We start from the raw sequence: 72,089 nt of genomic DNA on the forward strand, positions 1-72,089 counted from the left end.
AATCATTGCATATCATATGGAAAATAAAAAGTGTACCAATCATTGCATATCATATTGAAAATAAAAAGTGTACCAATCATTGCATATCATATTGAAAATAAAAAGTGTACCAATCATTGCATATCGTATGGAACATAAAAAGTGCACCAATCATTGCATATAATATGGAAAATAAAAAGTGTACCAATCATTGCATATCATATGGAAAATGATATGTGTACCAATCATTGCATATCATATGGAAAATAAAAAGTGTACCAATCATTGCATATCACATGGAAAATAAAATGTGTACCAATCATTGCATATCATATGGAAAATAAAATGTGTACCAATCATTGCATATCATATGGAAAATAAAAAGTGGACGAATCATTGCATATCATATGGAAAATAAAAAGTGTACCAATAATTGCATATCATATAGAAAATAAAAAGTGTACCAATCATTGCATATCATATTGAAAATAAAAAGTGTACCAATCATTGCATATCGTATGTATAATAAAAAGTGCACCAATCATTGCATATCATATGGAAAGTAAAAAGTGTACCAATCATTGCATATCATATGGAAAATCAAAAGTGTACCAATCATCGCATATCATATGGAAAACACCAAGTGTACCACTCATAGCATATCATATTGAAAATAAAAAGTTTACCAATCATTGCATATCATATGGAAAATAAAAAGTTGACCAATCATTGCATATCATATGGAAAATAAACAGTTGACCAATCATTGCATATCATATGGAAAATAAAAAGTGTACAAATCGTTGCATATCATATGGAAATAAAGTGTACCCAACATTGCATATCATATGGAAAATAAAAAGTGTACAAATCATTGCATATCATATGGAAAATAAAATGTGTACCAATCATTGCATATCATATGGAAAATAAAAAGTGTAACAATCATTGCATATCATATGGAAATAAAAAGTGTACCAATCATTGCATTGCAAATGGAAAATAAAATGTCTACCAATCATTGCATATCATATGGAAAATAAAAAGAGTACCAATCATGTCATATCATATGGAAAATACAAAGTGTACCAATCATTGCATATTATATGGAAAATACAAATTGTACAAATCATTGCATATCATATGGAAAATAAAATGTGTACAAAACATTGAATATCATATGGAAAATCAAAAGTGGACCAATCATTGCATATCATATGGAAAATAAAAAGTGTACAAATCATTGCATATCATATGGAAAATCAAAAGTGGACCAATCATTGCATATCATATGGAAAATAAAAAGTGTACAAATCATTGCATATCATATGGATAATAAAAAGTGGACCAATCATTGCATATCGTATTGAAAATAAAAATTGTACCAATCATTGCATATCATATGGAAAATAAAATGTGTACCAATCATTGCATATCATATGGAAAATAAAAAGTGTACCAATCATTGCATATCATATGGAAAATAAAATGTGTACCAATCATTGCATATCATATGGAAAATAAAAAGTGGACCAATCATTGCATATCATATGGAAAATCAAAAGTGTACCAATCATTGAATATCATATGGAAAATAAAAAGCGTACAAATCATTGCATATCATATCGAACATAAAATGTGTACCAATCATTGCATATCATATGGAAAAAAAAGTGGACCAATCATTGCATATCATATGGAAAATAAAATGTGTACCAATCATTGCATATCATATGGAAAATAAAAAGTGTACCAATCATTGCATATCATATGGAAAATAAAATGTGTACCAATCATTGCATATCATATTGAAAATAAAAAGTGGACCAATAATTGCATATCATATGGAAAATAACAAGTGGACCAATCATTGCATATCATATGGAAAATAAAAAGTGTACCAATCATTGCATATCATATGGAAAAAAAAAAGTGTACCAATCATTGCATATCATATGGACAATAAAAAGTGTACCAATAATTGCATATTATATGGAAAATCAAAAGTGGACCAATCATTGCATATCATATGGAAAAAAAAAAGTGTACAAATCATTGCATATCATATAGAAAATAAAATGTGTACAAATCATTGCATATCATATGGAAAATAAAATGTGTACCAATCATTGCATATCATACGGAAAATAAAAAGTGTACCAATCATGTCATATAATATGGAAAAAAAAAAGTGTACCAATCATTGCATATCATATGGACAATAAAAAGTGTACCAATAATTGCATATTATATGGAAAATCAAAAGTGGACCAATCATTGCCAATCATATGGAAAATAAAAAGTGGACCAATCATTGCATATCGTACGGAAAATAAAATGTGTACCAATTATTGCATATCATATGGAAAATAAAAAGTGTACGAACCATTGCATATCATATGGAAAATAAAAAGTGTACCAATCATTGCATATCATATGGAAAATAAAATGTGTACCAATCATTGCATATCATATGGAAAATAAAAAGTGTACCAATCATTGCATATCATATGGAAAAAAAAAAGTGTACCAATCATTGCATATCATATGGACAATAAAAAGTGTACCAATAATTGCATATTATATGGAAAATCAAAAGTGGACCAATCATTGCATATCATATGGAAAAAAAAAAGTGTACAAATCATTGCATATCATATAGAAAATAAAATGTGTACAAATCATTGCATATCATATGGAAAATAAAATGTGTACCAATCATTGCATATCATACGGAAAATAAAAAGTGTACCAATCATGTCATATAATATGGAAAATGAAATGTGTACCAATCATTGCATATCATATGGAAAATAAAAAGTGTACCAATCATTGCATATCATATGGAAAATAAAAAGTGGACGAATCATTGCATATCATATGGAAAATAAAAAGTGTACAAATCATTGCATATCATATGGAAAATAAAAAGTGGACCAATCATTGCATATGATATGGAAAATAAAAAGTGGACCAATCATTGCATATAATATGGAAAATAAAAAGTGGACCAATCATTGCATATCATATGGAAAATAAAATATGTACCAATCATTGCATATCATATGGAAAATAAAAAGTGGACCAATCATTGCATATCATATGGAAAATATAAGTGGACCAATCATTGCATATCGTACGGAAAATAAAATGTGTACCAATTATTGCATATCATATGGAAAATAAAAAGTGTACGAACCATTGCATATCATATTGAAAATAAAAAGTGTACCAATCATTGCATATCATATGGAAAATAAAATGTGTACCAATCATTGCATATCATATGGAAAATAAAATGTGTACCAATAATTGCATATTATATGGAAAATAAAAAGTGTACCAATCATTGCATATCATATGGAAAATAAAAACTGTACCAATCATTGCATATCATATGGAAAATAAACAGTGTACCAATCATTGCATATCATATGGAAAATAAAAAGTGTACCAATCATTGCATATCATATGGAAAATAAAAAGTGTACCAATCATTGCATATCATATTGAAAATAAAAAGTGTACCAATCATTGCATATCATATGGAAAATAAAAAGTGTACCAATCATTGCATATCGTATGGAACATAAAAAGTGCACCAATCATTGCATATAATATGGAAAATAAAAAGTGTACCAATCATTGCATATCATATGGAAAATAAAAAGTGTACCAATCATTGCATATCATATGGAAAATAAAATGTGTACCAATCATTGCATATCATATGGAAAATAAAAAGTGTACCAATCATTGCATATCATATGGAAAATAAAAAGTGGACCAATCATTGCATATCATATGGAAAATAAAAAGTGTACCAATCATTGCATATCATATGGAAAATAAAAAGTGTACCAATCATTGCATATCATATTGAAAATAAAAAGTGTACCAATCATTGCATATCGTATGGAAAATAAAAAGTGCACCAATCATTGCAAATCATATGGAAAATAAAAAGTGTACCAATCATTGCATATCATATGGAAAATGAAATGTGTACCAATCATTGCATATCATGTGGAAAATAAAAAGTGTACCAATCATTGCATATCATATGGAAAATAAAATGTGTACCAATCATTGCATATCATATGGAAAATAAAAAGTGTACCAATCATTGCATATCATATGGAAAATAAAAAGCGTACAAATCATTGCATATCATATGGAAAATTAAAAAGTGTACCAATCATTGCATATCATATGGAAAATAAAAAATGTACCAATCATTGCATATCATATGGAAAATAAAAAGTGTACCAATCATTGCCTATCATAATGAAAATCAAAAGTGTACCAATCATCGCATATCATATGGAAAACACCAAGTGTACCACTCATAGCATATCATATTGAAAATAAAAAGTGTACCAATCATTGCATATCATATGGAAAATAAAAAGTGGACCAATCATTGCATATCATATGGAAAATAAACAGTTGACCAATCATTGCATATCATATGGAAAATAAAAAGTGTACAAATCGTTGCATATCATATGGAAATAAAGTGTACCAAACATTGCATATCATATGGAAAATAAAAAGTGTACCAATCATTGAATATCATATGGAAAATAAAAAGTGGACCATTCATTGCATATCATATGGAAAATAAAATGTGTACCAATCATTGCATATCATATGGAAAATAAAAAGTGTTCCAATCATTGCATATCATATGGAAAATAAAATGTGTACCAATCATTGCATATCATATGGAAAATAAAAAGTGGACCAATCATTGCATATCATATGGAAAATCAAAAGTAGACCAATCATTGCATATCATATGGAAAATAAAAAGTGTACCAATCATTGCATATCATATGGAAAATAAAAAGTGTACCAATCATTGCATATCATATAAAAATTAAATGTGTACCAATCATTGCATATCATATGGAAAATAAAAAGTGTACCAATCATTGCATATCATATGGAAAATAAAAAGTGTACAAATCATTGCATATCATATGGAAAATAAACAGTGTACCAATCATGTCATATCATATGGAAAATAAAAAGTGGACCAATAATTGCATATCATATGGAAAATAAAATGTGTACCAATCATTGCATATCATATGGAAAATAAACAGTGGACCAATAATTGCATATCATATGGAAAATAACAAGAAGACCAATCATTGCATATCATATGGAAAATAAAAAGTGTACCAATCATTGCATATCATATGGAAAATAAAAAGTGTACCAATAATTGCATATTATATGGAAAATAAAAAGTGTACAAATCATTTCATATCATATGAAAAATAAAAAGTGTACCAATCATTGCATATCATATGGAAAATAAAATGTGTACCAATCATTGCATATCATACGGAAAATAAAAAGTGTACCAATCATGTCATATAATATGGAAAATGAAATGTGTACCTATCATTGCATATCATATGGAAAATAAAAAGTGAAGCAATGATTGCCTATCATGTGGAAAATAACAAGTGTACCAATCATTGCATATCATATGGAAAACAAAAAGTGTACCAATCATTGCATATCATAGTGAAAATAAAATGTGTACCAATCATTTTATATCATATGGAAAATTAAAAGTGGACCAATCATTGCATATCATATGGAAAATAAAAAGTGTACCAATCATTGTTATCATATAGAAAATAAAATATTACCAATCATTGCATATCATATGGAAAATAAAATGTGGACCAATCATTGCATATCATATGGAAAATAAAACGTGTACCAATCATTGCATATCATATGGAAAATAAAACGTGTACCAATCATTGCATATCATATGGAAAATAAAAAGTGGACCAATTATTGCATATCATATGGTAAAAAAAAATTGGACCAATCATTGCATATCGTACAGAAAATAAAATGTGTACCAATTATTGCATATCATATGGAAAATAAAAAGTGTACCAACCATTGCATATCATATGGAAAAAAAAGTGTACCAATCATTGCATATCATATGGAAAATAAAATGTGTACCAATCATTGCATATCATATGGAAAATAAAATGTGTACCAATCATTGCATATCATATGGAAAATAAAAAGTGGACCAATCATTGCATATCATATGGAAAATAAAATGTGTACCAATCATTGCATATCATATAGAAAATAAAAAGTGGACAAATCATTGCCTATCATATAGAAAATAAAATGTGTACCAATCATTGCATATCACATGGAAAATAAAAAGTGTACCAATCATTGCATATCATATGGAAAATAAAATGTGTACAAATCATTGCATATCATATGGAAAATAAAAAGTGTACCAATCATTGCATATCATATGGAAAATAAAAAGTGGACCATTCATTGCATATCATATGGAAAATAAAATGTGTACCAATCATTGCATATCATATTGAAAATAAAAAGTGTTCCAATCATTGCATATCATATGGAAAATAAAATGTGTACCAATCATTGCATATCATATGGAAAATAAACAGTGGACCAATCATTGCATATCATATGGAAAATAAAAAGTAGACCAATCATTGCATATCATATGGAAAATAAAAAGTGTACCAATCATTGCATATCGTATGGAAAATAAAAAGTGTACCAATCATTGCATATCATATAAAAAATAAAATGTGTACCAATCATTGCATATCAGATGGAAAATAAAAAGTGTACCAATCATTGCATACCATATGGAAAATAAAATGTGTACAAATCATTGCATATTATGGAAAATAAAAAGTGGACCAATCATTGCATATCATATGGAAAATAAAAAGTGTACCAATCATTGCGTATTATATGGAAAATAAAAAGTGTACCAATCATTGCATATCATATGAAAAATAAAAAGTGTACAAATCATTGCATATCATATGGAAAATAAACAGTGTACCAATCATTGCATATCATATGGAAAATAAAAAGTGTACCAATCATTGCATATCATATGGAAAATAAAATGTGTACAAAACATTGAATATCATATGGAAAATAAAAAGTGGACCAATCATTGCATATCATATGGAAAATAAAAAGTGTACAAATCATTGCATATCATATGGAAAATCAAAAGTGGACCAATCATTGCATATCATATGGAAAATAAAAAGTGTACAAATCATTGCATATCATATGGATAATAAAAAGTGTACAAATCATTGCATATGTTATGGAAAATCAAAAGTGGACCAATCATTGCGTATCATATGGAAAATAAAAAGTGTACAAATCATTGCATATCATATAGAAAAAAAAATGTGTACAAATCTTGCATATCATATGGAAAATAAAATGTGTACAAATCATTGCATATCATATGGAAAATCAAAAGTGGACCAATCATTGCATATCATATGGAAAATAAAAAGTGTACTAATCATTGCATATCATATGGAAAATAAAAAGTGTACCAATCATTGCATATCATATGGAAAATAAAAAGTGTACCAATCATTGCATATCATATGGAAAAAAAGATGTGTACCAATCATTGCATATCATATGGAAAATAAAAAGTGGACCAATCATTGCATATCATATTGAAAACAAAAAGTGTACTAATCATTGCATATCATATGGAAAATAAAAAGTGGACCAATCATTGCATATCATATGGAAAATAAAATGTGTACAAATCATTGCATATCATATGGAAAATAAAAAGTGGACCAATCATTGCATATCATATTGAAAGTAAAAAGTGTACCAATCATTGATTATCATATGGAAAAGAAAAGTGTACCAATCATTGCATATCATATGGAAAATAAAATGTGTACCAATCATTGCCTATCATATGGAAGAAAAGTGGACCAATCATTGCATATCATATGGAAAATAAAAAGTTTACCAATCATTGCATATCATATGGAAAATAAAATGTGTACCAATCATTGCATATCATATGGAAAATAAAAAGCGTACAAATCATTGCATATCATATGGAACATACAATGTGTACCAATCATTGCATATCATATGGAAAATAAAAAGTGTACCAATCATTGCATATCATATGGAAAATAAAATGTGTACCAACGATTGCATATCATATGGAAAATAAACAGTGGACCAATAATTGCATATCATATGGAAAATAACAAGAAGACCAATCATTGCATATCATATGGAAAATAAAAAGTGTACCAATCATTGCATATCATATGGAAAATAAATGTGTACCAATAATTTCATATTATATGGAAAATAAAAAGTGTACCAATCATTTCATATCATATGGAAAATAAAAAGTGTACCAATCATTGCATATCATATGGAAAATAAAATGTGTACCAATCATTGCATATCATATGGAAAATAAAATGTGTACCAATCATTGCATATCATACGGAAAATAAAAAGTGTACCAATCATGTCATATAATATGGAAAATTAAATGTGTACCAATCATTGCATATCATATGGAAAATAAAATGTGTACCAATCATTGCATATCATATGGAACATTAAAAGTGGACCAATCATTGCATATCATATGGAAAATAAAAAGTGTACCAATCATTGCATATCATATGGAAAATAAAAAGTGTACCAATCATTGCATATCATATGGAAAATAAAATATTACCAATCATTGCATATCATATGGAAAATAAAAAGTGTACCAATCATTGCATATCATATGGAAAATAAAATGTGTACCAATCATTGCATATCATATGGAAAAAAAAACGTGTACCAATCATTGCATATCATATGGAAAATAAAAAGTGGACCAATCATTGCATATCATATGGAAAATAAAATGTGTACTAATCATTGCATATCATATAGAAAATAAAAAGTGGACAAATAATTGCATATCATATAGGAAATAAAATTTGTACCAATCATTGCATATCACATCGAAAATAAAAATTGTACCAATCATTGCATATCATATGGAAAATAAAATGTGTACCACTCATTGCATATCATATGGAAAATAAAAAGTGTACCAATCATTGCATATAATATGGAAAATAAAAAGTGGACCATTCATTGCATATCATATGGAAAATAAAATGTGTACCAATCATTGCATATCATATGGAAAATAAAAAGTGTACCAATCATTGCATATCATATGGAAAATAAAATGTGTACCAATCATTGCATATCATATGGAAAATAAAAAGTGAGCCAATCATTGCATATCATATGGAAAAGAAAACGTAGACCAATCATTGCATATCATATGGAAAATAAAAAGTGTACCAATCATTGCATATCATATGGAAAATAAAAAGTGTACAAATCATTGCATATAATATGGAAAATTAAAAGTGTACCAATCATTGCATATCATATGGAAAATAAAATGTGTACCAATCATTGCATATCATATGGAAAATAAAAAGTGGACCAATCATTGCATATCATATGGAAAATAAAAAGTGTACCAATCATTGCATATTATATGGAAAATAAAAAGTGTACCAATCATTGCATATCATATGGAAAATAAAAAGTGTACAAATCATTGCATATCATATGGAAAATAAAAAGTGTACCAATCATTGCATATCATATGGAAAATCAAAAGTGTACCAATCATTGCATATCATATGGAAAATAAAAAGTGTACCAATCATTGCATATCATATGGAAAATAAAAAGTGTACCAATCATTGCATATCATATGGAAAATAAAAAGTGTACCAATCATAACATATCGTATGGAAAATAAAACGTGCACCAATCATTGCATATTATATGGAAAATGAAATGTGTACCAATCATTGCATATCATATGGAAAATGAAATGTGTACCAATCATGGCATATAATATGGAAAATAAAAAGTGTACCAATCATTGCATATCATATGGAAAATAAACAGTGTGCCAATCATTGCATATCATATCGAAAATTAAAAGTGTACCAATCATTGCATATCATATGGAAAATAAAAAATGTACCAATCATTGCATATCATATGGAAAATAAAAAGTGGACCAATCATTGCATATCATATGGAAAATAAAATGTGTACTAATCATTGCATATCATATAGAAAATAAAAAGTGGACAAATAATTGCATATCATATAGGAAATAAAATGTGTACCAATCATTGCATATCACATGGAAAATAAAAATTGTACCAATCATTGCATATCATATGGAAAATAAAATGTGTACCACACATTGCATATCATATGGAAAATAAAAAGTGTACCAATCATTGCATATAATATGGAAAATAAAAAGTGGACCATTCATTGCATATCATATGGAAAATAAAATGTGTACCAATCATTGCATATCATATGGAAAATAAAAAGTGTACCAATCATTGCATATCATATGGAAAATAAAATGTGTACCAATCATTGCATATCATATGGAAAATAAAAAGTGGACCAATCATTGCATATCATATGGAAAAGAAAACGTAGACCAATCATTGCATATCATATGGAAAATAAAAAGTGTACCAATCATTGCATATCATATGGAAAATAAAAAGTGTACAAATCATTGCATATAATATGGAAAATAAAAAGTGTACCAATCATTGCATATCATATGGAAAATAAAATGTGTACCAATCATTGCATATCATATGGAAAATAAAAAGTGGACCAATCATTGCATATCATATGGAAAATAAAATGTGTACCAATCATTGCATATTATATGGAAAATAAAAAGTGTACCAATCATTGCATATCATATGGAAAATAAAAAGTGTACAAATCATTGCATATCATATGGAAAATAAACAGTGTACCAATCATTGCATATCATATGGAAAATCAAAAGTGTACCAATCATTGCATATCATATGGAAAATAAAAAGTGTACCAATCATTGCATATCATATGGAAAATAAAAAGTGTACCAATCATTGCATATCATATGGAAAATAAAAAGTGTACCAATCATAACATATCGTATGGAAAATAAAAAGTGCACCAATCATTGCATATTATATGGAAAATGAAATGTGTACCAATCATTGCATATCATATGGTAAATGAAATGTGTACCAATCATGGCATATCATATGGAAAATAAAAAGTGTACCAATCATTGCATATCATATGGAAAATAAACAGTGTGCCAATCATTGCATATCATATCGAAAATAAAAAGTGTACCAATCATTGCATATCATATGGAAAATAAAAAATGTACCAATCATTGCATATCATATGGAAAATAAAAAATGTACCAATCATTGCCTATCATATTGAAAATCAAAAGTGTACCACTCATGGCATATCATATGGAAAATGAAAAGTGTACCAATCATTGCATATAATGTGGAAAATAAAAAGTGTACCAATCATTGCATATCATATGGAAAATAAATAGTGTACCAATCATTGCATATCATATGGAAAATAAAAAGTGTACCAATCATTGCCTATCATATCGAAAATCAAAAGTGTACCACTCATCGCATATCATATGGAAAATGAAAAGTGTACCAATCATTGCATATAATGTGGAAAATAAAAAGTGTACCAATCATTGCATATCATATGGAAAATAAAAAGTGTACCAATCATTGCATATCATATGGAAAATAAAAAGTGGACCAATCATTGCATATCATATGGAAAAGAAAATGTGTACCAATCATTGCATATCAGATGGAAAATAAAAAGTGGACCAATCATTGCATATCATATGGAAAATAAAAAGTGTACAAATCATTGCATATCATATGGAAAATAAAAAGTGTACCAATCATTGCATATCATATGGAAAATAAAAAGTGTACCAATCATTGCATATCATATGGAAAAAAAACAGTGTACCAATCATTGCATATCATATGGAAAATAAAATGTGTACCAATCATTGCATATCATATGGAAAATAAAAAGTGTACCAATCATTGCATATCATATGGAAAATAAAAAGTATACCAATCATTGCATATCATATGGAAAATAAAAAGTGTACCAATCATTGAATATCGTATGGAAAATAAAAAGTGTACCAATTATTGCATATCATATGGAAAATAAAAAGTGTACCAATCATTGCATATCATATGGAAAATAAAAAGTGTACCAATCATTGCATATCATATGGAAAATAAAATGTGTACCAATCATTGCATATCATATGGAAAATAAAAAGTGAGCCAATCATTGCATATCATATGGAAAAGAAAACGTAGACCAATCATTGCATATCATATGGAAAATAAAAAGTGTACCAATCATTGCACATCATATGGAAAATAAAAAATGTAACAATCATTGCATATCATATGGAAAATAAAAAGTGTACAAATCATTGCATATCATATGGAAAATTAAAAAGTGTACCAATAATTGCACATCATATGGAAAATAAAAAATGTAACAATCATTGCATATCATATGGAAAATAAAAAGTGTACAAATCATTGCATATCATATGGAAAATAAAAAGTGTACTAATCATTGCATATCATATGGAAAATAAAAAGTGTACCAATCATTGCATATCATATGGAAAATAAAAAGTGTACCAATCATTGCATATCATATGGAAAATAAAAAGTGTACCAATCATAGCATATCATATGGAAAATAAAAAGTGTACCACTCATCGCATATCATATGGAAAATGAAAAGTGTACCAATCATTGCATATAATGTGGAAAATAAAAAGTGTACCAATAATTGCATATCATATGGAAAATAAAAAGTGTACCAATCATTGCATATCATATAGAAAATAAAAAGTGTACCAATCATTGCCTATCATATGGAAAATCAAAAGTGTACAACTCATCGCATATCATATGGAAAATGAAAAGTGTACCAATCATTGCATATAATGTGGAAAATAAAAAGTGTACCAATCATTGCATATCATATGGAAAATAAAAAGTGTACCAATCATTGCATATCATATGGAAAATAAAAAATTGATCAATCATTGCATATCATATGGAAAATAAAATGTGTACCAATCATTGCATATCATATGGAAAATAAAAAGTGTACCAATCATTGCATATCATATGGAAAATAAAAAGTGTACCAATCATTGCATACCATATGGAAAATAAACAGTGTACCAATCATTGCATATCATATGGAAAATAAAATGTGTACCAATCATTGCATATCATATGGAAAATAAAAAGTGTACAAATCATTGCATATCATATAGAAAATAAAAAGTGTACCAATCATTGCATATCATATGGAAAATAAAAAGTGTACCAATCATTGCATATCGTATGGAAAATAAAAAGTGCACCAATCATGGCATATCATATGGAAAATAAAATGTGTACCAATCATTGCATATCATATGGAAAATGAAATGTGTACCAATCATTGCATATCATATGGAAAATAAAAAGTGGACCAATCATTGCATATCATATGGAAAATAAAATGTGTACCAATCATTGCATATCATATGGAAAATAAAAAGTTTACCAATCATTGCATATCATATGGAAAATAAAAAGTGTACAAATCATTGCATATCATATGGAAAATTAAAAAGTGTACCAATCATTGCACATAATATGGAAAATAAAAAATGTAACAATCATTGCATATCATATGGAAAATGAAAAGTGTACCAATCATTGCATATAATGTGGAAAATAAAATATGTACTAATCATTGCATATCATATGGAAAATAAAAAGTGTACCAATCATTGCATATCATATGGAAAATAAAAAGTGTACCAATCATTGCATATCATATTGAAAATAAAAAGTGTACCAATCATAGCATATCATATGGAAAATAAAAAGTATACAACTCATCGCATATCATATTGAAAATGAAAAGTGTACCAATCATTGCATATAATGTGGAAAATAAAAAGTGTACCAATCATTGCATATCATATGGAAAATAAAAAGTGTACCAATCATTGCATATCATATGGAAAATAAAAAGTGTACCAATCATTGACTATCATATGGAAAATCAAAAGTGTACAACTCATCGCATATCATATGGAAAATGAAAAGTGTACCAATCATTGCATATAATGTGGAAAATAAAAAGTGTACCAATCATTGCATATCATATGGAAAATAAAAAGTGTACCAATTATTGCATATCATATGGAAAATAAAAAGTGGACCAATCATTGCATATCATATGGAAAATAAAAAGTGTACCAATCATTGCATATTATATTGAAAATAAAAAGTGTACCAATCATTGCATATCATATGGAAAATAAAAAGTGTACCAATCATTGCATATAATGTGGAAAATAAAAAGTGTACCAATCATTGCATATCATATGGAAAATAAAAAGTGTACCAATCATTGCATATCATATGGAAAATAAAAAGTGTACCAATCATTGCATATCATATGGAAAATAAAAAGTGTACCAATCATTGCATATCATATGGAAAATAAAAAGTGTACCAATCATTGCATATCATATGGAAAAAAATAAGTGTACCAATCATTGCATATCGTATGGAAAATAAAAACTGTACCAATCATTGCATATCATATGGAAAATAAAAAGTGTACCAATCATTGCATATCATATGGAAAATAAAATGTGTACCAATCATTGCATATCATATGGAAAATAAAAAGTGGACCAATCATTGCATATCATATGGAAAATAAAAAGTGTACCAATCATTGCATATTATATGGAAAATAAAATGTGTACCAATCATTGCATATCATATGGAAAATAAAAAGTGTACCAATCATTGCATACCATATGGAAAATAAACAGTGTATCAATCATTGCATATCATATGGAAAATAAAATGTGTACCAATCATTGCATATCATATGGAAAATAAAAAGTGTACAAATCATTGCATATCATATGGAAAATAAAAAGTGTACCAATCATTGCATATCATATGGAAAATAAAAAGTGTACCAATTATTGCATATCATATGGAAAATAAAAAGTGGACCAATCATTGCATATCATATGGAAAATAAAAAGTGTACCAATCATTGCATATTATATTGAAAATAAAAAGTGTACCAATCATTGCATATCATATGGAAAATAAAAAGTGTACCAATCATTGCATATAATGTGGAAAATAAAAAGTGTACCAATCATTGCATATCATATGGAAAATAAAAAGTGTACCAATCATTGCATATCATATGGAAAATAAAAAGTGTACCAATCATTGCATATCATATGGAAAATAAAAAGTGTACCAATCATTGCATATCATATGGAAAATAAAAAGTGTACCAATCATTGCATATCATATGGAAAAAAAAAGTGTACCAATCATTGCATATCGTATGGAAAATAAAAACTGTACCAATCATTGCATATCATATGGAAAATAAAAAGTGTACCAATCATTGCATATCATATGGAAAATAAAATGTGTACCAATCATTGCATATCATATGGAAAATAAAAAGTGGACCAATCATTGCATATCATATGGAAAATAAAAAGTGTACCAATCATTGCATATTATATGGAAAATAAAATGTGTACCAATCATTGCATATCATATGGAAAATAAAAAGTGTACCAATCATTGCATACCATATGGAAAATAAACAGTGTATCAATCATTGCATATCATATGGAAAATAAAATGTGTACCAATCATTGCATATCATATGGAAAATAAAAAGTGTACAAATCATTGCATATCATATGGAAAATAAAAAGTGTACCAATCATTGCATATCATATGGAAAATAAAAAGTGTACCAATCATTGCATTTCGTATGGAAAATAAAAAGTGCACCAATCATTGCATATCATATGGAAAATAAAAAGTGTACCAATCATTGCATATCATATAGAAAATAAAAAGTGTACCAATCATTGCCTATCATATGGAAAATCAAAAGTGTACAACTCATCGCATATCATATGGAAAATGAAAAGTGTACCAATCATTGCATATAATGTGGAAAATAAAAAGTGTACCAATCATTGCATATCATATGGAAAATAAAAAGTGTACCAATCATTGCATATCATATGGAAAATAAAAAGTTGATCAATCATTGCATATCATATGGAAAATAAAATGTGTACCAATCATTGCATATCATATGGAAAATAAAAAGTGTACCAATCATTGCATATCATATGGAAAATAAAAAGTGTACCAATCATTGCATACCATATGGAAAATAAACAGTGTACCAATCATTGCATATCATATGGAAAATAAAATGTGTACCAATCATTGCATATCATATGGAAAATAAAAAGTGTACAAATCATTGCATATCATATAGAAAATAAAAAGTGTACCAATCATTGCATATCATATGGAAAATAAAAAGTGTACCAATCATTGCATATCGTATGGAAAATAAAAAGTGCACCAATCATGGCATATCATATGGAAAATAAAATGTGTACCAATCATTGCATATCATATGGAAAATGAAATGTGTACCAATCATTGCATATCATATGGAAAATAAAAAGTGGACAAATCATTGCATATCATATGGAAAATAAAATGTGTACCAATCATTGCATATCATATGGAAAATAAAAAGTGTACCAATCATTGCATATCATATGGAAAATAAAAAGTGTACCAATCATTGCATATCATATGGAAAATAAAAAGTGTACCAATCATTGCATATCATATGGAAAATAAAAAGTGTACCAATCATTGCATATCATATGGAAAATAAAAAGTGTACCAATCATTGCATATCATATGGAAAATAAAAAGTGTACCAATCATTGCATATCATATGGAAAATAAAAAGTGTACCAATCATTGCATATCATATGGAAAATAAAAAGTGTACAAATCATTGCATATCATATGGAAAATTAAAAAGTGCACCAATCATTGCACATAATATGGAAAATAAAAAATGTAACAATCATTGCATATCATATGGAAAATGAAAAGTGTACCAATCATTGCATATAATGTGGAAAATAAAATATGTACTAATCATTGCATATCATATGGAAAATAAAAAGTGTACCAATCATTGCATATCATATGGAAAATAAAAAGTGTACCAATCATTGCATATCATATGGAAAATAAAAAGTGTACCAATCATAGCATATCATATGGAAAATAAAAAGTATACAACTCATCGCATATCATATTGAAAATGAAAAGTGTACCAATCATTGCATATAATGTGGAAAATAAAAAGTGTACCAATCATTGCATATCATATGGAAAATAAAAAGTGTACCAATCATTGCATATCATATGGAAAATAAAAAGTGTACCAATCATTGACTATCATATGGAAAATCAAAAGTGTACAACTCATCGCATATCATATGGAAAATGAAAAGTGTACCAATCATTGCATATAATGTGGAAAATAAAAAGTGTACCAATCATTGCATATCATATGGAAAATGAAAAGTGTACCAATTATTGCATATCATATGGAAAATAAAAAGTGGACCAATCATTGCATATCATATGGAAAATAAAAAGTGTACCAATCATTGCATATTATATTGAAAATAAAAAGTGTACCAATCATTGCATATCATATGGAAAATAAAAAGTGTACCAATCATTGCATATTATATGGAAAATAAAAAGTGTACCAATCATTGCATATCATATGGAAAATAAAAAGTGTACCAATCATTGCATATCATATGGAAAAAAACAGTGTACACATTCATTGCATATCATATGGAAAATAAAATGTGTACCAATCATTGCATATCATATGGAAAATAAAAAGTGTACCAATCATTGCATATCATATGGAAAATAAAAAGTGTACCAATCATTGCATATCATATGGAAAATAAAAAGTGTACCAATCATTGCATATCGTATGGAAAATAAAAAGTGTACCAATCATTGCATATCATATGGAAAATAAAAAGTGTACCAATCATTGCATATCATATGGAAAATAAAATGTGTACCAATCATTGCATATCATATGGAAAATAAAAAGTGGACCAATCATTGCATATCATATGGAAAATAAAAAGTGTACCAATCATTGCATATTATATGGAAAATAAAAAGTGTACCAATCATTGCATATCATATGGAAAATAAAAAGTGTACCAATCATTGCATACCATATGGAAAATAAACAGTGTATCAATCATTGCATATCATATGGAAAATAAAATGTGTACCAATCATTGCATATCATATGGAAAATAAAAAGTGTACAAATCATTGCATATCATATGGAAAATAAAAAGTGTACCAATCATTGCATATCATATGGAAAATAAAAAGTGTACCAATCATTGCATTTCGTATGGAAAATAAAAAGTGCACCAATCATTGCATATCATATGGAAAATAAAATGTGTACCAATCATTGCATATCATATGGAAAATGAAATGTTTACCAATCATTGCATATCATATGGAAAATAAAAAGTGGACCAATCATTGCATATCATATGGAAAATTAAATGTGTACCAATCATTGCATATCATATGGAAAAAAAAAAGTGTACCAATCATTGCATATTATATGGAAAATAAAAAGTGTACAAATCATTGCATATCATATGGAAAATTAAATAGTGTACCAATCATTGCACATCATATGGAAAATAAAAAATGTAACAATCATTGCATATCATATGGAAAATAAAAAGTGTACAAATCATTGCATATCATATGGAAAATTCAAAAGTGTACCAATCATTGCACATCATATGGAAAATAAAAAATGTAACAATCATTGCATATCATATGGAAAATAAAAAGTGTACAAATCATTGCATATCATATGGAAAATTAAAAAGTGTACCAATCATTGCACATCATATGGAAAATAAAAAATGTAACAATCATTGCATATCATATGGAAAATAAAAAGTGTACCAATCATTGCATATCATATGGAAAATAAAAAGTGTACCAATCATAGCATATCATATGGAAAATGAAAAGTGTACCAATCATTGCATATAATGTGGAAAATAAAATATGTACTAATCATTGCATATCATATGGACAATAAAAAGTGTACCAATCATTGCATATCATATGGAAAATAAAAAGTGTACCAATCATTGCATATCATATGGAAAATAAAAAGTGTACCAATCATAGCATATCATATGGAAAATAAAAAGTGTACCAATCATTGCATATAATGTGGAAAATAAAAAGTGTACCAATCATTGCATATCATATGGAAAATAAAAAGTGTACCAATCATTGCATATCATATGGAAAATAAAAACTGTACCAATCATTGCATATCATATGGAAAATAAAATGTGTACCAATCATTGCATATCATATGGGAAATAAAAAGTGGACCAATCATTGCATATCATATGGAAAATAAAATGTGTACCAATCATTGCATATCATATAGAAAATAAAAAGTGGACAAATAATTGCATATCATATAGAAAATAAAATGTGTACCAATCATTGCATATCACATGGAAAATAAAAAGTGTACCAATCATTGCATATCATATGGAAAATAAAATGTGTACCACTCATTGCATATCATATGGAAAATAAAAAGTGTACCAATCATTGCATATCATATGGAAAATAAAAAGTGGACCATTCATTGCATATCATATGGAAAATAAAATGTGTACCAATCATTGCATATCATATGGAAAATAAAAAGTGGACCAATCATTGCATATCATATGAAACATAAAAAGTAGACCAATCATTTCATATCATATGGAAAATAAAAAGTGTACCAATCATTGCATATAATATGGAAAATAAAAAGTGTACCAATCATTGCATATCATATTGAAAATAAAAAGTGTACCAATCATTGCATATCATATGGAAAATAAAATGTGTACCAATCATTGCATATCATATGGAAAATAAAAAGTGGACCAATCATTGCATATCATATGGAAAATAAAAAGTGTACCAATCATTGCATATTATATGGAAAATAAAAAGTGTACCAATCATTGCATATCATATGGAAAATAAAAAGTGTACAAATCATTGCATATCATATGGAAAATAAACAGTGTACCAATCATTGCATATCATATGGAAAATAAAAAGTGTACCAATCATTGCATATCATATGGAAAATAAAAAGTGTACCAATCATTGCATATCATTTGGAAAATAAAAAGTGTACCAATCATTGCATATCATATGGAAAATAAAAAGTGTACCAATCATAACATATCGTATGGAAAATAAAAAGTGCACCAATCATTGCATATCATATGGAAAATGAAATGTGTACCAATCATTGCATATCATATGGAAAATGAAATGTGTACCAATCATGGCATATCATATGGAAAATAAAAAGTGTACCAATCATTGCATATCATATGGAAAATAAACAGTGTACCAATAATTGCATATCATATCGAATATAAAATGTGTACCAATCATTGCATATCATATGGAAAATAAAAAGTGGACCAATCATTGCATATCATATGGAAAATAAAAAATGTACCAATCATTGCCTATCATATGGAACATAAAAAGTGGACCAATCATTGCCTATCATATGGAAAATCAAAAGTGTACCACTCATCGCATATCATATGGAAAATGAAAAGTGTACCAATCATTGCATATAATGTGGAAAATAAAAAGTGTACCAATCATTGCATATCATATGGAAAATAAAAAGTGTACCAATCATTGCATATCATATGGAAAATATAAAGTGTACCAATCATTGCCTATCATATGGAAAATCAAAAGTGTACCACTCATCGCATATCATATGGAAAATGAATAGTCTACCAGTCATTGCATATAATGTGGAAAATAAAAAGTGTACCAATCATTGCATATCATATGGAAAATAAAAAGTGTACCAATCATTGCATATCATATGGAAAATAAAAAGTGGACCAATCATTGCTTATCATATGGAAAATTAAATGTGTACCAATCATTGCATATAATATGGAAAATAAAAAGTGGACCAATCATTGCATATCATATGGAAAATAAAAAGTGTACCAATCATTGCATATTATATGGAAAATAAAAAGTGTACCAATCATTGCATATCATATGGAAAATAAAAAGTGTACCAATCATTGCATATCATATGGAAAATAAACAGTGTACCAATCATTGCATATCATATGGAAAATAAAATGTGTACAAATCATTGCATATCATATGGAAAATAAAAAGTGTACCAATCATTGCATATCATATGGAAAATAAAAAGTGTACCAATCATTGCATATCATATGGAAAATAAAAAGTGTACCAATCATTGCATATCGTATGGAAAATAAAAAGTGTACCAATCATTGCATATCATATGGAAAATAAAAAGTGTACCAATCATTGCATATCATATGGAAAATAAAATGTGTACCAATCATTGCATATCATATGGAAAATAAAAAGTGGACCAATCATTGCATATCATATGGAAAATAAAAAGTGTACCAATCATTGCATATTATATGGAAAATAAAAAGTGTACCAATCATTGCATATCATATGGAAAATAAAAAGTGTACCAATCATTGCATACCATATGGAAAATAAACAGTGTACCAATCATTGCATATCATATGGAAAATAAAATGTGTACCAATCATTGCATATCATATGGAAAATAAAAAGTTTACAAATCATTGCATATCATATGGAAAATAAAAAGTGTACCAATCATTGCATATCATATGGAAAATAACATGTGTACCAATCATTGCATATCGTATGGAAAATAAAAAGTGTACCAATCATTGCATATCGTATGGAAAATAAAATGTGTACCAATCATTGCATATCATATGGAAAATAAAAAGTGTACCAATCATTGCATATCATATGGAAAATAAAAAGTGTGCCAATCATTGCATATCATATGGAAAATAAAAAGTGTACCAATCATTGCATATCATATGGAAAATAAAAAGTGGACCAATCATTGCATATCATATGGAAAATAAAAAGTGTACCAATCATTGCATATTATATGGAAAATAAAAAGTGTACCAATCATTGCATATCATATGGAAAATAAAAAGTGTACCAATCATTGCATACCATATGGAAAATAAACAGTGTACCAATCATTGCATATCATATGGAAAATAAAATGTGTACCAATCATTGCATATCATATGGAAAATAAAAAGTTTAACAATCATTGCATATCATATGGAAAATAAAAAGTGTACCAATCATTGCATATCATATGGAAAATAACATGTGTACCAATCATTGCATATCGTATGGAAAATAAAAAGTGTACCAATCATTGCATATCATATGGAAAATAAAATGTGTACCAATCATTGCATATCATATGGAAAATAAAAAGTGTACCAATCATTGCATATCATATGGAAAATAAAAAGTGTGCCAATCATTGCATATCATATGGAAAATGAAATGTGTACCAATCATTGCATATCATATGGAAAATAAAAAATGTACCAATCATTGCATATCATATGGAAAATAAAAAGTGTACCAATCATTGCCTATCATATGGAAAATCAAAAGTGTACCAATCATCGCATATCATATGGAAAATGAAAAGTGTACCAATCATTGCATATAATGTGGAAAAAAAAATGTACCAATCATTGCATATCATATGGAAAATAAAAAGTGTACCAATCATTGCATATAATATGGAAAATAAAAAGTGTACCAATCATAGCATATCATATGGAAAATAAAAAGTGTACCAATAATAGCATATCATATGGAAAATAAAAAGTGTACCAATCATAGCATACTATATGGAAAATAAAAAGTGTACCAATCATTGCATATCATATGGAAAATAAAAAGTGTACCAATCATTGCATATGATGTGGAAAATAAAATATGTACTAATCATTGCATATCATATGGAAAATAAAAAGTGTACCAATCATTGCATATCATATGGAAAATAAAAAGTGTACCAATCATTGCATATCATATGGAAAATAAAAAGTGTACCAATCATAGCATATCATATGGAAAATAAAAAGTGTAACAATCATTGCATATAATGTGGAAAATAAAAAGTGTACCAATCATTGCATATCATATGGAAAATAAAAAGTGTACCAATCATTGCATATCATATGGAAAATAAAAAGTGTACCAATCATTGCATATCATATGGAAAATAAAAAGTGTACCAATCATAGCATATCATATGGAAAATAAAAAGTGTACCAATCATTGCATATCATATCGAAAATAAAAAGTGTACCAATCATTGCATATAATGTGGAAAATAAAAAGTGTACCAATCATTGCATATCATATGGAAAATCAAAAGTGTACCAATCATTGCATATCATATGGAAAATAAAAAGTGTACCAATCATTGCATATCATATTGAAAATAAAAAGTGTACCAATCATTGCATATCATATGGAAAATAAAAAGTGTACCAATCATTACATACTATATGGAAAATCAAAAGTGTACCAATCATCGCATATTATATGGAAAATAAAAAGTGTACCAATCATTGCATATCATATGGAAAATCAAAAGTGTACCAATCATTGCATATCATATGGAAAATAAAATGTGTACCAATCACTGCATATCATATTGAAAATAAAAAGTGTTCCAATCATCGCATATCATATGGAAAATAAAAAGTGTACCAATCATTGCATATCATATGGAAAATAAAAAGTGTACCAATCATTACATACTATATGGAAAATCAAAAGTGTACCAATCATCGCATATTATATGGAAAATAAAAAGTGTACCAATCATTGCATATCATATTGAAAATAAAAAGTGTTCCAATCATTGCATATCATATGGAAAATAAAAAGTGTACCAATCATTGCATATCATATGGAAAATAAAAAGGGTACCAATCACTGCATATCATATGGAAAATAAAAAGTGTTCCAATCATCGCATATAATATGGAAAATAAAAAGTGTACCAATCATTGCATATCATATGGAAAATAAAAAGTGTACCAATCATTGCATATCATATGGAAAATAAAAAGTGTACCAATCATTGCATATCATATGGAAAATAAAATGTGTACCAATCATTGCATATCATATGGAAAATAAAAAGTGGACCAATCATTGCATATCATATGGAAAATAAAAAGTGTACCAATCATTGCATATTATATGGAAAATAAAAAGTGTACCAATCATTGCATATCATATGGAAAATAAAAAGTGTACCAATCATTGCATACCATATGGAAAATAAACAGTGTACCAATCATTGCATATCATATGGAAAATAAAATGTGTACCAATCATTGCATATCATATGGAAAATAAAAAGTTTACAAATCATTGCATATCATATGGAAAATAAAAAGTGTACCAATCATTGCATATCATATGGAAAATAACATGTGTACCAATCATTGCATATCGTATGGAAAATAAAAAGTGTACCAATCATTGCATATCGTATGGAAAATAAAATGTGTACCAATCATTGCATATCATATGGAAAATAAAAAGTGTACCAATCATTGCATATCATATGGAAAATAAAAAGTGTGCCAATCATTGCATATCATATGGAAAATAAAAAGTGTACCAATCATTGCATATCATATGGAAAATAAAAAGTGGACCAATCATTGCATATCATATGGAAAATAAAAAGTGTACCAATCATTGCATATTATATGGAAAATAAAAAGTGTACCAATCATTGCATATCATATGGAAAATAAAAAGTGTACCAATCATTGCATACCATATGGAAAATAAACAGTGTACCAATCATTGCATATCATATGGAAAATAAAATGTGTACCAATCATTGCATATCATATGGAAAATAAAAAGTTTAACAATCATTGCATATCATATGGAAAATAAAAAGTGTACCAATCATTGCATATCATATGGAAAATAACATGTGTACCAATCATTGCATATCGTATGGAAAATAAAAAGTGTACCAATCATTGCATATCATATGGAAAATAAAATGTGTACCAATCATTGCATATCATATGGAAAATAAAAAGTGTACCAATCATTGCATATCATATGGAAAATAAAAAGTGTGCCAATCATTGCATATCATATGGAAAATGAAATGTGTACCAATCATTGCATATCATATGGAAAATAAAAAATGTACCAATCATTGCATATCATATGGAAAATAAAAAGTGTACCAATCATTGCCTATCATATGGAAAATCAAAAGTGTACCAATCATCGCATATCATATGGAAAATGAAAAGTGTACCAATCATTGCATATAATGTGGAAAAAAAATGTACCAATCATTGCATATCATATGGAAAATAAAAAGTGTACCAATCATTGCATATAATATGGAAAATAAAAAGTGTACCAATCATAGCATATCATATGGAAAATAAAAAGTGTACCAATAATAGCATATCATATGGAAAATAAAAAGTGTACCAATCATAGCATACTATATGGAAAATAAAAAGTGTACCAATCATTGCATATCATATGGAAAATAAAAAGTGTACCAATCATTGCATATGATGTGGAAAATAAAATATGTACTAATCATTGCATATCATATGGAAAATAAAAAGTGTACCAATCATTGCATATCATATGGAAAATAAAAAGTGTACCAATCATTGCATATCATATGGAAAATAAAAAGTGTACCAATCATAGCATATCATATGGAAAATAAAAAGTGTAACAATCATTGCATATAATGTGGAAAATAAAAAGTGTACCAATCATTGCATATCATATGGAAAATAAAAAGTGTACCAATCATTGCATATCATATGGAAAATAAAAAGTGTACCAATCATTGCATATCATATGGAAAATAAAAAGTGTTCCAATCATAGCATATCATATGGAAAATAAAAAGTGTACCAATCATTGCATATCATATCGAAAATAAAAAGTGTACCAATCATTGCATATAATGTGGAAAATAAAAAGTGTACCAATCATTGCATATCATATGGAAAATCAAAAGTGTACCAATCATTGCATATCATATGGAAAATAAAAAGTGTACCAATCATTGCATATCATATTGAAAATAAAAAGTGTACCAATCATTGCATATCATATGGAAAATAAAAAGTGTACCAATCATTACATACTATATGGAAAATCAAAAGTGTACCAATCATCGCATATTATATGGAAAATAAAAAGTGTACCAATCATTGCATATCATATGGAAAATCAAAAGTGTACCAATCATTGCATATCATATGGAAAATAAAATGTGTACCAATCACTGCATATCATATTGAAAATAAAAAGTGTTCCAATCATCGCATATCATATGGAAAATAAAAAGTGTACCAATCATTGCATATCATATGGAAAATAAAAAGTGTACCAATCATTACATACTATATGGAAAATCAAAAGTGTACCAATCATCGCATATTATATGGAAAATAAAAAGTGTACCAATCATTGCATATCATATTGAAAATAAAAAGTGTTCCAATCATTGCATATCATATGGAAAATAAAAAGTGTACCAATCATTGCATATCATATGGAAAATAAAAAGGGTACCAATCACTGCATATCATATGGAAAATAAAAAGTGTTCCAATCATCGCATATAATATGGAAAATAAAAAGTGTACCAATCATTGCATATCATATGGAAAATAAAAAGTGTACCAATCATTGCATATCATATGGAAAATAAAAAGTGTACCAATCATTGCATATCATATGGAAAATAAAAAGTGTACCAATCATTGCATATCATATTGAAAATAAAAAGTGTTCCAATCATCGCATATAATATGGAAAATAAAAAGTGTACCAATCACTGCATATCATATTGAAAATAAAAAGTGTTCCAATCATCGCATATAATATGGAAAATAAAAAGTGTACCAATCATTGCATATCATATGGAAAATAAAAAGTGTACCAATCATTGCATATCATATGGAAAATCAAAAGTGTACCAATCATTGCATATCATATGGAAAATAAAAAGTGTACCAATCATTGCATATCATATTGAAAATAAAAAGTGTTCCAATCATCGCATATAATATGGAAAATAAAAAGTGTACCAATCATTGCATATCATATTGAAAATAAAAAGTGTTCCAATCATCGCATATAATATGGAAAATAAAAAGTGTACCAATCATTGCATATCATATGGAAAATAAAAAGTGTACCAATCATTGCATATCATATGGAAAATAAAAAGTGTACCAATCATTGCATATCATATGGAAAATAAAAAGTGTACCAATCATTGCATATCATATTGAAAATAAAATGTGTACCAATCATCGCATATCATATGGAAAATAAAAAGTGTACCAATCATCGCATATCATATGGAAAATAAAAAGTGTACCAATCATTGCATATAATATGGAAAATAAAAAGTGTACCAATCATTGCATATCATATGGAAAATAAAAAGTGTACCAATCATTGCATATCATATGGAAAATAAAAAGTGTACCAATCATTGCATATCATATGGAAAATAAAAAGTGTACAAATCATTGCATATCATATGGAAAATAAAAAGTGTACCAATCATCGCATATCATATGGAAAATAAAAAGTGTACCAATCATCGCATATCATATTGAAAATAAAAAGTGTACCAATCATTGCATATCATATGGAAAATAAAAAGTGTACCAATCATTGCATATCATATGGAAAATAAAAAGTGTACCAATCATTGCATATAATATGGAAAATAAAAAGTGTACCAATCATTGCATATCATATGGAAAATAAAAAGTGTACCAATCATTGCATATCATATGGAAAATAAAAAGTGTACCAATCATTGCATATCATATGGAAAATACAAAGTGTACCAATCATTACATACTATATGGAAAATCAAAAGTATACCAATCATCGCATATCATATGGAAAATAAAAAGTGTACCAATCATTGCATATAATATGGAAAATAAAAAGTGTACCAATCATTGCATATAATATGGAAAATAAAAAGTGTACCAATCATTGCATATAATATGGAAAATAAAATGTGTACCAATCATTGCATATCATATGGAAAATAAAAAGTGTACCAATCATTGCATATCATATGGAAAATAAAAAGTGTACCAATCATTGCATATCATATGGAAAATAAAAAGTGTACCAATCATTGCATATCATATGGAAAATAAAAAGTGTACCAATCATTGCATATAAATGCTATCAGATTGCGGAAAGACAAAGTTTTCATTGCAACTAACGCGAAAATAAAAAGTTCTTTCGTTGGGCACTTAAGTAAATGTTCAAAGTCTGTACGCACCGAGTTTTAACTTAAAGAGTGAAATGTTATGTCATTAGTTTCCCTGAAAATACCGGATAGTCTTGCTGATTATTGATTATAATGATTATTTGTGTTTAGATAGTAAAATGTCATCGATACGAAAAGTTATGTTTTAGAAGGATAAAACTATTTGCATTTAACAGTTTTCAGGAATTTTTACGTAAACAATAATTTTAGAACATGAATAAAATGGTGACGAGTTTAATAATAGCATAAGGTAATTTTAATGTTACATGGCGTCAATGACGAAACGAGATAGCTTAGTAATAAACCTAATGAATTAGTTGCCAGTCGTTAACGGGGATTGCCAATCAGAGATTATGAGGTCTTGATGATTAAGATGTAGAACTGACCACCAGTGTGCACTTTTTATGGGGAATCATCGGAAAATAAAAGCTGTAAATACAAGCAATACTTCTCTTGTAAGAATTTTCATATTGCATTTTTTTACAAGGATCAGTCACCGTCAGATCAACCAGATGGAAGGTATGTTTCCCTATTCTCCGATCTCCACCCCAATGAATTGTATCCGCCCTGTTATTGTTCTTATATGTGAACACGCACACATACACAAAAATAAATTATTATACATATACACATACCTATGGACAATTACACGAAATAGATAAACATAGATAGAAGAGACGTCAAATAAATACCCGTTATATACGCGTCATATATAAATATACAGTATATATATACACATTCCGACTGGCAACATAACAAAATACATTAAGCTCGTCTTGCTCAAATTATTTTTCTTTCAAAATAAACGTTCTATAGTTCTTTAAACTTTATAGCGTTAAATCGTAATTACTAAGCACTGCAGCGTTTTTTTTTTGTGTGTGTTTTTTTTTGTTTTTTTGTTTTTTCTTTGGGTAAGTAAATTTCATTCTTGAAGAGAAAAAAAAGGAGTAGAAGGTGGAAGGCTTTAAATATGTACTTTTTACTATGTTTAAACAGCAACAAGAACTCCAGAAACAACAAATACTACACCACCAGAAAACTGGTGAAAAACTGCCTAAAAAGGGAAGAAGGTATGGAAAAGAATCAGGAATCACTTCTTAAACGCTTAATCAATAAACCTAACACGGACAGCAATAGAGTCTTTTCGCAAAATACGATTTGGAACACTATTGAGGCGTTTAAGTACAACCCTGAATAAGACCAGACGTTCGATGCATTCTTTCGACGGTATGAAGAGCTTTTCAACGTCGATTGCGAGAATAAGTCTAGTACGAAAAAGTCCGCCTGTCTTTACGGAAGCTTGGAACACAACAAAGTAGATATGTAGACTACATACTACCAAAAAATCTATGAAGCTGCAGTTTGCGGAAACTGTTAAGTTATTCTCAGAACTTTTCAGTCCACTTACATCTCTTTTTCATAAATATAGCATTGTTTCAACTTGGCTATACTGAACGACTAAGATTATTTAACATTCGCGTCAATCGTTAACAAGCACTGCGACGATTTCAAGCGAAGTAAATAACCGGCAGATGAATTCAAATGTCGCGGGGTTTTTTTTTCGTAAAAGCAGGTGTCTGCAAAACATGCTATATCAGATGGAGAGTATTATCAAAATTCGAAAAAAATCAGAAATTTGCGGAGGGTTGCTTAAGAGTTTTAACCATAAGAAATGACTAAAAAACATTGAGGCGAAGCTTACATCAGGAAACAAAAGTATGCTTCTTAAATGGCACCTCCAAATAAGAGAAAAACGAATATGTCCAGTCTCAGTAAAAAACAATGGAATGTTTCTATGAAAAGAAAAATGAAAATGTCTACCCACAGGTTAAACACGAATAGACTTTTAAAAAACAAGAAACATTATCCCCTATACCATATTACCGGTGCGAAGAACTACATTATGAAAAATTCTGCCCATTTCGAAAAAAAAAATTGTCAACATTTTGGTAAACTTGGTCACAAAATTGTCTAAATATATATTTTTATTATAAAGTCAGGCAAGTAAATTTAAACGAGAATATTAAAACATTGAACCCCATCTCCAACGTAGACCCCTACTACCATGTCTCCTTCTCCAACATCAAAGGTCTACGTTCCAACCTTCCAGAGGTTGAAACCCAATTACAGGAGACGAAACCGGACATATTCTTTCTAAGCGAAACTGGAATAGATACTTCCCTAGATGAGTTCATAATTAACGGATACTCTAACTTAACATCTAAATCTGACCCTCAAGATCGGCATGGAATATGTGCCTACATGGCTTTTCGTGTGGCAGGGATATATCTAGAGAAGATCCTAATTTACCTTATATGTGCTTCTGGGTTGCACTTGCTTACTCCACTGCATTTATATTTGCCCTCTATCGGCCCTATAACAGCGGAGTTAGTATCTTTAAGAGTATATCTGAGAAAATAGACCACATCCTGTCTGCATATCCCTCGGCTAACATCCACATCTGTGGTGACTTCAACGTCCATATCGTGGAATGGCTGACCCACTCAAATAAGACAGACGATGAGGAGGGGGGGGGGGGTTCTGTCATGATTTTGCCATTGCTTATGACCTCACTCAGATTGTTCGCGAGCTCGCCCGTGTGCCCGATACTATAGGTTAATATGCAAGCCTCCTAGACCTTTTTCTCTCAACTTCCCCTGGGCTATGTTCATGTTCCGTTCTTTCTCCTCTAGGATCCTCCGACCACTTCGTCGTATCAGTTAAGATTAAAATGAAATGTAATAAGTCCCCAGACGTAACCCTCCACCGTACTGTATACTGATACTCCATGGCTGACTGGGATATCTTCCGTATATTCATATCTGATCTACCTCTGCATTCCATGTGTAAAAAGGGTGTGTCCTCTATAGTATCAGACCTGACCGAATGGTTAATTGTAGGCATAGACCAATTCATACCATCTAAAAAATTCCAACAACAACCTAACAGTCAGCCATGGTTCTCCCCAGAATGTGTTGCTGCCACCGCGCACAGAAATCACTTTTTCCATAGCTACCAACGTAATAGATGCACTGAGACTAAAGCTGCTTTCAGGAACGCCAGCAACTACTGTAAAAGAGTAATAAAAAATGCAAGAGAGCTATATTCCCAGTCTGTTAAATCCAAAGTAGCTGAGCAGCGGCTTGGTTCCCACCAGTTTCGACAAATAACAAATAGGATCTTGAACAGAAGTGTGCGTTCTATCCCAACCATCATCAATGGACCAGAGCGTCAGACAAGGCCAAACTATTTGCAAAGAACTTTGCAGCTAATTCTACCCTATGCGACGAAGGCCATCAACTCCCCATATTTCCTCCTATAACACAGACCACGCGAGGTAACATATAAATATCCGGGCATGAGGTCGCTGAGCTAATAAAGAACCTTGATTCCAGTAAAGCAACTGGCCCTGACGGCATCGTAATTATAGTGTTAAAAAAGCTTCAACAAGAACTTGCTCCCATACTTACGAAACTGTTTAAGCGTTGCCTTAAGGAGAAGTGCTTCCCAACACCCTGGAAAACCTCATCAGTATTCCCTGTATTTAAGAATTCAGGTGATAAGTCATCTCCCTATCAGTACAGACAAATAAGTCTCCTGTGTGTCATGAGTAAGTTGCTGAAATCCATATTAAATAGAGAAGTACTCAACCACCTCAACAGAAACAACCTTCTTAGTGACATGCAATATGGTTTCCGCTCTGCAAGATCTACCGCAGATGTGCTAACGGTTATCTCATAGGATTAGTGAATCTCTTGACAAAGGCTTCCTTTGTAGGGCAATTGCTCTTGACATATCAAAAGCCTTCGACAAGGTATGGCATAAGCGCCTACTTCACAAGATTTCCAGCTACGGTATAACTGGAAATGTTTCCTCTATCATTAAATGATTTCTCTCTTATAGGCTCATAAGAGTAGTGGTCGAAGGACAAAAATCAGAGTCCTGCAGTATTAATGTTAGAGTCCCTCAAGGGTCCATCTTGGGCCCAACTCTCTTCCTGATCTACATCAATGATCTCCCTAAACACATACTTAAATCATTCGTTGACATCTATGCTGATGACACGACCATCTACGGCAACACATCAAAGGCTGTAAATGACAAAGTTCTCTCTGATTCTCTCTCCTCTGATCTCGAGCGCGTGGTTCAGTGGGGGGGAGACGTGGCTGGTTACCTTTAATGCATCTAAAACCAAACTCTTTACATCATCAACGCTCTGATCCCCATCTGGCATCAATTGAAATGGATGGATCTCGTCTAATAGAAGCCCCATGTTTTGACAAGCTTCTGGGCTTGACCTTTACTCCTGGTCCGAAATGGAACACGTACATCAAGTTTGTTGCCAAGGTCGCTGGATGGTGGGATCCTTCTACCGCTCCAGAAGATATCTCACTACTGATGCAATTCTCTACATATATAAAAGCCAAGTACGTCCAAGGATGGAATACTGCTGCCATATCTGGGCAGGAGCTGCTAAAAACAGCCTATCCTGCCTTGACAGAGTACAAAACAGACTTCGTCGCTTAGTGGGGAATGCCTTTTCTCTTCTCTACAACCTCTCTCCCACAGAAGAGACGTTGCGAGCCTAACTTTGTTTTATCGTTATTTCCATGGCAAGTGCTCGTCTGAACTCCACTCTCTGGTCCCCCCTCGCCAATCTTTTACGAAAAACACTCGTCTAGCTGAATCCACTGTCAAAAATTGTCCCCACTCTTTATCTGTGCCTAAATCAAAACATAGATTCCATGAACAAAGCTTCTTTCTTAGAAGTACACGCCTGTTGAACACTGTTCCGTCTGGCTGTTTCCCACCTGACTACAACCTGGATGTCTTCAAGTCCAACGTAAACAAATTCCTGATGAACCACCCCCTTAAGTAGACACTTTATTTAATCTCCACACTAAAGTACTGTACTTGCAATAACCCTCATCCCCGAGTGGCTTCCAGGCCTTGATAAGTGGTGACCACCTTGTAAGAAAAACACTCTAAATAAAAATCTTCAAATCTATTTGGTTTGAATAGGATTAATACTGGTAAACTTTAGAATTTATCAGCCAACATTTTTTATCAGAAAATATGTAAGCTGAAGAACGTCAAAAAACGAAAACGTACCGTTTTAAATCCCATGGAAATCAACTCGTTTATACAAAAGGAGGAAAGACATTTAAAATGAATTGAATACAGCAAATTAAAGAAAACAGTAAATAGATTAACGCGTATTAGAAAATACGTCGGAAAATAACGAAGTAACAAGTAAAAAAGAAGGTTTGCTTAAATATAAATAAAAACAGGTTGAAGCGTTCACAGAAATACAAAAAACAATATTTATTAAAGCAGCAATTAGGATTGAAAAATACGAAGATGGTTCGACTTTACCAGCTTTTAATATCACAGTATCTTTGTATGAACGCAAAAATAGTAAATTAACTGAACTTGCACAAAGTGATTGGGATTTCATTCAGAAAATGAATTATATTACTAAAGAAACGCAGGCGTAAATCAAATTGTAAAGAAGTGGCGATGTCGGGTAAAAAAAAGTACATGTCTCACTCGTAAAACGCCTTCAAAACCAAATAAAATTTAATTCAGGTGCCACTATAGACATTACACGTACAAAAAGAGTTGATCGACACCATTTTTAATGCATTCGATTGCGACTAACGCGACGGTTTAGAGTAAAGAAAATTTACGGACCACTGACTATAAACTATATATATACTGTATAAGTTTATTTTGCGGACGAATATGACTTGGGAGAGGAATGTTGTTGGGACTTGCCCATGCACTAAAAATGAACTCTTCCGAACTGTAGAAATATACCGAGAGATACGACTCTCGGGGCGGTCAGTGTAATTGCGTAGTCCGCTATCATGGCGGTACTTACTACGACGGTTGCTCTTTGTATATGCTGTTTTTTGTTTCAATATATTTTATCTTTTCTAATTCAGATCCGTGTCTTTGTTTTCCTTAGTGACTCTTCCAGGTACACAACACAGACTAATGCACTCTTTTGATAATTTCCTATTCGTTAATGTAATATGTATTCTGTTGTCATGAGACCGCCCTCACAGCCTTTATCTCTTTTTTGAAAGAGTGTAGCGTGTTTTCCCACCATAATACGATATTTCCAGGCATTTCCTTCTTCATTTTAATGATAAGTAGAGTAATCTCTGTTCTGTGGTCATGAGACAATCTTTCCAATCATTAGCTTCTCATTTAGAGGTATTCCAGTACAGCTTAGTTTATCATGCATACTAGTGCCACGTGAGGCATTATTTAGTACATAATAATAATAATAATAATAATAATAATAATAATAATAATAATAATAATTCTGATTTCGTTTATGGACGGCTCTCTGGAAAGGGATGGGATTCATTTCCCGAGGATTTCCCTTAATCCCGGCTTCAAACCAGGAGCTTCAAAGATCAAGGGTTTTCCTAAGGATTTTGGTGGTACCTATAATTGCAGAGGTTTGAAGGCCGCCTAAAACATCGTGGATTTGTAGTTTTTTCAATTGTCCTTCCATACGAATTGATACTACTCCTAGTGTACCAACTACGACCGGGATTATTTGTGTTTTAACCCCGTGTATACGCCTTATCTCCAAGGCCAATGGAGCATAATTGCTCCACTTCTCATTCTCCTTCTCTCTCACATTTCTGTCCCAGGTTTTATAGACCTTGTCAATGGCGACCAAATCCGGACGATTATGCTCCAATTGCTTGGTCGTTATGACACTTTTGTCCCACCATACCTCTACCTTGCCATCCTCACTTGTTCTTACTCCATTAGGAACCTCCTCAAACCATTTTCCAGCACACTTCACCCCAACCTTCTTACACACCTCCCCATATATCCGGAGTCCCATGCGATCGTGTCTTTTGCGGTACTCTCTCTGTGCCAGTCTACTGCACCCTGCTGCAAGGTGCGCAATTGACTCTGAGGTCTTACCACAAATCCGGCATTCTGCAGCAACTTCCTCTCCTAGAACCACATTTTTTAACAATCGTGTTCCTAATGCCTGCTCTTGTCCTGCACAAATAAAAGCCTCAGTACTCTTAGCCAGATACCGAGCTCTAAGCAATTTCCATGATCTTTCATCAGCCACTTCTGCTATATCCTGGAAGGACCTTCCATGCATTTTCTTCCTAGACAGTTCTTCTGCCCTTTCTCTATCCATACGTTTCACATAATCAGCCTTGGTCTCACATACCTCCACTTAATTGGCCAAAACTTTAAGCATCCACTCCTCACTTCTAACCACATGCTCCTTCAACGACATCTCCTCGGTTCTAACACAATCTTTTACACTTTTCAATCCTCTCCCACCATCTTTCCTCTTTTGATACAGCCTTGCTACGCTACTTCGAATGTGAAATATACCAAACATTGCTAAAACTTTTCTTGTTTTGATATCCATGGCATGCAAATCCTTGTCAGACCATTCTAAAATCCCGCACTGTATCTCAAAACACTGACTGCCCATGCATTTACTGCTTTCATTAGGTTTCCTCCATACAGTTTCGACTTTGCAATTAGTTTCACTCTTCTAAGATACTCCTTCCTGACTTTTTCTTTCATTTCTCTGTTCATGATGCCTACACCCTCCAGCACTCCCAAATACTTATATCCTATTTCTTTCATGATTTCCCCATTTGGCAGCACTATTCCATTCGAATGAACCTTTACTTCTCTTTTCATCACCAGCACCGCACATTTACTAATCCCAAACTCCATCCCAATGTCTTCTGAGTATGTCCCCACAAGTTCTACCAGTCTCTCCATTTCATTTTCATTTCTTTAACCCGTATCCTTGAGTGGCCTCTTGGCCTTGATAATGAGTTGATACCTATGAAAAAAAAAGAAAAAGTCCAATGTGAACAAGTTCTAATTGAATCGTCCCCCTAAGTAATCAAAGTTTCAAAATTCCCACTGTTTACTATGCTAAAATCACAATGACTAATGTATACCTATTAACCCTTATCCTCGAGTGGCCTCTGGGCCTTGATAAGTGGTGACACCCTTGTAAAAAAAAAAAAAGATTTCTACCGAATATTTTCAAATCATCCATAAAGAGTAGATGGTTGAGGCGTCTGTCACCAGATCCAAAGTTATACCCGAGTTTTTCTCTCTTCAAGAGGATGCTCAGTGGCATCATTATCATTACAAAAAGAAGTGGCGATACCGAATTTCCTTGAAATATCCCACGTTTAATGCCAACCTGCTCATCTCTCTGTTTGCTGTCAGCATCGTTTTCCATTGAGCCATACTTGTCTCCAAAAGCCCTACCACATTCTCAGCAACCGTCATCATCAATTGTGTTTCACGTATCCATGAATGAGGAACCATGTCATAAGCATTTCTGTAATCGATCCATGCTACGCTCAAATTCCTCTTCTTCTTCTTCTTCTTCTTCTTCTTCGCATCCTGCATTATTGCTTTATCAATTAGCAGTTGCTCTTTAGTACCTCTCGAGCCTTTCCGGCACCCCTTTTGTTCGTCAGGAAAAACACCATTACTCTCTAGATGTTCATAAATTTTCTCCGCAAATATTCCAGTCAACAGTTTCCACATCAATGGCAGATATGTAATTGGTCTATAATTATTGGCATCTGTTCCTTTTGCAGTATCTTTCCTAATCAGTGTTGTTCTTCTCTTCACAAGCCAATCAGGGACATCTCCCGACTCTACAACCCTTTGCAGAGCAGTAGCTATAGGTGGATAAAGGCATGGAAACTGTTTAAACTAGAAGCCCATCACTTCATCTGGACCAGGTGCCTTCCAGTTTGTTATCGTTTTTATGCCAGCCTTAATGTCATCGATGGTTATCTCAACGTTCTTCATCTGCTGCATTTCTGATAGCCTTTCTCTGACCTCTCCCAACCAGCTAGCCTTATCATCATTGCCCTTCGACAGACCAAATCCCCCTCCAGAACTTCCTTGCATCTTTTGCATTTGGAGTGTTGTTATTTCCCGCCTGTTTAATTCTTTATACAGCTGAGACTGATTGTTCCGGAAAAGGTTGCTCTGCCGAAATGCAACACTTTTTCCAACAAAGTTCGAGCCTGCCTTTCTACTACCACTTTTTTGTTTTTTTGCTCAACACACACATCCAAACACCCGGGGAAGGCTTGGCTGAAATTCTAGTATACCTATAAAAGTGAACGTGTCTGTGTGTCACTGTGTATATTTCTCTACGCAATAACTCTGTCAATTTTAAGTCTGCAGACTCGAAATTTGATATACAGGGTACTGAGATTTGTTGGAAATCATTGTGATCCGTTGTCGGTCAGAAATTTGTCTGTTAAGGGATGAAAGTTCAACGATTTGACCTTTGAGAACTCTACTAAACTCCTCCGCTAATTTTGGGTCTAAAGACTTAAACTTTTAGATATAGGTCTCTTTGACATGGATGTAACTGATTAACTTTATTTGAGTACAAAACAATAAATGTTAAGGGGTCATAATAGGGGGTAAAATTTTAAAAAATTGACGTTTTTTTTGTTTTGTTTTGGGGGTTATATTTGCTTAATATACACCTCCAAACACCCTGGCAACGCCGGCTGAAATGCTAGTCATGATAATAATAATAATAATAATAATAATAATAATAATAATAATAATAATAATAATAATAATCTATATAAGTGAAAATATTTGTGTACATTTCACTACCAAATAACTCAATTTTCGGTCTGCAGACTCGAAATTTGACATAAGGGGAACTGAGATTTGTGAAAATTTTTTTACTTGATTTTTGGCCAGAAATTTGGCTGTCAAGGTATCAAAGTTTGATGATTTAAACTTTGAGAACACTACCAAACTCCTCCGACAATTTTGGGTTTAAACACTCGAAATAATTAATGTAGATTACTTGGACATGGGTCTAAGTTTATGATTTGATTTGAGCCCAAAAACTAAATATAAAGGGTTAAAAATTGAGTCAAAGTTAAAACAAAATTGGACTTTTGCGGTGTTCACCAAATTACTCATCAAATTTCTGGTCTAAACATTTGAAATTTTACATAAAGGGTATTCTGAGATGGGGCAAGCTTTTTAATCGGTTTGAATCGAAAATTCGAGCGACAAAACGGTCAAAGTTCAAAATATTTCACCTTTGCGGTGTCCAGCAAACTACTCAGTAAATTTTGGGTCTAAACCTGTGATATTTTATATAACGGGTATTCAGACATGCGGCAAGCATATCAATATGTTCTGGGCAAAGATTTGGCTGCCAAAAGGTCAATGTTTAAAGCGTTGACCTTTGCAGATTCTACCAAACTCGTCCACCAATTTTGGATTTAAACACTTGAAATTTTAAATTTCAAACATTTTATTTTGATTTGAAATCCAAACAATAAATGTTAATGGGGTCAAAATTGGGGTCAAAGTTTTGATCTAAACATTTGAAATTTTACATAAAAATATATTCACACATAGGGTAAGTTATGACCAGCATAAAGGGCTCGAACAAAGCCAAGCAGAAATGCAAGTAGTAAATGAGGTTGGTTTTGAGAGTAATAGTAAATTAATAGGAAATAATTTTGGGTTTAAGATTAATAGTGAATAAAGAGTAATTACTTTTTATTCACTATTAAACCCAAAATTATTTCCTTAGACTTTAGAGTTTAGAGTAATAGTAAAATAAATTTGGGTTTAAGATTAATAGTGAATTAATAGTAAATAAGTTCGGAGTTAAGAAAAACATAAATTAATATCAAATTTTGGGTGGTTTGAGATTAATAGTGAATTAATGGTAAATAAGTTTGGATTTGAGAACAATATTAAATTAATATCAAATAATTTTGGTTTTGAGATTAATAGTGAATTAATAGCAAATAAGTTTGGAGTGGAAAAATTACTAAATTAATGGCAAATTATTTTGGGTTTGAGATTAATAGTTAAGTGATAGTAAATATGTGTGGCGATGAGAAAATAGTAAAGTAATAGCTAATAATTTTGGGCTTGAGATTAATAGTAAATTAATCTATCTATCTATCTATAAAAGTGAAAAGATCTGTCTGTGTCTGTGTGTATGTCTGTGTACATTTCCCAATTAAATCACTCTTTCAATTTTCGGTCTAGGGACTCGAGATCACACATAACGTCTATTGAGATTTGGGGAAACTTTTGAAATCGGTTTTCGGCCAGAAATTTGGCTGTCAAGTGGTCAAAGTTGAACGATTTGACCTTTGAAAACTCTACCAAACTCCTCCAACAATTTGGGATCTAAACACTTGAAATTTTAAATGTAGGTTACTTTGATATGGATGAAACTTTTTAATTTGATTAGAGCCCCCAAAATTGAATGTTAAAGGGTCAAAATTGGGGTAAAAGTTTTTTTAAAAATTGATCTCTGCGGCTTCTACCAAATTACTCAGCCAATTTCTGGTCTAAACATTTGAAATTTTACATAAAAGGTATTCAGAAATAGTGCAAACTTTTTAATCGGTTTGGGTCGAAAGTTTGAGCTGCGAAGGGGTCAAAGATTAAAAGAGTTTACCTTTGCGGTGTCTAGCAAACTACTCAGCTAATTTTGTGTCTAAACATTTGAAATTTATACATAACAAGTATTCACACGTGTGGCAAGCATTTTAATCAGTTTTTGGGCGAAAATTTTGCTGCCAAAAGCTCAAAGATGAAAGAGTTGACCTTTGCAGATTCTATCAAATTCCTCTGTCAATTTTTGGTCTAAAGACTTGAAATTTAAAATGTAGATTTGATATGGGTAAAGCTTTGTGTTTTGATTTGAGACCAAAAAAATAAATCTTTAGGAATAAAAATATGGGTCTAATTTAAAATAATTGACTTCTACGAAATTACTCAGACAAATTTTGATCTAAACCTTTGAACTCTTACATAAAGTGTATTCACACGTAGGGCAAGTTAGAAACAGTACATAGGGCCCGAGCAAAGCCGGACAGAAATGCAAGTAGTAAATAACCTTGGTGTTGAGATAATAGTAAATTAATAGAAAATAATTTGGGGTTTGAGATTAATAGTGAATTAATAGTAAATAAGTTTGGACAATATTAAAAAATTATTTTAATTGATTTTAGCCTCAAATGTCCAAGGAAACCCCAAAAAAAGCTAAGTAAAATTTTTAACTGTTCCGCATGTTATTAAGCAAATATTCTTTACATTTCCAGGCATATTGTAACCGATAATTTTTCTCCACTTAAATAGAACATTTCGCAGTTTACAATCCCATCTCACTTAAATAATAAATCAATCAAACTCGGTAAAAAAAGAAGAAATTACGCTAATTTATTTAGAACTTTATTTAAGTACGATACTTAATATAATCAGCCATCAAAAGACAAAAAAAATTTCTAGAAAAAAAAAAAGATAAAATAACGTTAATAAGATATCAGTGACATTCTCCACACTACCATGTACACTGCCATTTCCTCTCCGGACACCTGTTCCGGATGTGTTTTTCTAGCTATAAACCTATGCTCTTGATCCATCACTTCATCAAAATACCAAGATGAAGGCTCCTATGTCTTACACAACAATTTATCAGTCTGTACAATTGTCTGATAGCATTAAAAATTAGATAAGCTCTGTTTTAAATTTCCTCTCTTGATAAAATTGCCAACCGAATTACAAACGGACTTTCTTTTACGATAGAGGGTAGAACTAAAGCAGTATACTTAATATGTACAATACGTGCGTACTAAACTAAACCACCTTGCTACCTATATATAATCGCCTATACTGAATACTCATCAGCTTACATCTTTCTGTATCCTCAGACTCTTAAGACATCCTTCTGAATAGATACAAAAATTCTCCTGAGCATTCAACATCCAGTGATCATATATCTAATCCTCATGAAATTCCTTATATCACTTTGAATATTACCATAAATTTTCATTCTATCCCTAAGCTAAGTAGAACACCTTATAATACTCTATTCAACTACTTTTAAAATTAGATAAACCCAGTTACAATATTAGAAGTGCTTCATCCCTAACCTAGACTACGGACTTGTACAATAAACCATGAAACTATTGTACCTATAATTCCTCTCAAAACTGCAAAATACCATTGCTTGTATACTAAGTACATCCTATAGATACTTTACCTCCAAGATGACTGCCTTGTCTGTTTTGCATGACAAACCTTTTTCTTTTTTTACTTAAATTCTCTTTCTCCTGATCACTAACAAATCAAACTGCTCTATTTCCTAAGTTGCCACTAAATCTAATCCGTTTCACGTAACTTAGAGGGGTCCTTGCTCTCCGCCCTTGGCCCTAACAGACTCGTAAATCGATATCCATTAACACCTAAAGATTTCTTAGGCATGCTCCTGATTATAACTTCTAACCCATAACTAAGCTTCTCAGTAAATGCTTACTAGCCATAGGCCTATACATAGATTTAAAGTAATCTATAATGAACAGCAACCTTTAATATCTCTTTGTTAAGATATAGTATTGCAATAATTATTACACAAACTAAACCGGTACTCATTGAAATACAAATTACCGGATATTAAGAGAAAGGCGAAGTCATCCTCCTTCGTTGAAGTCTGAAGGCAACTTGCTCAAATTGTCTAAAATTCCATGCATTTGTATACAATGAAACATGCTACTTATCCATCCATCTATATTTAACTATACTTACAGAATACGAAATATCCTATATCTATCAGGTATAACTGTACTCCTTATCAAATGTTCTTTTGTATCTATATTGAGCATATATCTTATCTTTCAGTCATATTAAATATTCAGTTTGGGCTTCAAATCATAATTTCTAATAGCAAGTAAATCATGCTGTAACACTTTATCCTAATCCTAAACTTACTAAATCATGTCTAACCATACATTCCTAAACTTACTAAACCATATCTAACCATACATTTCTAAACTTAAAAGACCATATCTAACCATACATATACTCGTATCTCTCAATGCAATGCTTTTTACAAATTTAGTTGCTTCCACTGCATGAATTTTTACCTATACCCTCTCCCAGTAAAAATGAAAATGGAAAGCACAGTATAGTCCTTTTTTTAACCACGTTTGAGGAGTGAAATTTTTTTTCTGTAGATGTTAACCTAAATACCCGCTTTTTTCAGGAGATATTAATCTAAATAACCAATTAATATTAACTACCCATGCGGGGTCGCAGAAATACCTGGATTAGGACCCAGGCGCGGGGCTAACCCTCTCGGAGCTGATGGACCCGTAGATCTTCCCAGGTCATCCGTCTAAGAGAAGGAAAACTCTGAAGCTTACCCTAGGGGAGGTAGGCCTCTTCAGTCCTGGACGACAACCTTCCTAGAGCTGGTGACTCAATCAAATCACCGGTTGGCAAACCTAAACTGCTTAAGGAGGAGATAGGCTCTGTCTATCGCCCGGCTTTCATACTCCTTCTTTGCCTATTGGCCAGGCGTAGAGGTACTATCACAGGGACTCGTCTGAATCACCCAGTGGTTGACCTTGTTTCCTGACTAGGGAAATGAACGCCGCTTTTCCCCGCTCCGGCCAAATCCCATCCCCTTAAACTGGACACAGTGGGGTGCTTCAGTGCCATATATGTCGGTGCAGTTGGACTGGGCTGGCTTTGCCTAATGGATTGAGGGTACCGGATTGACAGTTCCTGGCTGCTGTTTCCAACTGATAGTACAGGAGCCCTAACTCTTTGGTATCGCTTAGAGCGGCTGCTCCATCAACAGTTGTATAATATCTGGATGTTTGTAGTGCCATGTCGCGCATGGAAAGGGACCCTACATTCATCCCCGGTGGGCTTTCCTGAGGCCACAATCCTGTGGGGGAGGACAGCTGATGGTCTACTTGTATTGCATGTCTGGTATTCTGCACAACTACTTGTCCAGCACCCCCTCACTCACGCATCCTAACTGAAACTTTTAAATAAAATGAAATGACAGTTCAAGCAAAAGTTACGTTAAACCAACCTGCCTCCTCCCTTGGGGCTTGCATTTACAAATATCCGCGGTCTGAGAACTAACTTAGATAATGTTGAGTCATTTCTCCTTGTAAACACCCCAGATATCTTAGCATTAAGTGAAACTTACCTTCACTCCTCCATTTCCTCTAATCAATTTAACATGCCTCGTTATCTCCCACTCTACCGTAAAGACTAGGACAGACATATGCATGCGCTTGGAGTCTATATTCGTAACACCCTCCCACTGACTAAAACTAGAATCAGACGACGAGGCCTTTATGTGCTTCAGACTAAATATGCAACACAATATTAGCTACTTGTATTTTCTCTACCGCTCTCCCTCAACCCAAGTCTGTACCCTAATAAACAATGTCTCAGACAGCATAGATATAGCACTCTCCCTCAATACTAGCGCACAAGTACATGTATTTGGTGACTTCAATGTCCACCACAGTAACTGGCTAGGATTCTCTAATCACACAGACGTAGCTGGTAGCACAACACATAGCTTCTCTATATCCCATTCCCTGTCTCAGATGGTTACATTTCCGACACGTTTCCCAGACCAGCAAGATCAACATGCCTCACTTCTAGATCTCTTTCTGACAACGGTTCCCGATGACTGTACAACAAATGCCCACAGCCCACTCGGGAATGCTGATCACGCTGTGATAATGGTAGAAATCAGCCTAAATTCTCGCCCTAAAACTGAAGACCCACTACTCAAAACAACGAGGTATTACAAAAAGGCTGATTGGGAAGCCATCAGGGAACTCATCAGAGATGCCCCATGGCAAAATATCTTTACTCTTCCAGGGGAACAGTGTGCAAATGAGACCACTGAACGGTTCAAAACTGCGATTGAAGAACATGTTCCCGCACGGAAATTCTATAGCAAGTCCCACTCTCCCCAATGGTTTACTTCTGCTTGTGCAGCTGCCATTTGTCAAAGGCAGCATGCGTGGCGCAGATTCAACCGACATAAGACCAGCTCAAATAAACAGAAGTATATAGAAGCTAGAAATAATTGTAAGAGAGTGATAGAGACAGCTAAGACAGATTACTCTGAAACCACCAGAAAACGCATCGAAGCACAGAAATTAGGAACCCGGGATTTTTGAAAAATCTACACCAGTGTAGTAAATAATGGACAATCAACTATTCCCCTACTAACAAACAATCATGAGGTTGCTTGCACGGCAACTGACAAGGCTAATCTGCTTGCCAGTCGGTTTGCCTCAAACTCCACACTGAACCCGGTACACGACTCACTCCCTGATTTTCCTCTGAGAACAGACGCCACACTAGACGATCTGAAAGTCACCCCTTCTCAGGTACATGCTATTATAAAAAACCTAGACACCTCAAAAGCATGTGGACAAGATCTCATCCCGGCTGTGCTATTAAAAAAATGCTCTGCCGAGGTTGCTCCAGTTCTGTCCAAACTTTACAATAAATGCCTTAACGAATCTTGCTTTCCCGCCTGCTGGAAAACCGCTTCTGTGGTACCAGTCTTCAAGAATTCTGGTGAAAGAACTGACCCACTAAATTATCGCCCCATTAGCCTCCTCCCGCTTCTCGCCAAAATATTTGAGTCCTTAGTTAATCAAGCCCTAGTCTAGAACCTAACAGCTGCTAAACTCCTGACTGACAAACAATATGGATTCAGGCAAGCCCGTTCAACAGCAGATATCTTAACTGTAGTTTCTGAACGTATATACCGTTCATTGGACAAAACAGGAGAGGGTAGAGCGGTAGCTCTTGATATATCTAAGGCTTTTTACAGGGTATGACACGATGGTCTTCTAAGGAAAATTAGATCATATGGAATCACTGGAAGAATTCATAATGTAATTAAATCCTTCTTAAGTAAGAGAAAAATCCAAGTTGTCCTCGACGGTCGTACATCTAAACAATATGACATAAATGCAAGAGTACCTCAGGGGTCTATCCTTGGACCTATATTATTCCTGATATTCATAAATGACCTCCCTGATAAAATTGTTTCGGAGATGGATATATTTGCCGATGACACCACTCTATAACAGATATGAGGGGAAAACAAATGAACACATATCCAAGGAAATGGCAGAAACACTAGAGGATGATCTCCAATCCGTAGTGGAATGGGGACAAAAATGGATGGTCACATTTAATGCTGCTAAGACTAAGCTTGTTTCCTTCAATAACTACAAGAAACCTTCTCTACCACCAATAGCAATGTCCAAGAACACATTGCCTGAAAGTACTTCTTTTAAACTCCTCGGCCTAACGTTTACAGGGAATATGAACTGGAATAGATACATTGAGAACATTGCCAAGGCTGCTGCAAGGAGGTAGGTTCTCTCTACCGTGCTAGAAAACTACTTACGCCTGACAGTATCCTGTACCTCTATAAGGCCACCATTCGCCTATGTATGGAGTACTGTTGTCACATCTGGGCTGGTGCATCTGCTGCTTGTCTCTCGCTCCTGGACAGGGTTCAAAAGAGAGTTGCCAACCTGATAGGTCTTGAACTGTCATCTAGGCTTTAGCCTCTGTCCCATCGACGAGATGTTGCGTCCTTCTGCCTGTTCTACAAACACTTTAATAGTGAATGCTCTGACGAACTGCAAACACTTGTACCTCCTCGACGTAACTACCCCCGACAAACCCGACTAGCTACTAAGTCTCATCCCTTTACAGTAGAGATCCCTAGATGCAAGAAAGCCTTTTACTCCAATAGTTTCTTCCCCAGAACTGCAGGTCTTTGGAACTCCCTTGCAGGATTCTGCTTTCCCAACTGTACTGATATGCAGAAGTCCATGTGTAATGTGAACAAACATCTTTCTACTCATCTCCCTTCATAATGACCCTGCTAATCAAGTCCCTGGTAGTAGTCCCCTGCTTCAGATGGCACTGTGTCTTCTTTGGGGTGAAAATTGAATTAAAAAAAAGATTTCACCTTTAAAAAGTTTACCAAACTCCTCCGCAAATTTTTGGTCCAAACACTAGAAATTTTAAATGTAGGTTACCTGTACATGAGTACAAACTTCATAATATATATATATACATATGCATACAAAGTTATTAAGAGTGCATTAGGCCCGGACAAAGCCGGGCTGAAGTGCTAGTAATAATAATAAAGAATACGCTATTGATCTATTCATCATGCAACGGAACAAAGGATTGCAGACCAAGCAACAGGCACGATCGTTCCCATATCTGGAAAACCCGGGAATAAAAGGCGAAGTAAACGATGTAGCAAAACCCCATTGACAATTTAGAGGTAAAAGACTGATACAAACCAAACAGCAAAACTGTAGAAAGCAATAATTAGTTCCAACCTGAAAGAACGAATAATGAATGAAATACAATCAGAAGCGGAATATTTTAACAGACTTCTCCCTGACATCTTAAGATAAAATATCGAACACTCAGAATAAGCTTATTAATAATTAATTTCGACACTAAAAATACAGCGAACCCCGAAAAAATTGGATTTATCAAAAGAAAGTAAAACTGTTAATCATCCAGCGAACACATTCTACTATGTATAATATACACCCCGTGTCAGAATTATATGCAAATCGATATTTTTGTTCTAACTTCGATGGATTCAATGAAAATTTGTGAAATTTAGCACGTTATATGGCAACACTAACACAAGTGCAGATCAAAAATTTTAAGCTAATCTGCACAGTAATAAACAATTGGCAGCCATTTTGGGGATTTGCATTTTTTTCAGCGTGCCAACTTTATATGCAAACCAATGCTAAAATATGATAAAGTGCTAAAAGATCATCGAAACATTGATTATTCTAGGAATTTGTAAATTGAGAACAATAATAATAAAGAACAAAAAACTTAAATATGGTTTCATAGTACAACCAATATCTTATATAATTGACATTTTTATTGACAAGAGCAAAAAGCCTTTCGTCCATTGAAGATGTCAAATTCTCGTTTTCATCTGATGAAATGTCTTTGGCAGTAGTCAAAATAGCATCTCAAAGGTCATTCTTGGACTTGTACTGCCTTCCTCCGGAGTAAATATTTTGTCTCAAGATGCTCCACAGATTTTCGATGTGATTTAAATTTGGAGAACAGACTTGCCATCGCATTATTTTTCCATGTCTGGCAAAAACTCTCTCCAAATATCCAGTGGCTATCCTTGCAGGATGAGATGGTGCATTATCATGCCTGAATACCAAATTCTTTTTACGGAATGCCAAATTCTTCTTCTCATGCCAGGGTTTCAAGTGTTCCTTAATGAAGTCAATGTAGAGTTTGGCGGTAATTTTCACTCCATCTGCGACTCTGAATGGTCCTACCAGCTCATTGCCAATGATTGCAGCCCAGAACATCACCCCACCACCTCCTTGTTGACGCCTGATCCTTTGGGGACGTAGACCCTCATTATGGTACAATCCCCTCTCCACCCATCGAGTCCATCAAGTGTCGCTCGACACTCATCGGTGAACAAAACAGTTTAAAAATTCACCTTCATGTGACCTCTTGCCCACTTCATCCTCTTTTTCTTGTGAATATCCTTCAATTGAGAGCGGACCTATGGCTTTCCAAATCGTCCTTAGGATACGGCAACGAGTTGATTTTGGGCACATCAGGGACGCCAGCTTTTTCAAAAACTTGTATGCTAGTTCGACGTGACAGATATGATTTCTTACGAATTTTCCCTTTATCAGAACGTCTGTTGCAAAGTTGAGGGTTAGTACAATATTTTTTTATTGTACGATGATCACGGTGTAATTCTTTGGCAATTTCTAAGGTGGAAATCTTATTATGGAGCCTTTGAACACTTTTAGACTTCTCAGCTTGACTTAAAGCACCTTTACGTCCCATCTTGCATATAAAGTTGGCACGCTGAAAAAACTGCAAGTCACCAAAATCACTGCTGTTTGCTCGCTATTGCGTAAATCGGCTTAATTTTTTTTATCTGCGCAGGCGTTAGTGCTGCCGTATAACGTGCGAAGTTTCACGAATTTTAATTGAAAACTATTGGAGTTAGAACAAAAATATCGATTTGCATATAATTCTGGCACGGGGTGTATAGATATATAGATAGAGAAAAAATTTGCTAATCGACCAAAAGAAAGTGAAACTGTTAATCATCCAGCGAACACATTCTACTATGTATAATATATAGATATATAGATAGAGGGAAATTTGCTAAAGAAAATAAAAGATGAAGAGTAAAATAAAGTAAGACAAAGAAAATACGAACTTGAAGAGCACAAAAAAATAGGGCTTGTAAAAACAATGAAAAACTGACCGCTTGGTAAATCAAACAAAACTAGTCGACAAAATTTAGCTAAATTTGTAAAATGAATATTTTCAATATTTGAACCGTTGAAAGTTAGGTTAAGTTACGTTAAAATTACAAATAGAAGAAATATATGACAAAAGCAGTTTTCATTTCTATTTATAATCAAAGATTTTGTCTCGGCACTTTGATATGTTCCAAGATCTACTAATATATTGAATTGAGGAATAAGTTGTAGATGTATTTTTCATTAAAATATCTTTCAGACTAACTTTTCAGTTTCTAGAATAAAGTGAAAAAAGTTCCAATTATCTTTACATTTCATTTTGAATGTTTTCATTTATAACATGATATCCTGGCATCAAATTTTCAAACTCTAAAGGAATTTTCCATTCTTCTATTTTATTTAACTTTATGTGTAAAATGCTATTTTAATACGATTTTACACACCGTCATCCAAATATCACTTTCAGCTATACAAACGCAAATTTGTATTTTTTTAAATAGATTCTTGTGAAGCATCTTTTTGATTGTCGATTAATAAATAGAAGAGATGGACGCAATGATATGGAAACAAAAATGAGTATACGAGAAGAGACTATTAGAGATTCGCAATACAAATTATGCTGCTACCGGACAAAAGTAAAACTGGAATGAATTTTAACATTTTTCCTAATCGACAAGAAAACTGGAGACACACTGATGCGAGTGTCACTTATTAGATTACATATTATAATATATGACGTGATGCTTATTAAAAAGATCATTGTTATTTTGTATATAGACTTCTTATTCGAACAAGATGATACAAACTATTTTAGCTTCTCATTCGGAAAACGGATTAAAAACTATTTCAGCGCTATTTATAAAGATCTGAAAAATAAGAGAGAGAGGGGGGAGCAATAAAAACAGAGATAGGCAGAGGAAGAAAGAGAGAAAATAGATTTAGATAGTGTAAAATGTCTTTGACTCCTAATGGGGGTAGAGATATATTTGCTGCCCACCTCAGCAAAATGTGGAACAAGACCGGAAAGTGGGAAACCAGCAGGCTTCCCTACAGGAGGGGAACTCCTGCCTGAGTAACCCCGTCGGCATTCCCCGGAAGGGGCGCCTCAGGCAGTAAGCTATAAACTTACTTCACCGGAAAGCCCAGTGGCAAGGCTTGGGAGGGTGGAGCTCCTAGGTATTACCCAGGCGGCGTACCTCAGTCCGACAGATGCTGGGCCGATTCCCGGCCCCTCACCTTTCGGGCTGAGTGTCAGTAACGAATCCTTGATGAGTACTTCTATCCTGTTTCCCTGCAGCTGAAGCCGCTAGGAGACCTTCCCCATCACGAGTAATGGGGGGGGTAGAGATTTATTTGGTGCCCATCTCAACAAAATGTGGCACAAGGCCGGAAGTGGGAAACCAGCAGGCTCCCCTAAAGGAGGGGCACTCCTACAATTGTAAAAATTGCCTGAGTAACCCCGTAAGCATTCCCCGGTAGGGGCACCTCAGGGAGTAAGCTATAAACTTACTCCACCGGAAAGCTCAGTGGTAAGGCCTGAGAGGGTGGACCTCCTAGGCATTACTCAGCTGGCGTACCTCAGTCCAACAGGTGCTGGGCCGGTTCCCGGCCCCTCACCTCTCGGGCTGAGTGTCAAATGACGAATCCTTGACGAGTACTTCTACCCTGTTTCCCTGCAGCCGAAGCCGCTAGGAGACCTTCCCCATCACGAGCAATGGGAGTATGATACGAATGGATTCGCCAATCATTTTTATAACCACCAGCTGTGCTAAACAACCAATGAAAACGTTTCAAAATTATTATAAAAATTGTCGAATTTTGGATTCAATCAGTTCGCCGTTAACTACGCCACGGACCGCATTTGATTCTTGGCCGCCATCTTGGTTACTGATCTGAACTACGCCACCATAATGTTCAACACAATGTCTCAAAACTTAACAGCTTATGCGCCCAGCCATCGTCTTTTCTTTAGCGGACTAGAATCTAAATTCGAATTGTGGTAGGTAAAATTTCTGGGATATCTAAGGATTCGAAAACTACGCAAAGTCATACAATCTCCAACAGAGAATCCAAACGACCCCGAATTTCTCGAAAAGAACGCGACTGTTTTTGCAGAACTGATTCAATGTTTAGACGATAGAAGTCTGTCTCTGATTATAAGAGACGCATTGGATGATGGAAGGAAAGCATTGAACATATTAAGAGAACATTATTTATCAAAAGGGAAACCGAAAATTATATCACTATATACAGTAGTAACGTCTCTGAAACGTAACGAGGATGAAACGATTACCGACTACGTTATAAGGGCGCAAACAACCGCCAATGCCTTAAAACTCTCAGATGAAATAATAAGCGATAGCTTGTTGATATCAATGACCCTCAAGGGACTTCCAACTGATTTTAAACCATTTACAACTGTTATAACTCAGAAAGACAACCCAATAAATTTCAGCGAATTTAAAGTGGCATTGCGCAGTTACGAAGAGACTAATCATATGCTCGTGGACAATAATAACTCCAGCAATATTATGAAGTTCAAAAATGCTTCTCGAAAGCAGACACCACCAAATTAAGCACCTCACCGCAACGTGTTCTCCAAAAGTAATTTTCCCAAGAAAAAGAATAAAATTATCTGCTATAATTGTGAACGACCCAACCACAAACGTTTCGAATGTCGATAAAATGGATTCCGTAAAAAACGTTCAGAACTTTGAGGAAGAACATACATTTCTATTTACATGTAACTTTGACAATGCCACAACCGGTAAATATCTCCTTGTAGAATGTGGTGCTACAGCGCACATTATCACCAAGGAATCTGATTTTATTAATTTTGATTCAAACTTTAATCCTCAAAGTCATTTTGTTGAACTTGCCGACGGTAGTCAAATAAATGATATAGTCTTGAAAAGAGGCGATGCTAAAATATCCCTAAAAAATAATAAAGGCGAAATCTGTAACTGTATTCTAAAAAAATGCTCATTTCATACCTACATTTAAGCAAGACATATTTTCCGTGTAGGCTGCGATTAAACAAGGCGCGAATATAAAGTTTGGTCAAAATAAATCAAAATTGATATACCCCAATGGAACTGTATTCGACCTTACAGAAAATGGCCGACGATATTATTTAAAAAGTATGGTTCCCTCAATAACTGCCTGTCACTACTTGGAAACCTGGACTAAAATTCTAGAACACTGCAATACAGCTGATATTAAAAAATTACCAAATGTAGTCGATGGCATGAAAATGATACCTTCAGACGGTCTCCCAAATTGTGATGTGTGTGCACAGGGGAAAATGTCAAAAGATGTAAGCCGAACGCCAGACAAAAAGGCTACGAAAAGTCTCTCATTTGTGCATTGTGACTTAGCAGGTCGGATCAGCTCGATGGGGAAAAATAATCTAAGGTACGTTTTGAACTTTATTGATGATTTTTCCGGTTTAATTATAGTTTATTTTCTAAAAAATAAATCCGATACTATCCTCGCCACTAAGAAATATTTAGCTGATATTGCCCCGTACGGTTCAGTAAAATGTATTCGTTCCAAAATGGCACAGCTGAAAGGGCATGACGAACCATTTTTGAGATGACAAGGTGCCTACTTATCTAATCGAAATTAGCGCATGTTTATGGACGTACGCTTTAATGGCAGCAGCATATATCAGAAATAGATCGTTCAATAAGAGGCTAGGAAAAACGCCGTATGAAGCGTTTTGCGGTGTAAAACCCAAAATGAACAGAATGCATCTATTTGGTTCTGATTGTTTTGTATTTATAGAAAATACCAATAAACTAAATACTAAAAGCGAAAAAGGTACTTTCACAGGTTACAATAAAAATAGTCCAACATATTTAATGTACTTTCCAAACCAAAATGCCATAAAAAAGGTTAGATGTGTAAAATTCAATTATACATTAAATTTTAAAAATGGCGATCCCGTGGATGAAAAACGTGAAATATTACCTAGCATCTTAATCGATCACAATGAAAATATTAATAACGACGACAATTACAGTAGAACTTCTGACGAAAATATTAACCAGACACGTCGATACCCAATAAGGGAGCGAAAAAGGCCAGACTTCTTACAAATTGAAAAGAAACAAGATTACACCGTGGATTACTGTTATTCGTTGAACAGTGCACCGGAAAGTTATAATAAGGCAATTAATTCAGAAAATCACCAAGAATGGAAACAAGCTATGGTATCCGAATTGAAAGCTTTATCTGAAAATAACACATACGAAATAGTGGCAAAACCAACAGATAAGAATATCATTTCTTCACGCTGGGGTTTTTTCCAAAAAAATCACAGCTTCTGGCAGTGAAACTTTTAAAGCAAGATTTGTTGCAAAAGGTTTTTCACAAATTTTTGGAGTGGAATATTTTGCAACATTTTCACAAGCGAAAAATTTCACGACAATTAGAATTTTATCACAATTGGCCGCTCAATACAATTAAAAAATATATCAAATGGATGTAAAAAAAAAAATGCTTATTTAAATGCTCAGATTGAGTGTGAAATCTACATTTACCCTCCAGAGGGATTTAAAATGAAAAATAAAAATTGGGTGCTTAAATTAAATAAATCGTTATATAGTGAACACATTATACCAATATATTAATAATTCTTTTTTGACCAATGAGAATAAAGGCAAATTCCCCCAAAACCAGGAAAAAAACAATTATTTTATTGGTTTATTTTTATTTATTTGTTTATTTTTATTTATTTATTTATTTATTTATTTATTTTTCTTCCCTTTTCTCAAGTCAAACCAAAATTTAATCCGAAAGGATTTTTCCATTATATAAAAAAAGGGGGGGTGTAAAATGTTTTTGACTCCTAATGGAGATATGAGACGAATGGATTCGCCAATCATTTTTATAAGCACCGGCTGTGCTAAACAACCAATGAAAACGTTTCAAAATTATTATAAAATTGTCGAATTTTGGATTCAATCATTTTGCCGTTAACTACGCCACGGACCGCATTTGATTCTTGGCCGCCATCTTGGTTACTGATCTGAACTACGCCGCCATCTTTGTTCAACACAATGTCTCAAAACTTAACAGATAGCATGATCTTGCTGTAGACGAATCGTTAACTGCTGTTTATGAAATATGCGTGTTATAAATGTCTATATATGCTCGCATGAATATCTATCGAATTTCTTACAGCACAAGAAATGTCTGTACCTTTTGTACACTTAAATTGTTCTGTCATTAACCTTAGTATTTTAAGTATCTATCTACATATGCATATATGATACAAAGATAGTTTTGTTCACATGATTTCGATAAATAATCATATGAATATTTCTGCGTTTATATATCATAGTACTAAAGCACAGGTATAATCATATGTAATACTATCAACGTCAAGGGTTCGGAAGTATAACAAAGAAAAACTATAAAACACGATGAAATAAGTTTATCACTAAAACAAAAGGAAATTGTTTACCATAGCACACAACGGAAGCCTAAATGGTATTGTTAATCAAACAAAGGACTAAAAAGCAAATGATAATATATGTGTAGTGACATTTTAGGACGGGCAAAGATTTTTGCGACAGTTTACGACAATTATGAACAGTTATAGGCAGTATAGGGTGTGCGTCAGTTGAGGATAGTTTTCGAGTTGAGGACAGTTGCGAGTTGGACACAGTATGAAGCAGATCAAGATGAATATTTTTTTTTAGTTTTATTTTAAGTAGTGTTTTATACTTGTGAACCGTGCATACCCACTTGGCAGTCTGAGAGACGACGACAAGGTTAGAGAGTAGATTAAGAAGAAACAAACAATGGAAACAATGTCAGGGTTGGCATTTGTCGTCGAGGGTAGTTACACGCATCTTTATTTAGTAGTCTTTTTTATTTATACTGCTATGTTTACCTATATAAATGCGTGTCTAATAAGTATATTATTAAAGTATATATATATATATATATATATATATATATATATATATATATATAATTGATCTTTTTTTTCTTTACTTTCAAATAAGTCATAACTCATTTGCACCGACTTACAAAATGTTTTTGTAGAGCTCTCAAAATGACATTGTCTGTCGATTTATTAAATAAAATCGTATATTATATTCTTTTTCTCGGCAGAGTGTTTTGCTGTCAACCGGACACACCAATATTCAATAAAAAGTCACATCTGCCCATTTTTCTCTAGTGAATTTTGAAATTTCGCCCCTCTCTTTTTGGGGAGATCAACCGCTCCCTTGGGACGTTCATGTCACATCAGATAAAACTGATTCAATCATACACTTTTAAATAAAACGATTAATGACAAATACACTGACACAATAATATAGATACAGAAATAGAAAGACATGCGACAATCTGTTTAGTATGACTAGTTTGGGATACGTCTGCTGATAAGGACTTCCGTCTAGTATATAATGTCAACATAAAAGGCAACAATTAATTTAATTTAGCCGGTAATGACACGCAGAGTAGAGGTAGAAACCGCTAAAATATATATTCCCATTTTTATAAATAATTCTGGTAATAAACAAAAGGTTAACATGCGACGGGAAGTTATAAGGTGACTTCAATAAGCTTCAAAACTTTTTTGTAGTATGGACACTTTCATTGGAAGTACACATATGAATCTCTAGTCACCTTCGAAGTAATTTCCTCTGGCTGCAATGCACTTGTTGTATAGTTCTAACAACTTCTCGAAGACTCTATGAAAGCCCTCGTCACATTTTCTTTCATCTCCTGAGTTGTCTCATAACGGCAGTCTCTAAGGTTTTTATTGAGCTTGGGGAATAATAAAATGTCACAGGGAGCAAGGTCTGGACTAGAGAGAGGGTGGGGAATTGTCCTGATGCCCATTTTGATTAAATAGTCTGTGACAAGGATGAATCTTCCGCATTTTCAGTTCCTCGGGTACAGTTCACACACTAACATCAAACTTGTGCACTTATTGTTTCTATAGACACACGACGATCCTAATCCATGAAATTCTTTATTTGGCCAATCAACTGTGATGTTTTGTCTACTTTACTCCCCCCACACTTCTAATCATCACTCAAAGTCTCCTTTCCTTCTTTTGAATATTATGCTACTTAAAAACTGATGCTCGATTCATGCAAGATTGCCCAAAAGCAGTATGAAGAATTCCATACGTTTCTGTGGCATTTTGTCTAAGTTAAAACAAAATTTTATTGCATATTGTTCTTCTAAAGTATCCTCACAATCAGATTGCATTTTTTGAATTCACTTGCTTTGACAATAAGGCTTTAGTAAGGTGTATTCCAATTCCTGTTGAAGCTGGTCCTTTGAACCTAAAATCATAAAAATTGGTTAGACATCTCATATGATTTATAGCAATAACAGAGCGAATTTTCAAGCATCTACGACAATTTTAAATGCCTGTGCAAAAAGAAAAAACATGGAAACTTATTTAAGGTACCTCGTATTTTCAATTTTCCGGAAAATATTCTTGGAAGACTTCTAAAGCAAAATACGTTTTTGTCGAGAAATAAAACCAATGGAGAGTAGGAAAAGCAATTGTGGATGCATTTTCGACAGCCCTGTAACTCTTGCTTACACTATATTGCCTTTCAGTCCACATCTTCCATGAGCGATGTTTCTGATAAAGGGGAAAGAAAATTATGTTCTCTCGGTCAGAATTTTTTATGAGATGTAAATTATTTCTTTCTATTTCTGCTCTACTATTATTACCATGTCATTTATAAGGGAGCTCGGGGTAAACGTTTTAACTAATAAAATAATATCACATTGAATCAGTCTTCTTCAATCGGAAGTGGAACGAAGGAAGAGCTTCGAAATTACGTTTGGATCCGTTTAGAATGTCAGCTAAATCAATTTATTTAATTATTTTGTTTGCTGCGTGACACTTAGACTTTCAATGGCGTCACATATTAATCATGTCAGCTTAGTGCCAATAACTAGATTTCAAGTAGAATTGTTCGCTTTACTTAAATCGTAGGGAATTCCATCTCTGCATCATTTTAAGATATCCGCCTGCAAATATTTTATAGATATTTTACCAAACTTTGAAAAACTATAATTGTCTTACTTTTTGCATCATAGTATAAAAAGAAGAGGTCGAATCACTCATTTCCGATATCATAAGCGTATAATGCTCAATGCGAGTTTTAACTTTTCCTTCCCCTTCTTTAATTGTTCCACCATAGCTTGCGAATCTAATCTATCTTACGATTTGACTATGATATAACTATGAGAGAAATGTGTTCCTGTATTTTAGAAATATATCCCCACTTGACAGCTCACTATTTTATTAGTAACTAGTAAGGTCATAAATAAAGTAACTAGTAAGGTTATAAATAAAGGTTTTCATCTGACATATATAATAGTAATCTCTTACCTTGAGTGCAGCAACCAATTTTAGATATGCGTTTTTTTTTGTTGTTTTTCTTTTTTTGGAGGAGGATAGGGAAAGGCATTTTTATAATAAATGAAAGCAATTTGAAATTTGAACAATAGCTAAGAATACTGAAATATGCTGCTATCTCGTTTCATCATTCTGTATATTATCCTATGCCTTTTAAGAGGTAAGCGACACATCCTCTATCAGCATCATATGTTGTTTTCATTTCTTGGGTAAATGTTATTCCTATTTACAATGCCTCCCCACGGGACAGAGTTAGACACCACGGTCGTATTTTAACGTGGAGAAAAGGAACAAAAATAAAAATTGTCTCAGTCGTGAAGGATTTCTCCTCCACTGACAGAGAACAAGAAATTGAAGTGCAGCATCTGAAGAACAGATACTACACTTTGATCTTGTCAGATCTTCTTTTATTAGCTTATTTTCAGAAATATGGCTTCATCGCGCACTTTAAAAGAGCAAACGTTTTCTTTTCGCTTTTCGTTACAGCGAACAAAGTATTTAAGACTTTGTTTATCTTTCGTTTCTGAGAGATTTTTCTTATTATTCAAAATAATAAAAAAAAAACATAAATTTTATTATTCTGAATAACCCACTCAAAAATGCAGCAAAAAAATTCTACTTTCTAATGTTTTTGTATAGTTTATGTGGAATGTTTATTTCCAATGGGTATTATTTCTATATATCTATATATACTAATGATTATGCTGAAAAACACATTTTAGGGGGTGCATAAATCGCCTGATACGCCTAATACGCCCCTTTGCGCAATATCAAATTAAAATGATCAAAACTGTGTCGATTAAAAGTGATGAATTAATATATTCTCTCAATTTCAATGAGATTATGTACTGATCTGACGATATTTTGCCAGTCAAATAGAAAATTCAGGAAGTTGCAACAGACTATTATGGTTATAACTAGGGCTATGACAACAGCATATTCTTTTCATTGTTTTACTCTCGATTATATATCCGACACAGACACAATTAATCAACCGAGAATCACATCACTCTACATAAAAACATATAAGATATCAATGCCTATATACTTGAGACTCAAAACAAGGAAAAGAATATGCTGTTGTCATAGCCCTAGTTATACCCATCTCCAAAGAAAGTCGGTAGGTTGTTCCTTGAATGAATTGCTTTGGTGTTTGACTATATTTATTGTAGAGTGATTCCTGAATTTTGTGAAGTCAGCATTTCAAAGTAAAAATGTTGGTTGGCATACTATAAAATATGTCCGAGTATTTTTCCGTGGCATTTTAAAATGAACAAAGAAAAATGTGATTGACATTTTTTACAAGGAGACCATCACTTATCAAGGCCCGACGTCCTCTCTGGGATAAGAGTTATTGAATAATAGGTGATATGCGAAAAAGCAGGGTAGTGATTTTCAGTGGATGTGATCGGGTAAAATTTGATTATTAAAGGGTCGGCTTAACAAGGACTTGTTTACCTTGAACTTAAAGATGACCATGTTGTAGTTAAATGGAAAGCAGTAAGGAAATGACAACTATAGCGGATGTATATGACTAATTTCACATGGGATGAGTAAATCTGTAAAAGGGAATTTCCTCACTTGAGCAATAGCTCTTCACATGTACTTTGATCAGGTTGACATTAAGATCTATCAGATTGGCAATAAAGTTCTTGCGGGTTTTAATTTAACATTCAGATGAAATTTCTTGATCGAAATAAGCACCATTAGAAACAACACACCTTTGTCAACGTAGAACAATGTCAGTAACGTAGAAAATCTTACATTCTGATGGTGATGAAGTCGCTGAAGACGTTTTTGACGTCGCTTTTTAAAGCATTTCTCAGGCAGAAAGTTGTCGAGATGCATAAAATAGTGATAGTCGGTAGGTGAGAGGTCTGAAGAGTATGACGAATGGGGCAGAGCTTCGCAGCTCACTTCGTTCAACTTCTGCGGAATAAGTTTAGCAATGTGCGGTTGAGAAGAATTATGCTTTTTCTGTTGACTGAACCTAGGTGTTGTTGTCGAAGTTTCTGATGCATTGCATCCATTTATTGACAGTACTTCATCGTAATGGTTTCGCCTGCATTCAAAAATCTGTAATAGATTAGACCGTTCGCAAACCATTTTCGGTGCAACTCAGGCTTCAGGAAGTGTCGTGGAGTTTCGCCAGCGTCTAACCACTCAGCTTAGCGTCGCCGGTTGTCCTAAAGAACCCACTTTTTATGCAAGTTATAACCCGGTCGAGAAATGTGTCATCCTTGTTGCGTAAAAGAAGGGAAGATGACATTTCATAATAGCTTTCGATTTGGTTGTCGTTCAATTTGTGGCGCAGCTATCTATCAAAGTTTGTTTTTTCTCAATCTTTCTCAAGTGGTTGAAAATTTTAGTATACGTTATGCCAATTTAGAAGCAAGTTCCTGAACAGTTGTGCGTTGATTGGCTTTGACGAAGGTTTTTAATTAATCGTTGTCAACATCTAATCGCCGACCATACATCATCTTCAAGACTCTCGTCGCCGCCACGAAATTTCTTAAACTTGCATTGTGCTGTGCCTTCAGTAGTGGTTCTTTTGCCAAAGGCGAGCTGTTTGAGTAGATTTCCGGATTAACTTGAATTGAAATAATTTGTGCGAATTTGTTTTTTTTTTCATTTTATATTCAATGTTATAAAAAGAAAACATAATTGTTTTAAACCGATAGCATAAAAACGCTCTTTAGCATGATGTATAAAGTAAAGATATTATAACAAAAATTCATTTGAAAATACATCATTTGAATCAACATTAAAAATTCTGCAAGAACTTTCTCGTCAATATTTTAATTCTTGCAACTATCTGGAAATGTATATTTTACGTAATTACACAATATTTTCGTTTCATAATTCTACTTTAATGAAACAAAGAACATGATCAGTAGCAACATTAACAACAACGAATGAGGAAATTATTATTATTATTATTATTATTATTATTATTATTATTATTATTATTATTATTATTATTATTATTATTATTGTGTTAAATAACCCATTTACTTGTCAACATAAATTCTATTTTTTTAAAAACCATTCAACAATTTCTTATTAACAGATCTGAGAAAACGTTATATCACCAGCAACGTTCATAATCATCATCAAAATGACTTTTTTACATAAAATTGAACTACTTCTCCATAAATTTTTATCTCTAAAATCGACCAAAGCTGTTCAAAATGGTGTATGTCTGGAGAAGTGGCCATGCCATGACATTATTTCCTCTGATTCGTACATATCCTAGTGGTGATTAAGCCATAGCGACAAATGCTAATTGAAAAATGCAATATAAGATTGGCTTGTCAGTTTGACACCTCTGATGACGGAATCGATGAGGTGCACGGGTTCCAAGAATATTCTGAACTTTGGCCAACCCATCTGGGCCATCAAGGTTGCTATGGCATCACTTGTCAAAAGAAAATTCTGGAAATTTATCTCCATGTAGTTTTTAGCTACGTTTTTCTTCATGAATTTTGTTTAAAACTGTTTTTGCTATCGGCTTGATGTTTCTTGCAATATTGTTGAACACATTGCATCGTGTTTGTCTGGACAAAGCAGGCATTCCCTCCCTGTAAAATAGGGCACTGCTGGTGTTGTACGGTAACTTGACGACGAATTTTTCTAATTCCGCGAGGGAAAAGTGTCCTTGTGTTTTTTGTCTTCCCTTGTTTTAATGTTTCGATTGTCTACGAATGAATACAATGTTCTTCGATCTCTCCTAAGCTACTTGGTCAGATCTACAATAAATAAATCTTCTGCAAGGTTTGCAACAATATGATCCTTTTTTCGTATCAGTTAGTTTGTGGAGATCTGTAATAATTGACTAAAAACAGAAAAGTGACTTCAAAGAATATATTTGGAAATATCACAAAAATTATGGAAATGTTATGCTCTTCCTGTGAATTAACGTTCACCTCTATATCGTTTATAATTATTTCCAAACTTGAAAAGGAGTAATTTATGTATTGCGAACTGTTATCCTCATCTTTTTTAATTGTTGTTTAACGGCGTCGTTTAACGACGTCTTTTTAGTTGTTGTTTCAACAACTAAAAAAGATGAGGATAATATGCCGCAATAAATAAATTAATAAATAATACTCATCTCAATAATAAATTCCACTTGAATAATATATTTAATCCACAAAGTCATTTTGTCGAACTTATCGATGCTAAAATATCACTAAAAATAATAAAGGCAAAATTTGTAACTGTATTCTAAAAAATGCTCATTTCATACCTACATTTAAGCAAGACATTTTTTCCGTGTAGGCTGCAATTAAAAAAGGCGCGAATATAAAGTTTGGCCAAAACAAGTCAAAATTGATATACCCCAATGGAACTGTATTCGACATTACAGAAAATGACCGACTATATTATATAAAAAGTATGACTCCTTCAAAAACTGCCTCTCACGATTTGGAAACCTGGACTAAAATTCTAGGACACTGCAATACAGCTGATATTAAGGAATTACCAAATGTAGTCGAAGGCATGAAAATAATACCTTTAGACGATCTCCCAAATTGTGATGTTTGTGCACAGGGGAAAATGACAAAATATATAAGCAAAACACCAGACAAAAAGGCCACGAAAATTCTCTCACTTGTGCGTTATGACTTGGCAGGTCCGATAAGCCCGATGGGGAGAAATAATCTAAGGTACGTTTTGAACTTTATTGATGATTTTTCCGGTTTAATTATAGTTTATTTTCTAAAAAAATAAATCCGACACTACCCTCGCCACTAAGAAATATTTAGCTTATATTGCCCCGTACGGCTCGGTAAAATGTATTCGCTCAGACAATGGGACTGAATTTACTAGTTAATACTTTAAACTTCTATTAATTAACCACCGAGAAAATCTGCACCATATTCCTCCTTCCAAAATGGCATCGCTGAAAGGGCATGGAGAACTCTTTTAGAGATCGCAAGATGTCTACTTATCTAATCGAAATTAGCGCATGCTTTATGGACGTACGCTTTAATGGCAGCAGCATATATCAGAAATAGATCGTTCAATAGAAGATTAGGCGAAACACCGTATGAAGCGTTTTGCGGTGTAAATCCCAAAATGAACCGCATGCATATATTTGTTTCAGATTGTTTTGTATTTATAGAAAATACCAGTAAACTAAATACTAAAAGCGAAAAGGGTGTTTTCGTAAGTTACGATAAAAACAGTCCAGCATATTTAATGTACTTTCCAACCCAAAATGCCATAAAAAGGGTTAGATGTGTAAAATTACATGATACATTAAATTTTAAAAAATAGCGATCCAGTGGATGAAAACGTGAAATATTACCTAGCATCTTAATCGATCACAATGAAAATATTAATGACGATATTTACAGTAGAACTACTAACGAAAATATTAACCTGACACGTTGATACCCGACAAGGGGGCGAAAAAGGCCAGACGTTTGGAAAATTAAAAAGATACAAGGCTATGCAGTGGATTACTGTTACTCGTTGAACAGCGCTCCGGAAAGTTATAATGAGGCGATTAATTCAGAATATCACCAAGAATGGAAAAAAAAGCTATGGTATACGAATTGAAAGTTTTATCTGGAAATAACACATACGAAATAGTGGCAAAACCAACAGATTAGAATATAATTTCTTCACACTGGGTTTTTTCCAAAAAAAATCACAGCTTCTGGCAGTGAAACTTTTAGAGTAAGATTTGTTGCAAAAAATTTTTCCCAAATTTCTAGAATATTTTGCAATATTTTCACTAATGAAATGACAATTAGAATTTTATTACAATTGGCCGCTCAATACAATTTCAAAATACATCAAATGGATGTAAAAAAAAAAATGCTTATTTAAATGCTCCGATTGAATGTGAAATCTGTATTTACACTCCAGAAGGATTTAAAATAAAAAATAAAAATTTTGTGCGGAAACTGAATAAATCGTTATCGGTAAATATAAAAGCGAAAATGTGTGTATGTATGTTTGTATATTTGTATGTTTGTATGTGTGTTTGTGTGCCCGCTAAAACCTTTCGACGGACACGATAAAAATTCACAAACTTGGTATCATCTTGAAGCCACATACTTCGCTCGAAAAATATCGAAAAATTGTCCAAAAACTTTCATTTTTTCACCCCAAAATCGACAATTTTCGACAGGGGGTGGTCAACAAAAACGGTCCTCTCGTGAGGACGACCGGTTCTACGCATGCGTCAGATTACGTCATGACCCGATTTACTTTAAATAATTGAAAAACTGACTAAATTTCATGTACGTCGTGTTAGCTCAGTTGGTTAGCGCGTTGGTTCGTTATCTAAACGTTTTGGGTTCGATTTTTTAAATTTAAATATTGAACCAGTGTTATTTAAGCCATTTTTCACGTAACGATCGTTTTTCTGTTATTTTTTTTACTTCGCTTATCCACCGCCGACCACACATCCAAAAACACCCGGGTACCTACCGATTTTTTAAATTTTAATATCGAAAGAGGCTTATTTAAGCCATTTTTCACGTGTTCGTTTTTCTGTTTCCTTTTTTGTTTTTTCGATTTTTACATTTAACATCGTTCGTTTGCCTTACGTTAGTTTTTTGTGTTTTTTTTCGATGTTTTGATTACCCCCCCCCGCTTAACTTTTAACGTTCGTTTTTATGTTTTCTTTTTTTACTTCGCTTATAACAAACAAACCTGGTTATTGACCTCATTTGCTGAATAGCTATTGCTTACGTCGTCGTCGTCGTCGTCGTCGTAACGCTCGACGACTTCCGTGCGCACACCTGTCAATTTGGTTCTTACTTAAATTCAAACGTCTTTCAGTAACTCATTCTGGCTGGCCGATTTTATTTTCAAACTTCGCCTCAGGGCTTCGGGTACGATCGTTCCAACTTTTACCCCACCCCGGTTTCTTTTTTATTTAACAGTACACACACCTCCAAACACCCGGGAAACGCCGGGTACCCTCGCTAGTATGGACTAGTAAGTGCTCACAATTGGATTTTTAACTCCATAATTATTTAATAGAAAAAGAATTCTAGCAATGTCCGTAGACGCGTGCATGTATACCAAAAATGTAGATAATAAATTGTTGATTTTAGTTTTTTGGGGTTGATAATATATTACTCGCCTCAAACTGTGACAAGAATGTGAAAGATGTTAAAAATAAATTAAATAAAACATTTTAAATGGCCGATTTTAGACAATTGTCATGGTTCCTCGGTGTAAAATTTACCTGTGAAAATGAAACTATAACAATGAACCAATCACGATACATTGAAAAAATTCTGCTCAAGTTCGGAATGCAAGATTGCAAACCCTGTACAACTCCCGTTGAGATTGATATAAATAAAAATAAAGAGACCGAAACAAAATTAATAAACGATCGATTATACAGAAAAATGATGGGAAGCCTCATCTATTTGATGACTGTATCTAGGCCTGATATATGTTACACTGTAACAAAGCTATCTCAAAATTTATCGAGACGAACAATTAAGGACCTTATCTAAAAGGAACCAAGGAACAATATTTAATATTTAAAAAGTTAACATATCCCCCAAATTGAGAAGGATTTTCAGATTCACATTGGGGTAACTCTAAGGATAGAAAAAGTATAACGGGGTATTGTTTTAGACTGTCAAAAACTGGACCTATGATCTCTTGGAAAACTAAAAAACAACAAATTGTTGCCCTTTCTACTTGTGAAACAGAATTTGTGACCCTCACCCACTCCACGCAGGAGGCAATTTTTCTGAACACCCTTCTAAAATCTATTTTAAAACCATGTCCAAGTAAAAAAAACTATAGTAATTCATTGTAACCACCAGAGTAGTATCTTATTAGCAAATAATTATATGATTCATCAAATAATATATGATACATCATATTGATATCAGATATCATTATATAAGGAATGAAATAAGTAAAAAAATCCATTACTTTTAGTTATGTAACGTCTGAGAATAATATAGCCGATATTTTCACTAAACCTATAAAAAGGAAAAAATTAAAACATTTTATGGCCGAACCTTTTGGAATCTAATCTATATATATATATATATATATATATATATATATATATATATATATATATATATATATATATATATATATATATAAGGCAAATGAGCACGCGCGTTTTTGTATGTCTCGAAAAGACTTTTCTCGCCGTCGGTCCCGGTAGGGCTGGGGGTTTATTATCGCTTAGAACTGTTTATATAGCCGCTAGATCATAATATGTAAGATTTGCGAACGCGCGTTGCGCCTAAATTTATGTGCGTCGATTTTTACTAAATTATTGCTATTTCAGCCCGTCTTATGTTCGTTCAGCTTTTTTGTATAAGACCGAAACTAATTCAAAGCTAAGGCAGCATTCCCGGAAATCGCACCGGGGAACATCCATAAGCAATCAGCATTGATCAATGTGGGGCCAAACTCCTTTGCTATTGCTATTGAATGCTATTGCAATTGCTACTCAATCTGGACAATGGGGAGCTGGTTTTCCCCTCCTCAACATCTTGGGGAAACAACCAGCCAAAGTTGGGTAAACAAACCCAAAAGCTGTCATGCAGCAAAAGTTAAGTCCGCTACTTCTATTTGACCATGAATGAGGTCAAATAGAAAGAGCGGAGTTAACTTTTATTGCGGGCACGTGTCAATTCTGTTTTTAATATTTTTAAATAAATTCAAACGTGTTTAAGCTACTCTGTGTTGCTGGTCGAGCGCGTAACGTGTCAGGTTTTTTGCACACTTTATCTAAGATTTGTGAGTTCGAATCGTATTGTGAGATATCTTTTTTTTCGATTTTTTAAGGTTTCATTTTGAAACAGGGTTATTTAAGCTATTTTTCACGTTCTATGTTCTTTTTGTTTTTATTTTTCAGATCTTTTAAAGAGGTTTTAACGTTTGTTTTCCTTTTTTTATCCATAAGATTGTTTTTTGTTTTTGTTTTTTCGATTTTAAGAAATTTTAACATCGTTCGTTTCCTTACGTTGTTTTTTTTTTGTTTTGTTTTTTCGATTTTTTTTAAGTTTTAACATTTTTTTTATAATATTTAAACAGAGTGATTACTTAGCTTATTCTTTTGTTTTGATTTACCCACCCGCCCGCTCGAGAACACACACCTCTAAACACCCGGGAAACGCCGGATACCACCCCCTAGTCATAAATAAATCTCTTTTCAGAAACCCAAAAAGAAAAGCATGAACAGTCGAAATCGCAAAAAAAAATAGATTGTAAATTGTCCCGGGCACGACGCTAAACTGTGACCATTTTTGTCTTACTAACCAAATTAACCAACTAATACCTAAAAGGATGTTTTCGGTTTTTGTTAAACAAAAAAAATCTATATTTATATTTATTTGAATAGGATTATATTTGTATGCATTTGAATAGGATCATATTTATATGTATTTGAATAGGATCATATTTATATGTATTTGAATAGGATTATGTTAGTATGCATATATATATATGTGTGTGTGTGTGTGTGTGTGTGTGTGTGAAAAGTGTCTATTTTATATGTATACAAAAAACTTAATGTGATTTACGAAATAAATGGCTTCTTTTTGCACACATTATACAATATATTAATAGTTCTTTTTGACCAATGAGAATAATGACAAATCCCCCCCAAAAAAATTACACAAAAACAAAAAAATATTATTTTATTTGTTCATTTATTTTTTATTTTAGTTATTTATTTATTTATTAATTTTCTTTTTCTTAAGATAAACCACATTGTATCTGAAAGGATTTTTACCATTATATCAAAAAAGGGTGTGTGTTAAATGTTTTTGACTCCTAATGGGGGCGGGGTATGACACCAATGACTTCGCCGATTGTTTTTATAACAATAAGTCATGGTGAGCAACCAATGAAAAGCTTCCAAAATTACTATAAAAATTGTAGAATTTTGGACCAATCAGTTGGCCGGTGTCTACGTCACGAACCGTATTTGATTCTTCAGCACCATCTTTGTTACTGGCAATTACTTCACACTCAGCATCGGGACTGCCCTGCTTCTTCACTGTCATCTTTGTTCAACATAATGTCTCAATACTTAACAATAGAAACAGATTTAAATAATGAGATTTATACTGTTTATATCACCCTCAAGAAATATAAATAAACATTTCGTTAAGCAAAGAATATACTACATTTTTTATTAAAATAGTTTTACCCTTATTCAACAAGGGATGCCAAAATAATATCACTGATAAATGATCATATATTGCACATGTGATATTGTACTGAGCCTTATTATTAGCTTCTCTTTTATTCTCTCTTAACAATATCTTCTAAATAAACTGCTATGAAAAAATCACTTTAATTAATTTATTTTCAAAGTTCATAGAATTAGTTAATTATCCTCTGAACGTATTACAAGAAATAATCAATTACTTAAATTATTTATTCTCACTATGCTAATTACAAATTTAATTTATTAATGCTTCATTCGTAATATTACAGAATAGAATCATTACTTGGAAATTTGTATAAATTATTAAAAGAAAAGTGAAAATTACGAAATGACAAAAAATTAAAAAATAATAGCGTGTGAACGTTTGCAATGAAAATATTCTGACGTATTTCAGAACGAAAAAAAAATGCAAAATATTGGGATTAATTAATTGAAGGAAACGATAATTGAAAATAATTCTAATTATTTTCTGGAAATTAATGAATGAAAATTTCAACAGACATTTAAAATTAATAGTCACGGTGAATGGAATAATTTGTTCAGTACTTACAAATGGCAAAGAAAAAGAATATATTACATATGTAATATATATATATACATATATATATGTGTGTGTGTGTGTAAGAATATATTACATATGTATATATATATTATATCCGAATTGTATGTTGTATCCACGTGTATTGCTTTTAATATATGCAAATATGTATGAATATGTATATATATATATATATAGTTAATATATATAAATATGTATGAATAATATATGTAAACATGTATGAATCAATACGAAAAATATATAAATGTTTATATCTTTTCTGTATTTATTTCCTATGATCTATGTGTAGGAATATAAACGTCTTTTGAAAAAAAAACAAGAATGTTTCTTTCAGAAGCACATATTTTCGACTGATTCTTCGGTCTTCCTCAATGTGAATGCATTTATATATTTTTCGTATTAATGTTTTATTCATATATATATATATATATATATATATATATATAATCGGTAAAAGTATTTATGATAAAAGAGATATTACAAGTAATGCAAATCTGTTAACTCATTATGCAAATATATATACACATATGATCCTATATATGTGTGTACACTTATAAAGTAGGGTTATAATTCGGACAAACTATTGAAATGGAGCTGCGAAATCCATATTCGCAATAAGAGATTTCAAATATGATGAGGATGTGTATGTTATGGACATCATAAGATTAAATGATATGCATATAATCTTATAAAAGCACATCTCATTATTTAATCTTTTGCTGTTATAGTTCTCGAAAAATTATTGTTTTGATTTCACTTTAATATACAGTAACTTAGTAGAGAGAATCAAAAATTAGAATGGGAATGTGTTGCTAGGGTCATTCCATGTATATATATATATATATATATATATATATATATATATATATATATATATATATATATATATATATATATATAAAGTCGTTTTCTGGGGCGTTAAATGAATCGTTAAATCGGAACCCTTTTTTAACTTAGTATTTTTTAACGAATTCATCTATATATTAATACGATAGCGTGTGTTATTTTCTGTGTCACGCTTACATCCGGGTGTACTTCCATTTCTCGTCATAAATAATTTTACCAAGAGTTCTTCATAATATTTGGTTTCGGTTTCGATTATGGTTGAAGGAACTCAAGTTATATATATGTATATATATTTATATATATATATATATATATATATATATATATATATATAAAACTTAGGATATATATATATATATAAAACTTAGGATATATATATATATATATATATAAAACTTAGGATATATATATATATATATATATATATATATATAAAACTTAGGATATATATATATATATATATATATATATATATATATATATATATATATATATATCCTAAGTTTTTATTTTGGTTTCGATTCAAGCTAATGCAGCCCAGTACTTGGCCATTTTACTTTTGAGAGTGAAACTTTATATTATATAAAAATGGATATAACATTAACTCTATAATAATATATATGAAAATCTGCAAGAATTAAGATATCATATTTAAGCGTATTTTACGACCGGGCTTTGCCGGGCGTTCGTGCTAGCTTCGATAAATAATTTTGCAGTTTTAACAAAAAAGCTACAATAATATCAGACTGTCTCCATTTAAACTGAACATCTACAGAATGCCAACATCAATATATTACATATGAATGAGTCCCCTGTGGAATTTCCACAAGTCCCGCTAGTTTTCATTAATAAGATATTAAACTACAAACTGTGTTTATGCTTTTCCATGTTAATGTGAAAAATATACAACGGATGGACATGTCTCTCCCTAAGTTAAGGTTATAAGAACACCGAAAATAAGAAATTGGAGCGTAAGGTATAGTAAATCACATATGGAGATAAAAGGAAACCATCAAATTTTATGGAACGAGATAAAAATTATGGACAGAAGAAGGATGAAGAATAAGACGACTGAACGAACAACTCGTATGCTAGACGATGATGACCTACTCAATAGACTTTCTATAGAATTTTATACAATATGGGAATCATTAATAATAGATAAGGTCACCGTTTAAGCACCTACACACACATACACACATATATATATATATATATATATATATATATATATATATATATATATATATATATATATATATATATATATATATATATAGCAATAAGTATTGATATCCTGATCTCAAAAATTCAGAAACATAATATCAAATACGTAGTACGGGCACGAATTAATACTACAATTGAAACGACTGAAAAAAAGCACACACATACACAAGATGGTGGTATTATCCCTATACAGATGTTGTGATCTTAACTAGTTCCACCAGGCTTATCATTTAAACTACCAATCAGTTCCAGGATAACCCAAAAGATTGTCAGATGAGTAAATCATGGTCTTGTTCAAGATTGCATCCACAACAGCAGGTGGAAGAAACATTAATTACATAACAAAATTTCAGACGACCTCGTCTTGTCTAATGACAACATTCGCATCCAAGCACCCATTGCCATAATTTAAAAAGGTCAAATCTCGAAATAAGAAAAGTCTAAAAACTAAGAACATAAGACTCTTTGACTGATTGTCAACAAAAGAAAGCGTTAGTGTATTTCCTCTGTGGTATCAATGCTAAACAAATGTCTCAACTCCGCAAAGATCACCAAACGAATTTCATCAAACGAATTTCATCAAACGAATTTCATCAAACGATATTTAGACATAACTTCAATAGAGGAGGTCCCTTGAATAAACTCAAGCCTCATGGACATAAGTTTAAACGGAAGGTGAGATGAGCACTCCAGTATTTAAAGCCACCAAAGCTTATTCTTTAAAAAGGAAGCACTTGCTATCAAGTCACTGTGATTATGTTTATGGATAGAGCGGAATATTCCAAGAAATTGAGCAGAACACGATTTTACTACTGTAAAGTAAAAATATTTTGATGAAAAATAGCCCAGAATTGCACGCCTGTGTCAAGCGAGAGGTTCTAGATTTGAGCGGTATTTCGATGTGCTCGATTTTGAGTCTCTTCATTAAACGCTAATTGTCTTTGGGTATCTGTCGTTGTCAGTTTTAGATTATAACTTAGCTAAGGTATTAATAATTTAATTAGGTCCTATTAATATATATTGTTCTCCCCTTTCTCATCTTTCTTTCCCAATTTAAGTTTAAGTTCTTGATCCCGTCACTTGTTAGGGGATAGGTAGCTTCACTTTGCAGATACACAAGTTTCCCCTGAAACTTTTTTCTATAAGGTAGAGTTATTAAGGCTGGTATGATATTTTTCGACTGGCAAAACTGCATAGCTATCACGATTATAAAAATGGAGGATTGCAGCATGCGTTATTTTTAATGGTATATGATGTTTATGTTTATTGGTTTATAAATTTCCGTGTTACATTCGCATTGCATAGAATATACACTTGGGCCTAAAATAAGATATTCATGAATTATTTTTTTTTTTTTTTGCGAAAGGATCATGAATGTAAAATACAAATAAATTATTTTGGTGAATGGTGGTCATAAATGAAACTAAGTTGAAATAGTTACAAATGTTCACTATTCTCCTGTGATGTATTTTGTTAATATTTTTAAATATAAAGAACTAAAGGACTGAATGAAGGGATTAAAACTGGTTCATACCAACTTAGGTGTATTTTACCAATTTATCTTTTTATTGAAACTTTTGTTTAAATCATAAAAACGGAATTCGTTTGTTAGCAGATTATTCTTTGAAACTGACTTAGCTTTTTTTCTGTGCGTTGTTTTTCTTCGAGTTGCCTAATTACCTCCCCCTAAATATGTTAGAAGAAAAACTTCTGACAATACTGTAGTACAACATATTTACTAATTCTTCATAATAAAGTATACCTAATTTTCTAAACACTACTATATTTCCATATGACTTTTGTCTGAGCAGAATTAACCTTTCTTTTTATTTTGTTCATCCACGTTCAATATTTCTGTTTTATACTTTGAGTGAACTGTTCACAGTGCGTAGCAGCTAACAACTTCGCAATCGGCCGAGCACCAAAATCATCAGGGGAAACCACTTCGCAGTTCCAACACTTCGTTCCCTAGTATATCTTTAAAGTAGTACCCCCAACAACTGGAAGTGTCGCCTCTACTCTCTACGTCTCTACATGCACGTCTGTCACAATCTTTCTTTTTTTACTTCTGTGTGTGTACAACAAAAACGATGTCGCAGTATATTGGTTAGCTTTTGCGCAACATATTTTCGAGCTCTCGTAGCCAAATAATATATCATATTCCATCATTTTTCCTATCACGCAATCAGCAGATCACTATATCGCTAATGTTAGTATAAAATATGATGAAAACGTATTTTTCTGGACAATATTTAAATTCAGCAACCGAACTCGAAAATCTTTTGCAACATTTAGCTACGTTCCAAGGTAGTTACAGATTGGATGTTTTATTTTACACATTTTTAGCGACTAGATAAGCGACTACTATTTTATATATTGTGCTACGTTGGTCGGAGGAAAGATAATAACTAGTAAATATTTCGATACATAATGCATAACATTTGTCTAGAATCTCAACCAAACAAAACCGATTTTTGAAACTAGTTGAAATCTAAACCCGCGAAAAACTCCTGGCGGACACCAAATAAAGACAAGGTCAAATATAAAAACGATAAAACGAAAACTGGTTTATTGTTATTT

This window comes from Euprymna scolopes, chromosome 5 (assembly GCF_053919585.1).
Source record: "Euprymna scolopes isolate OS-2025 chromosome 5, ASM5391958v1, whole genome shotgun sequence".
Lineage (NCBI taxonomy): Eukaryota > Metazoa > Mollusca > Cephalopoda > Sepiida > Sepiolidae > Euprymna > Euprymna scolopes.